At 36.6% G+C, this 72,089-nt stretch overlaps 4 protein-coding genes, 1 long non-coding RNA gene and 3 pseudogenes across 5 annotated transcripts; 1 reads left to right on the top strand and 7 right to left on the bottom strand.

Moving 5' to 3' along the window:
- Positions 1-1,180: 1,180 nt before the first annotated feature.
- Positions 1,181-3,691, bottom strand: LOC129447264 (uncharacterized). The gene is made up of 3 exons (XR_012358349.1): positions 3,109-3,691; positions 2,920-3,028; positions 1,181-2,002 (listed from the first exon to the last, which is right to left on the bottom strand). It is a non-coding gene; the product is annotated as an uncharacterized lncRNA (long non-coding RNA).
- A 1,800-nt stretch (positions 3,692-5,491) lies between these two features.
- LOC129430876 (uncharacterized) lies at positions 5,492-13,484 on the top strand (annotated as a pseudogene).
- A 3,210-nt stretch (positions 13,485-16,694) lies between these two features.
- On the bottom strand, positions 16,695-20,217 carry LOC129451678 (uncharacterized). The gene has a single exon (XM_055215048.2). It carries the CDS (start codon positions 20,173-20,175, stop codon positions 17,353-17,355), a length of 2,823 nt encoding a protein of 940 aa, XP_055071023.2. The 5' UTR covers positions 20,176-20,217; the 3' UTR covers positions 16,695-17,352.
- A 13,957-nt stretch (positions 20,218-34,174) lies between these two features.
- On the bottom strand, positions 34,175-37,167 carry LOC129451675 (uncharacterized; annotated as a pseudogene).
- A 1,185-nt stretch (positions 37,168-38,352) lies between these two features.
- On the bottom strand, positions 38,353-41,483 carry LOC129451679 (uncharacterized; annotated as a pseudogene).
- A 2,883-nt stretch (positions 41,484-44,366) lies between these two features.
- Positions 44,367-48,055, bottom strand: LOC129451676 (uncharacterized). Its single transcript, XM_055215047.2, has one exon. It carries the CDS (start codon positions 47,623-47,625, stop codon positions 44,788-44,790), a length of 2,838 nt encoding a protein of 945 aa, XP_055071022.2. The 5' UTR covers positions 47,626-48,055; the 3' UTR covers positions 44,367-44,787.
- A 3,313-nt stretch (positions 48,056-51,368) lies between these two features.
- slc10a2 (solute carrier family 10 member 2) lies at positions 51,369-56,056 on the bottom strand. The gene is made up of 6 exons (XM_055215049.2): positions 55,406-56,056; positions 53,336-53,454; positions 52,892-52,980; positions 52,639-52,814; positions 52,213-52,370; positions 51,369-51,980 (listed from the first exon to the last, which is right to left on the bottom strand). Exons 1-6 carry the CDS (start codon positions 55,783-55,785, stop codon positions 51,805-51,807), a joined length of 1,098 nt encoding a protein of 365 aa, XP_055071024.1. The 5' UTR covers positions 55,786-56,056; the 3' UTR covers positions 51,369-51,804.
- A 5,471-nt stretch (positions 56,057-61,527) lies between these two features.
- On the bottom strand, positions 61,528-68,116 carry gtpbp8 (GTP binding protein 8). Its single transcript, XM_073855175.1, has 6 exons — positions 67,398-68,116; positions 66,936-67,034; positions 66,709-66,839; positions 66,434-66,530; positions 62,889-63,007; positions 61,528-61,859 (listed from the first exon to the last, which is right to left on the bottom strand). The coding sequence occupies exons 1-6, from the start codon at positions 67,710-67,712 to the stop codon at positions 61,772-61,774; spliced, it is 849 nt and encodes a 282-aa protein (XP_073711276.1). The 5' UTR covers positions 67,713-68,116; the 3' UTR covers positions 61,528-61,771.
- Positions 68,117-72,089: the final 3,973 nt, after the last annotated feature.

The following is a 72,089-nucleotide window of genomic DNA, read 5'->3' as shown; positions in this document are numbered from 1 at the left end:
AAAGCGCGACGTGATGTTGTAGTGACCGACTGAAAGGGAACTACAATGTTTTGCTGATTTGGTGAAGGGTTTTCTTATTTGTGCATAGAGTTTTGCTAAAATAGCCAGTAGTTACAAAAATGTGCTTAAGCCATCAGTAAAACTGTAAATAGGATAACACAACACAATGTGTTAAAAATTAAAGGTGCATTGTAAGATATTTGCAGTAAAATATCCCAAAACCACTAGGCCAGTGTTATATATTTTGTCCAACTGATTACTAACAATATCGATAATGTTTTCAACTACTTGTAAATCGTGAGAAAATTGCCATTCTAAACAGTGACATGGGGCAGTGCAGTCACCTGTCAATGACGGTAATATCCACGTGACCCTTTATTACCGCCTTCTGACGTAAAAACCACATGATAACAGTGTCGTGGACAAAAGCGCAAGTATGCGTTAGCATGTGTCGGGCTACGTGCTTGTTTATCAACTAAGATTACTCTTTACCGTCTGCCGCTGGTTGTGTCATCAAAGACAGCTCCCGTAAGCATACAGCCCAACCAAAGGACACAAGAAGAGTTTGGAACAAGACGAGAGAAAAAATGAGGATCAATATCTGTATTGCATTATCTGGATGGAGAGAGCTTCGCGACAACATTTAACTAGACATGATCTTGCTTGTGTTTTACGCGACAGGTCTTGTTTTGATTCGTAACCCTTCAAAAATCGTATGTTATTATATTGATCACAAGATTAGTGTGTAGACTGTAATCAGTGCGTCTTCCCGCGGACGATATAATGCACATCAAGAGGTATTGTACTGTAATATAACATAACGCAAATGGTCATTTTCAGATACTTACTAATAGAGTAGAGTTTGACAAAGTTTAGTACTGTACACACTGTAAAAAAGAATACGCTGAATTTACTAAAAAGTATAGTGCATCATTTTTGCGTCCCTCTTTGTAAGCAAGTTTCAGATGGATATTTAAGCAATTTTAGCTACAATTTTTTAGTTTGCAATGCTTAAATTTATTGGTTGGTATCACATGGAATTTAAAGCAATTTTAGCTAAAAAAATTTAGTCTGTAGGGTTAAATTTATTGGTTGGTGAGACACAATATTTTAAGGCATTTTACCACTGTATTTTAAGTTATGTCTACCATTAAAGTCTTGTTTATACCATTACAACTTATCATTTACATCTAATTTATAATACATTAACTACAAGAAGACACAGGACAATAAAAATAAAAGTTTTTTTATTTGTAGAACTTTTTTAAATACAACATCTATTGTTTTGAACATTTTTGATTAAGTTAAAAAAGATCATAGAAACAAGGCTGTAAAAAAAAAAACACTGGATTTACTTAAAAATCTGGTGAATTAATTTTGCATCCCTTTTTTAAAGGAAGTTTTACATTAAATTTTAAGCAATTGCATAAATTGCTTAACATTCCATGTGAAACTTCATTTAAAAAGTGGATGCAAACAACATCCACTAAAAAAGGCTGGATTAACTTAAAAATATAGTGCATAATATGTTGCTACAAGGCATAAAAATTCATAAAAAATTAAACAACACATTTCATAACAATAACATGAATCAGCATGTAATGTCTATTGTTGTATGCCGTATGTTGCTAACAGGGCAAGAGATTCATTTGAAAATAAGTAAACAACAAGTAAATGTTGTAACAATAACATTAATTAACATGCTACTAAATTTGTGTTGTACACGTGTGTCTGAGTGTGGTGTATGAATGTGTTTAGAAAATTAATTCAACACTCAGTTTATTTTTTTATGTTAAAATCTTCTGAGACAGTTTTGCACTGTCTAAGTGCAGCAGTATTTTTTAAAGAATTTAAAAGTGTACCCAAGTCTTAAGATCAAGACAATATATTCGGCCAAACAAGGAAATGCACGCTTTGGTGAGACTGGACAATCCTCACAGAACCTGAACACCATTCCAGAACTATTTCAGCCTCAAATGGAGTGTCATCTGGTGCGACCCCTCTGGTGAAAAATTAAAGAGATTAAAATTACATAAAAATTAAATCTGATTTATAAGATACACATATAACATTGGGGTTGCACTAAAAGCCTGAAATGAATGCTGCTTATTTATTTTATTGCTTTTCTAAACATGCAGTAAATATGGTTTTTGATTAGCTGCATAGTTATTTTGAAGGAAAGCACTGCAACCTCAATGTTGCCACTGTCTCACCATAACAACCATAGTTTAACCATGATACGGTAATCAATTCTGTAAAAAAACAATACTTTCTCTTTCCTATTTCATTTATCTTAATAGTGACCATCTATTTCAAACACAAGAAATCTGCATTAAACGTCATTTTATAAAAGAAATATGTACTTATTTCACGTAATGTGCGGAAGCCTTCCCACATCTAGTTTAATTTGCTCTCATAGCGGATAAATAAGGACAAAGATTCCTGTTAGAGAATCAGTCAATGGAGAAGTAATTCCTCAAACTTCTAACTTATTTATTATAATTAAGCAGCCAAGCAATGATAGCCATATACATTGGTAGTATTATGGAGAGTAATGATTAATTACGTTGTGGTCTGTAAAATAAACAAATAAATGAATAAATCTGTATACATTCACTTCAGTAGTTAAGTTTCAGTTATGTGATTAAAACAGCCATGTAAACATTACACATAACTATTAGTTTAGTTAAGTAAATGAACAGTATATAACATGAACTCAAATAGTTATTAAATATAGTGCGAAGCACATGGTTGCACGTGAGCATCAACGTGTACAATGCTAACATGGCTAATATACATATCAGATTACTGCGATCGCGTCGCGATCGTCATTTGCATATAAAACACTGGCATAACATCAAACATTCACAATAGCAGGCAGAAGGTGCTAAAGACGTAACAATATGCGTGATTACTCACATATTTGACATGAACGCACAACATGAACGATATCAGAGAGCTCAGCTGTCTGTCACAGCTCAGGTCAGTGGCAACTGTTTAATGGTCCGTGGCGTCCGTCGGAAAACAACTATAAAGGCAACGAAGTTCCCTTCCATGAACGGACTTTATGACACGTAACATTTAAATGTAGAATGTAATTTTACTTACCTTAATTCCTGAAGAGGTCTTAACAGTAACACCACCGTTTAAAATGGCTGCTGCGCAGGCTCCCGATCTGCGTCACGTGACTCTTGACTTTGCTCAAAATTGCTTATAGTGTTAACAATTTTTATAAGTAAACCAAAAGCTCAGTATATTTAGTAATGATTATAGCCATAATTCAAGTAATGTGCAAAACTCACATTAATGAGCAAATTCTTTACATTTATTTTAGCTATATTTGCTAAGGACAGGAATCAATTTTTACTTAAATTTATTAGTAAAATCTGCTTGTATTTTGAAGCTATATTTACTGAGAATTAAAATCATTTTACAGTGTTAAAAATAATTAGCTCGATTTACTAAAAAATATAGTGCATCATTTTTGCGTCCCTCTTTTTAAGCAAGTTTCACATGTAATTTTAAGCAATTGCTTAATTTTTTTTTTAGCCTAAACTGCTTAAAACTCCATGTAAAGCTTACTTTAAAATTTGCAAATGCTTAAACTGCTTAAAATTCCATGTAAAACTTACTTTAAAAAGTGGGTGCAAAGATTGTGCACTAAATATTATTATTTTTTAGTAAATCCAGCGTATTAGTTTTTTCAGTGCAGTCTATCATAATTTCACATCATAACCTAACCATAATAAGATTTGTACTGTCAATACATTATGTGAAAAATCATTGTAGATTGTAAGTTTAGACACTTAATTATGTGCTGTGTTAACACACCATCGAATTTGGACTAATACTTTAACATCTATGACTAACATTTTTTTTTTTGAACATTACATATAACCTTACATAATTAAAAATGTAATGTAAATATCAAAGAACAACTTAACATAATATTTCAATGCATTCTTTGGCACCTTTAACTTTCTTCTATACATTACATTAATACTCTGCTCACTAGTATGGTTTAATCTTAGCCGCTGTACTTTTCTACTTTTGTTGTCATCTGGTTTTTCTGTGTAAAGGTGTTTTGGAACAATAAAACAATTGTGAAAAGCTTTATAGAGAGGAAAATTATTACAGTTAAAAATGACAGTTTATGGCAAACATTCGCACTGTTCTTGAATCTTCTACAGAGTTGAAAAGCGAAAGTTTCGGGGTGGGCATAATTACATGTTCACTGAAGAACAAGAGACAGCTATTGTGAATTGGCCAATAATGCAATAAGATTTCACAAAAAAACGCAATCATATCCTTACTGTAATGATGCCACAAATGCTGTGAACCCCTCAACAATACTGTACATTGTGTTTTCCAGAAAAATCAACGGAGAAAACAGCTGTACAGAGTCCCATTTGAAAGAAACTGTGAGTCAAAAAGCTTTCACATTTATTTGTGAGTGTGTGCATATAACATTTTATCCAATATATCAGATTGGCACATACCAGGCTACTGAGTCATACAAATACTGATATAAATTCTATTCAATCTTGCTTACGTGTTTACCGTGAATTGTGCATAAGCAATCGTAAAAAAATTTAAAATGGCAAAGATGTGACATCATATTTGGTTTTTGTCTAATGCAGAGCACAGAAGAATAAACATTATCATACAAAAACGTAAACACAGCATGTTATATGTTTGTATGTTATTGTATGTGGAAGGTGGAACATTACCCAAAGTTGTATTTGTGGTACACAAGCTGCATGTAAGCGCTGCAACTGTGAAAACATAATGGGCATAGGCTACACTGCTTAAAATTTTACCACTGTAACAGGAAAATTAACTTTGGCAAGCAGTTTTGAAATCAACTTAGAGTTCTTATGTATATTCAAGGTCAGTATATACTTCATTTAGGTCATTTTTTACACAAACAATGTCTCCTAAACAATGTAAGCATAGAGCGGTGTGCTTAATGTTGTAGCATGACCAGATTAAAGAAAGTAGTTTAATGAAGTGACTACTGAAACCTTATTTTCTAAACATCTCAAACTATTTCTAAATGTGTTTATTAGAAATGTGTACTTTGGCCCATCTATTAAGATCTGCTACACTTCTCTCTGGATGAAAGAACAACTTCCTCTTTATGGTTTCAGTTCATAAAGAACAACATATTTTTGTTGAAACTGTGAATGTACTGGTACAGATCAAACAACATGATCTCATGAGAATACATGTGTTTTACATAAAGTGTGGTTGTATAGGCGTAGTTTGACATTTGAGCTTGGGGGGGGGGGGCAGATTGGTCTATCATAGAATCAGAGGCGTCATGCCCATTCAATCTGAGGGGGCACCTGCCCCCTTGTTTTTTTTGAGCCAGTGGATTTTGCATCCAACCTCAAAATCAAATAAGCGTCCATTAATCTGTTATTTGACTTTTAATCTGTTTAATATGCACAATATTATACATTCTGTGCTGCATCCTTGTCACTTTTCGGAGATTTTCGCCGTTGTAAATGACCGCAAAATATGTATGTGTGTGTGTCACTTTAAATGTGTTGTGTGCGTGCACGCACGCTCTCTACGTAGCGCAAGCTGTAACGCAGGTAGAAGAGAGAGGCGCAGACGAGGAGCACATGGTGGTTCCCACATGCTGTTTATTAAGTTTGGAAATATATATTGTAAAAGTGGATGCACTTTACGTTTTGGTTGATTTAGTACCCTTTGGCAAGCGGAGCGAGGTATGTGTCTTTATTGTGTGTTTTGCATGTTATATTTTAAAGTAATATATAATTTCGTATGTCACGTGTTATTTGTCGAGCTCCTTTGGTTAATATCTCATGTATGTAATGATTTATTTGTCTTTTGGGTATCTGTAAATGTGTATTTGTTTAAATAATCTGTCATTTGTACATAAGTTTTGTATTTATGAGTATATTGTTTCTTTATGTAGTTTCACGGTGCAACAACGCAACGTTTCTCGAAGGCACGGTTAATGGCGCTCAAAGCGAGCGAAAATAAAAAGGATTAAGCACCCGTCGAAACTCTCTGTCTCGTTTGTCGATGCCAAGGGGCTGCTATAGTGAAACTCGACGCTTATCTGGACTCTGCATCACTTCGCTGCTGCCCTGTTCGAGAGAGTTCATCACAACGCCGCACGAGGATCAGCACGGCGCTGCGGACGTTTGCGCGGACACAGCAGATCGTGACGTCATTATAACTGCTTAAAGGGAAAGATCGCAAGGTGGTGGCAGGGCACCGTTTAACATTACAGATGAGATTGAGACTGTGAGTTAAATCGTTTTCCCAAGTGAGCTGCATCCGTTCATTGGAACTCTGTAAGTTGACATGTTCAAATGAAAAGGAGAATATTTTTTGGACTATTAAATTGAAGGATAAAACTACAAGAGACATTTAAATTGAATAAGTAAAATCACAAGTAAATATTCAAGTTTACTTGATTATTTAAAGACTATAAAAAACTTGTGTGTTAAATTTGAATGTTGATTGTTGAAGATTTATCTTGGACATTTAAAAGGTCATACACAAAAGTACAGTTAATTTTACTACTGTTTGTAAACACTGAAATTTCTGATCTATTACTAGGGACATATTTAAATGTTAAAAGTGTTTACTGTTGTGCATTTGTGTTGATTCTCCTTGCTAATATTTTTGAGTGCTTACATTTTAGAGGTCTGATGGAAATGGTATCACTTATAGCTTAAGTTGCCCAGTTTAAAGAAGTAAGCAAAATTAAAGAGGCCATGGAAAACCCACCTGAAAAGGAAGTTGAACAAGTTGAGGAGATGCCACTTCCAGCTGAAGAAATAAGCAACCCACCAGTGCAACAGATCAGAGCAAGCTCACGTGAAAGAAGCTTAACAGAGAAAGGTCGAGAGATGCATGAGCTCGAAGCAAAGAAACAGGAAAAGTCCTTCCATAAGACATATGAGTCCTGGAAGCAGGCTGCAAGAGAGGCTAGATCAAATTTGAAAACATTCTGTACACGTGAAGACCTGGATCAAATACAGCAGGACATTCAAGGCAGACATGATTCAGTCTATCAGTGATATGAACCAATTCTGCGTAACCACACTACCACTCCAGATATTGTTAAACGTATGGATGCCTGCGCTGCACTAACTGCAGAGATCACTGATCTTGTCAGTAAACGACTGGAAACATTTAATGAAAGTTACAACGAAGAGCTTGTGAAGGAAAGAGTAAGGCAGGTGCTGAACAAGGATGAATATGGATCCGTCTTTGGATGCACAGTAACAAACACAGTCGTTTCAGAGTCATCACTGGGATCCGATAACCAATCAAAGACTTCTAAAGTCTCAAGTAAGCGTGCTGATGCACAGGCAGAATTCGCAGCGAAACTGGAACAAGCTAAAGCTTTACAAGAAATTCACAATCAACAAGCTAAGCTTGATAAGATGGAGCATGATTGGAAGCTTTGTGAATCGAGAATGTTAGCGGAGATAAAGCAGAAAGAGGCTGAAATGCAGTTAAGGCTAGTTGAGGAAAAGAAACGGCTACAACAGCTACAAGTTGACAAAGAAGTTAAAGTTGCAGCAGCTCGTGTCAAAGTGTATAACGATTTGGAAGGCAACCTTCATCGCTATGAAGATGACGAAGGCCCTAGCATTCACACTGGCTGCCAAAGAACAGAGCTTACATCTCAACTGAACCCAGAAGCACAGTCGTTCCTACCTCAGCAAGCATCATGTGAAGGATATGAAGTTACATCACCTCAGGAAACTGCAAATCTAGCTCAAGCAATAGCAAACTCACTAAGCACACATCGGCTGCCAGTTCCAGAACCCACTGTCTTTGTCGGTGACCCTTTAAAATTCATAGATTGGAAGATGTCATTCATGGCCCTCATTGATCGAAAACCTCTTCCTGCTGGTGAAAAAATGTTCTATCTGAAGAATTACCTTGCTGGGGAAGCTCGCAAAGCAGTGGAGGGATATTTCTACAGAAACTCTGAGGATGCGTATCAAGGTGCCTGGAAAGTGTTACAGGAAAGGTATGGGAACTCGTTCGTAATCCAAAGAGCATTTCGTGACAAGCTGATGAGATGGCCCAAAATTGGAGCAAATGACCCACTGGCATTACGAGACTTCACAGATTTCCTACAAGGTTGTGTCGAGGCAATTCCTCACGTAAAAGGATTAGCCATACTAAATGATTCTGAAGAAAACCACAAGCTGTTAAAGAAACTCCCTGAATGGATTGTGAGAAAGTGGAACCGAATTGTGGTGGAAGAGCTGGACACATCAGGTGACTATCCAAGTTTCAAATGCTTCACAGAATTTCTGCAAAAGGAAGCAAAAATAGCTTGTAATCCTATAACCTCTGCACTATTTGTGAATCAAAAGAACACAGATGAAAGGTTCCCCAAGCGTGCTAAGGCTCTCAATACAAAGGTTCAGGTGAAGGAATTAAGCTCAAAAAGACCAGAGACGTACAACTCTAAGCCAAAGACATCGTGCCTTTTCTGCAAGGATGAAAAACATCACATTGCTCAATGCACTACATTTGCTGGAAAGACTACTGAAGAAAAGAAAGCCTTCATTCATGAAACCCACCTCTGTTTCGGATGTCTCAGAAAGGGACACATGAGTAAAGACTGTAGAAGAAGACATACATGTGGTACGTGTGGAAGAAGTCATCCTACCTGCTTACATGAAGAAAGGGATAAAGCTCCTTCAAAGGACCCTAAAGGGGCATCTACGAATGTTCAAGCAAGTGAGGAAGTTCATAAAGTCATGACCCACGCACTCACTCAATGTTCTCCTGCTACTTCCAGCATTGTGCCAGTTTTCATCTCTACAGTGGACGAACCCCAAAGAGAAGTATTAACGTATGCTCTACTTGACACCCAGAGCGACTCAAGTTTCATCTTGGAAGATCTTCTTGAAGGTTTGAATGTCGTCTCACAACCTGTGCAATTGAGGCTCAGCACCATGACAGCTGCTGACACGATCACTGCCAGTAAGAGAGTCTGTGGACTTAAAGTAAGAGGACTACAATCTGCATGTTCTATACCACTACAGCAAGCATACACAAGAGACTTCATTCCAGTGGACAAGTCGTATATTCCCACCAAGAACACAGCGCTTCAGTGGAGTTACCTCAGACACTTAGCAAGTCAGCTGTCACCACTTTTGAACTGTGAAGTCGGACTTTTAATTGGATTTGACTGCCCATCTGCTCTAGCTCCCTTGGAAGCCATAGTAGGTGGTGAGAATGAGCCTTTCGCTCAAAGAACTGTGCTTGGGTGGAGTATTATAGGCCTGTCTAATCCACACCTTGACCGACAAGGAAATCAGAGCTTTGTCCACCGTGTTGCAGTAAAGGAAATACCTGTCCCATCGCCCAATGATATCTTGAAAATTCTTGAGTCAGATTTCAATGAGAAAGCTTATGAGGATAAATGTGTGTCACAAGAGGATGTTCGTTTCATACAGCACCTCAGTGCCAATATTCATCAGAAGGATAATGGACATTACGAGCTTCCTCTCCCATTTAAGTGCAGTAGCCGACCCTCACTACCCAACAACAAAGGGCTAGCAACTGCTCGACTACAACACTTAAAGAAACGGCTCAAGTCCAATAAACAATATTATGATCACTACAAGGCTTTCATGGATGAGATGATCATCCAAGGTGATGCCGAACAAGCTCCAGCTATATCAAGCGGAGAGACGGTGTGGTACATCCCACACCATGGGGTGTACCACCCTCAGAAACCAAACAAGCTGAGGGTAGTATTCGATTGTTCAGCAAAGTTTCGTGGTATATCTTTAAATGACACTCTTCTGACTGGGCCTGATCTAACCAATTCCTTGGTTGGAGTGCTGTGCCGTTTCAGAAAGGAGCCAGGTGCAGTTACCGGTGACATAGAGAAGTTGTTTCACCAGGTTCTCATCCCACCTGTTGAACGCAATTACCTGAGATTCTTATGGTGGGAGGGTGGAGACTTGGAGAAAGAGCCTCAAGAATATCGCATGGCAGTCCACCTATTTGGTGCCACGTCTTCACCTGGGTGTGCTAATTTCGGCCTAAAGTACCTGGCACAGCAGCACAAGGTTGACTATCCTTCAGCCTCAGCATTCATTGAGAAGAACTTTTACGTGGATGATGGGTTAACCAGTGTTCCCTCAACCAGTGAAGCCAAAGAACTAATAATGCAAGCTCAAAGAGTGTGTAAACATGGAGGTTTACGGCTTCACAAATTTAACTCAAATAAGGAAGACGTTCTGAGTTGTTTAAACCCGTCAGAAAAGGCAACAACATCAAAGCCTCTTGACTTTAATCTTGAAGCAACACCAGCTGGACGTGTACTCGGCATTCAATGGTCAACAAAGGATGACACATTCAGTTTCACCATCGACCTTAAGGATCAACCAATGACTCGCCGTGGTAATCTGTCTGTTATAGCCTCTCTATATGACCCTCTTGGGTTTGTCGCCCCATTTATTCAACAAGGAAAGTGTATCCTACAAGAACTGTGTCGTAAAGGTACTGAATGGGACAACAAACTTCCTGCGTCCTCAATGGGTGGATTGGAAAAATGATCTTCTGAAACTTAAGGAAGTAGTAATACCAAGATGTTATCACCCAGATACCTTCAGTGACATAGTCAGAACGGAGTTACATCACTTCTCTGATGCGAGTAATGCAGGATATGGTGCTTGCTCCTACCTCCGCTTCAAAAATGACAAGAGTGAAGTCCACTGCAGTCTGGTGATGGCTAAAGCCAGGGTCTCGCCTACAAAGGTCATAAGCATTCCCAGGTTAGAACTCTCAGCTGCTGTGATATCTGCCAGAATGAGTGTCATGCTGAAAAATGAGCTGGAGATGAAGATTGACCAAGAGTTCTTCTGGACAGACTCACAGGTCGTTTTAGCATACATTAACAACGAAGCCCGTAGGTTTCATGTTTTTGTCGCAAATCGAGTGCAGCTGATACGAGATGTCACAGATCCTAGTCAGTGGTGTTACGTCAATACAACAGACAACCCTGCTGATTATGCATCTAGAGGGCTTAATGCATCTGCCATCTCTACATCAATGTGGTTATCAGGACCCAAATTCCTGTGGGAACAGGAAGTAAATTGAACACCATACACACCTGTGAACCTGCTTGTTGGTGATCCTGAAGTTAAATCAGTCCAAACCTTTGTGACCTCAGTCAGAGACGGAGCAGACATCCTCAGTCGCTTAAGTCGATTCTCTTCTTGGTCTATGCTTCTGAGGGTGGTTGCAAGAATAAACAGATTGGACCACAAACAGACATACAACAGTGATCATGTGACAGTTGAAGAACGTGAGAGAGCTGCCAAGGTGGTCATCAAGCTTGTACAGCAGCAAGCATTCTCAAAGGAAATGCAAATAATTGAAAGAGGAGAAGCCCTACCAAATTCAAGTGCACTGTACCCTCTGGATCCTATTTTGGACAATGGCATCCTTCGTGTTGGTGGGAGGCTAAAACACTCATCTCTCAGTCAAGATCTAAAACATCCTGTAATACTTCCAAAAAGGTAACCACATCACTAGACTAATTCTGTCACATTACCACACAAAAGTTCATCATCAGGGAAGAAGCCAAACTCAAATGGAGTTAAGAATGAATGGATTCTGGATCATTGGAGGCAGTAAGTCCGTCGCCAAGTTCATACACAAGTGTGTGCAATGTCGAAAACTCAGACGACCAGCCGAAGAACAGCGTATGGCAGAACTTCCCAGAGAACGTGTTGAGGTTTCCGCTCCATTCGCTTACTGTGGTATGGACTGTTTCGGGCCATTTATTGTGAAGAGAGCTCGTAAGGAGCTTAAGAGATATGGCCTATTATTCACTTGTCTATCATCTCGTGCAGTCCATATTGAAATGATTGAGGACCTTTCTACAGACTCCTTTATCAATGCCCTAAGGTGCTTTATCAGCCTCAGAGGAGAAGTTCGCAAACTTCATTGTGACCACGGCACTAACTTTGTTGGAGCTAAAAATGAATTTGCAAAATCATTAAAAGAGATTGACACCAACGCCTTGGAGATCTTTCTTACAGAAAGGCAATGCGAGTTTGTCTTTAATGCTCCTTCTGCAAGCCATGCTGGAGGTGTCTGGGAGCGCCAGATACGTACTGTGCGAAATGTACTCAATGCCACACTTGCTTTATGCCCAGGCAGGCTTGATGACGCATCACTCAGAACGTTGTTCTATGAAGCAATGGCAATTGTAAACAGCCGCCCTCTAACGGTAGATGGGATTAATGATCCAAATTCACTCGAACCATTGACCCCAAACCATCTGATAATGATGAAGTCTGATGTTGCTCTTCCACCTCCAGGAAAGTTTGTAAAACAAGATGTGTATGCCACTAAAAGATGGCGCAGAGTTCAATACCTAATTGAACAATTTTGGAGTCGTTGGAAGAAGGAATACCTTCTCAACATTGCAGCACGTCAAAAATGGCATATTCCTCGCCGTAACCTTCAAGTGAATGATGTTGTAATCATCAAAGACGATATGCTTCCCAGAGGTCAGTGGCAATTAGGCCGAGTGGTGGAAACCAGTGAAGGAAGTGATGGTCTTGTAAGGCGAGTCAAGTTGCAGTTAGGGGAGCGAAAACAAAATCAACGCTCCAAGCCCACAGTCATTGAAAGGCCCATACAAAAATTGGTGGTACTTATTGAACATGAGTAATCAGTGACTGCTTTGTGATACCATTGCATCAGACCAGGTAATTAAGTTCTATAAAACCTAACGTTTTAGACTTTACATGCATATAAACAGTTTGAAGGCGGTCATATTGATGTTCAGAAATCATGTTCTGATTCATTCACAGTTTGTTCTGTTCTTTCATCATCTCATAATTGGTGGGAGTGTAAATGACCGCAAAATATGTATGTGTGTGTGTCACTTTAAATGTGTTGTGTGCGCGCACGCACGCTCTCTACGTAGCGCAAGCTGTAACGCAGGTAGAAGAGAGAGGCGCAGATGAAGAGCACATGGTGGTTCCCACATGCTGTTTATTAAAGTTTGGAAATATATATTGTAAAAGTGGATGCACTTTACGTTTTGGTTGATTTAGTACCCTTTGGCAAGCGGAGCGAGGTATGTGTCTTTATTGTGTGTTTTGCATGTTATATTTTAAAGTAATATATCATTTCGTATGTCACATGTTATTTGTCGAGCTCCTTTGGTTAATATCTCATGTATGTAATAATGTATTTGTCTTTTGGGTATCTGTAAATGTGTATTTGTTTAAATAATCTGTCATTTGTACATAAGTTTTGTATTTATGAGTATATTGTTTCTTTATGTAGTTTCACGGTGCAACAACGCAACGTTTCTCGAAGGCACGGTTAATGGCGCTCAAAGCGAGCGAAAATAAAAAGGATTAAGCACCCGTCGAAACTCTCTGTCTCGTTTGTCGATGCCAAGGGGCTGCTATAGCCGTTTTGATCATGTTACATTACTTTTATTCTGGCGGCAGCTGGCGCTGCAGTCAGGGCAATCGCAGACGTCATCAGCGTCTGGGCGCGCTCACGAGCTCTCTGCTGTTGCTGGCTTGCTGCTGCATTTTGTTATCTGAGGAATTAAAACGTGATAGAAACGCTCACAACATTTCCAAACCCCAGTACGGTAATGTGCAGTTAACCTCCTCTGTGTAGAAAATGTATGGTTTTAAATGTGACTGTCTCAACGTTATATTAGTAGAGATTCATCTTCTTGGCACAACGCCAAAGTTCGCCAGAGTTCACGCGGGCGCGGAATCTCACATGCTCACATGAGGTAAAATTTAATGCAAAAATCCGTTCCTCTAATAATTTTATCTAAACATATTTTTTAAAATCATTAATGAACATTAAAATAAATCACGTGGCTATAGCTTATGTCATTTTCGTTGTTTATATACTTTATGGATTTAAAATTACATTAATTTTATATGATAATGTAGTTGTTGTGCAAAATGCATTAATGACACAATTAAATAAGCCATTAAGACTTAAATAAAACATACCGTTTCAGATGTAAATATGATGCAAATGTGTCATTATTCCGATTGAATAGTATTTGATATTAAAGTTAGTCATCACTCTTATTTTGGAGGTTTTTGCATGAAAGCAGGGGTTTTCAGATTGTTAGAAATGTAAGTGCCATGGAAAAGACTGAAAGCTAATATTTCGTTTGATGTCTGTGTATGCACAAATTTCTGTGAGCTGTTGACACTGTGCCCCCTTAAAAAAAATTGGTGCATGACGCCCCTGCATAGAATCTATACATGTGCTATGATTTTTACCGCAAATTTGATAATTAAAATTAATAACATTTTTGTTGACTACATTAAAATAAAAGTGTGAATGTTAAATAAAAAATAAACATGATAATGGTTTACAAAGTTATTTGTAACTATAACACACAGTTAAAAGAATGATGACAATGAATGATAATAATATTTATACTAGTGAAATGACTCCCAGTGTATTCATTTTTTATTATAAATAGTGATCAAATATTGAAGCATCCCAAATTACACCAACGAATTACAGTTTGACAGTAAATATAAACAACTATTATTTTAAAGTTAAGAGGCTTTAATGTTTGTTAATTTTTTAAACCATCGCTTGTCACTTATTTGAGTTAGGATATCATTTTATGTAACAAAAACTTGCTCTAACCCCAAACCCAAGCGACAAGGTAAAAAAACTGAAAAAAGAGAAACCAATAAATAAAACGACCTGAAAAGATGAGCCGTATACCTGAACAGGAAGGACTGTCATATGCACGCAAAATTAGAATTTGTCTTATGTATTGCACGACTTTTCAACTGTGTGATATTTTTACGCATTTCGTGAAAATGGGCTGATATACTGTATGCTGATATATATATATATATATATACAGTATTGTTCAAAATAATAGCAGTACAATGTGACTAACCAAAATAATCAAAGTTTTAAGTATATTTTTTATTGCTACGTGGCAAACAAGTTACCAGTAGGTTCAGTAGATTCTCAGAAAACAAACAAGACCCAGCATTCATGATATGCACGCTCTTAAGGCTGTGCAATTGGGCAATTAGTTGAAAGGGGTGTGTTCAAAAAAATAGCAGTGTCTACCTTTGACTGTACAAACGCAAAACTATTTTGTACAACAAAAAAAAAATTCTGGGATTTAGCAATCCTGTGAATCACTAAACTAATCTTTAGTTGTATGACCACAGTTTTTTTTTAAACTGCTTGACATCTGTGTGGCATGGAGTCAACCAACTTGTGGCACCTCTCAGCTGTTATTCCACTCCATGATTCTTTAACAACATTCCACAATTAATTCACATTTCTTGGTTTTGCTTCAGAACAGCATTTTTGATATCACCCCACAAGTTCTCAATTGGATTAAGGTCTGGAGATTGGGCTGGCCACTCCATAACATTAATTTTGTTGGTTTGGAACCAAGACTTTGCCCGTTTACTAGTGTGTTTTGGGTCATTGTCTTGTTGAAACAACCATTTCAAGGGCATGTCCTCTTCAGCATAGGGCAACATGACCTCTTCAAGTATTTTAACATATGCAAACTGATCCATGATCCCTGGTATGCGATAAATAGGCCCAACACCATAGTAGGAGAAACATGCCCATATCATGATGCTTGCACCTCCATGCTTCACTGTCTTCACTGTGTACTGTGGCTTGAATTCAGAGTTTGGGGGTCGTCTCACAAACTGCCTGTGGCCCTTGGACCCAAAAAGAACAATTTTACTCATCAGTCCACAAAATGTTCCTCCATTTCTCTTTAGGCCAGTTCATGTGTTCTTTGGCAAATTGTAACCTCTTCTGCACATGCCTTTTTTTTAACAGAGGGACTTTGCGGGGGATTCTTGAAAATAGATTAGCTTCACACAGACATCTTCTAACTGTCACAGTACTTACAGGTAACTCCAGACTGTCTTTGATCATCCTGGAGGTGATCATTGGCTGAGCCTTTGCCATTCTGGTTATTCTTCTATCCATTTTGATGGTTGTCTTCCGTTTTCTTCCACGTCTCTCTGGTTTTGCTCTCCATTTTAAGGCATTGGAGATCATTTTAGCTGAACAGCCTATCATTTTTTGCACCTCTTTATAGGTTTTCCCCTCTCCAATCAACTTTTTAATCAAAGTACGCTGTTCTTCTGAACAATGTCTTGAACGACCCATTTTCTCAGCTTTCAAATGCATGTTCAACAAGTGTTTGCTTCATCCTTAAATAGGGGCCACCTGATTCACATCTGTTTCTTCACAAAATTGATGACCTCAGTGATTGAATGCCACACTGCTATTTTTTTGAACACACCCCTTTCAACTAATTGCCCAATTGCACAGCCTTAAGAGCGTGCATATCATGAATGCTGGGTCTTGTTTGTTTTCTAAGAATCTACTGAACCTACTGGTAACTTCTTTGCCACGTAGCAATAAAAAATATACTAAAAACCTTGATTATTCTGGTTAGTCACATTGTACTGCTATTATTTTGAACAAGACTGTATATATATATATATATATATATATATATATATATATATATATATATATATATATATATATATATATATATATATATATATATATATATATATATATGCTGTATTAGCCAGCTTGAAAAATATGTACGGAATTTGTACAAATGCAAGTTGAAAGAGTCCATGTGCATTTTATTAACAGATAACCAGCAAAGATTTTGCTAAACTTGGCTTTATCATAAAATTAAACCAACAGAAGAAAGGCATAAACAAAGTTAGGTTAAAGACAATGGCAATGTAAGAACTGTACATGCATAAAAAAATCAAGGGTAATATGACAAACCTTGTGATAATTGCAGTGGGACAACAATAAGCATATACTAGAACTTATAAAAGTTGTCTTATTAAAGTCATGAACTTTTTTTAAACTTAAAAAAAGTCATGACAACATTAGTGCGCTCAGATGTGGGTCATAGAGGTTCAGGGCATGGAGTGAGATGTGGACATGTTATGTGCTCTGGAGGATCAGGACATGACATAAGTTCTAGACTTGGCAAAAATCTACACCGGCTTCGGTGGCTTCGCTCTTGGGTTTGCTGATAATGCACTTAGCCCATCCTCGCCCATCCTGTTTCAGTGCCAGCATCCTCGGTAAACTCTGCCTCCTCCTTACTCCTTAAACAATTTATTAAATTATTTAAGTGTCTGACCACTTAAGAGAACTCTAGGGTGACTGCCATGACGTAAAAGGGCTCTGTAGCGGCGGCCATGATATGACAGGGATCAGGGGCAGTGGTAATGATGTGACAGCACTCTTTGGTAGTGACTGTGACATGATGTCTTGTTACTCAGAGCTCAATTTACACCACAGCTTTTCCCAGAATGCCTCAACCATTTTAGGGTCCATTGGCCAGTCCAAATAGGTCCTTGTTTTAACCAGACGGGCCAACCTGTGATGGTGAGATAACAGGCAATTTGGGATTTTTTCTAAGAAGACCAGGAGAAGAATGTCCCTCTGTTCTACCTGGAGCCGGTAGGTGCCCAAACGCATCTCCAAAGAACACCAGGTGCTGCTGAGGTAGTTACGGCTGACAAGGCAAAGAGTTCGGCGGCTTGCATAAATGCTGTTTGTGATGTTTTCAACAATGTCTTGACCCAACTGAAAGTCACGACTGTGCAAACAGAGACGCAAGAATGGAGGTCCACGTTGCTCCAAGTTGGGAAGAAGTTTTTCCATGACCCAGCGCTCATCCTTACTGCTGTAGGAAACAAAAACATCATAGCGGTACTGGCGTTTGACATCCATACGCAAAGCCTCTCTGAACCATCCGCTGGCAATGTGATAGAATGGCCTTATGTATTGTCCTGCAAACTGATATGACAACACTACAAAAATAAACAAATATAAAAAAGCAGAAGTTGAGGCGAAGAGCACAAATGCAATATCAAATGAACAGTTCTCCTCGGTGTAATGCACAAAGTTCAGATGGTCAACTCCATTATCAGTTAAACACTGCAGTTCCTCCATGGTAAGCCCCTCCAGAACAACCTGTACCTGCCTGTTGGTCTTTACCCATGAGATCAGCCAAGCGTCATCACAACCGCAGTGCAATAGAAACGCCTTGAGATAGAGCAACTTTAAACTAGTGAGATGTTCAACAAAACTTTGAAGAATTGTCACATAATTTTGTGGCATAAACACAAATTTTGTTAGTGCTTTTAGGTCCTTTGTCAGACTTCCATCCAAAAAGAAAATTCTGCACTTCATCAAGATCAGTTTTTGCAATTTTGTCAAATTGTGAAACATTATTGGCACATTTGGCTGTTTTGACAAATCAATGCATTCCAGCCTTAAGGTTTTTAAATGAACAAGCTGATTTATTACTGATAAGTCACCAATGTTGTCTGAAAACTGTGATATGAATTCCAAATGAACAACTGATTTAACATATTTCCCAATAAACTCCTTTCCACAGATGATATATTCTGCATTTATTTGAAATGTGACTACAGATGTCAAGAGTGGACTGTCACAATCCTCAACTGTCACATATTGACCTTTGATTCGGAGATCAAGACTCTGATTCAGTGTAGCATTTCCAATGATCAAATGCATTGGTCTCAAGCCTGAACTAATAAACACATTACTTAGATTACACAAGATGCGTCCAAATATATCAGAGAAATGCAGCGTGACCTGTGAACTATTTGGTGAAAATTTTAGATCTCCCAGAAGAAGTGTGCGAAGGTTAATAAGATGTCCAAATGAATTTGGTTGAATTTGAATTATTGGGTTTTCTTGAAGACCTAGGAACATCAGATCATATAGACCACTGAATGTGTCTTGATAAATGTAAGATAACTTGTTGCCAAATAGGTTTAATTCTTTCAGTTTGTCTAATCCAACGAAACCAAAAGCTTCTATGCTAGAAATTCTTGAAAAGTTTAAGTGCAAATGTTCAAGATTTGTGAAACACATAAACTGCTGAGAAATGATCTTTCCCATGTCATTAAATCTTAGAATCATATTAGACAGCTGTTTGACTAACTGTGGATTGGACAAACAAAGAGATTTAAAATCATTTGATCTGAGCTCATGTCTACCAAGATCAAATCTTAAGAGTGTGCTAAATATCTGAAAGATCAAATCTACATCTAGAGGTTTTACAGATTTAGAAAATTCATTTTTTAGAGAAAGGTCTACAATCCCCTTGCAGTCTTCAGAGATATTTGTAGTCATAACTGGCAAGTTTATGGTCCGGTAATAAACTGTTAAAGTTTTAATAGAATGTAACTTTACTGCGTAACACAACTCATCAACGTTAAGTACACCCACAGTAAAACTCAAATTATTGATTTTATTTACTCCAATCAAAGAAAGATCTCTGGGGAAATCTGATCTGAAACCAAATTCTAGTTCAGACAAATTTCCTAGAACCTCCAAAGCCCCTTTATCTATGTGCTTCACTGATGCCAAAAACAAACGTACCTCTTTAATATTGTATACAGTAGATATGTTACTGTTAGAGGAGTTGTAAATGGAGCAGTTTGGAAACTGAAGACTCTTTAAATCAACAATGAGATAAAACACCTTTAGAGAGTTAAAATTTCTCAGTCGACACAAAATCTCAGATAAATCTTTTAGACACACATTGCTTATGTCTAATTTCTTTAACTGAGGAATTGTATCAAAAACATTTGGTGCCATTAATGACAAACTATATTTTGAAAGATACAAAATTTTAAGTGAAGGAAGACCTATGAAATCAACAGCTGCCTCACAACAGCTTTCTTTCAATGCCATATACAACGACAGTGTCATTAAATTTAGCAGTCCAGAAAAAGCTTCTGGAGAGAACATCAAACATCCTTGAATTTCAAGGTATTGCAGATAAGAGAAGCGTGAAAATGAGCCTGAAGCCAAGACACCAATATACTTCATATCATGATCCATCTGAATGCTGAGGCTCAGTAAATTTGATGGAAGTCCGCGGAGGTCCTCTTTAATATCAGTGACACCACTGCAGAAGGCAGTGTTTGTTTCTCCATTCCACGATAAGTCAACGGGAAATTCTTTTACTTCATTGATCACGTCACATTTCCCAACAAGCCGAGGACATACCCATGAAGTCTTTAGAAACAATAGGAAGAATGTGAGCAGAACCATCTTCTTGAGTGATTTTTTCCAGCTGTATCTTCTGTTGTCTCATCTCAGTGTTGCTTCTCTGTCTCTGGAGGTGACAGTAAGAATATTTATATCTACAAGAAATTAACTTCCTGTATTTTTCTGAGAAGACAACACAGATGTGTTTTTTCAGTTGCCTCAATTGTCTTGAACATAATGTGAAACATCTTGCCTGCTAAATGAATATATGTAAAGGTGGTGCTGGGGTGCACTTACTGATGTTGCTGTTCTTTTAACACTGCTGTTTATGGTATTGCAAATTCTTTAGGTAATGTCACACACCTGCTCTTATATATTTTTCCTCGTGTTAAGTTTACCCAAAAATGAAAATTCTCTCATTATTTAATCACTCTCATGTTGTTAGAAACCTGTATAAATGGATCTGTACTGATGAAGGAAGATATTTTGAGGAATTCCCATTCACTTCCATAGTATTCTTTTCTCCTAATATGGAAGTGAATGGGGCTCATGATTATGGAGCCAGAATGATCTAAAAAAAAAAAAAAAAATTGCAAAAACACGATGCACACATGCATAGCCAAATTCAACCATAACACCTAATTTACGTGCATGAAATTGGCTGAGATACATCTGGTCTGCGCAGGAAGATGTTTTTATTAACTTTTACTGTGTTAAGAATCTGGTGGACGTCATGGCAGGGCACACTGTTTACAAGAGATTCCCGCGATTAACGTGAATGATGAAAACTGTGTGTTCATCAGAACAAATACATTTATACAGGTTTGTTGCAACATGAGGATGAGTAAATGATGACAGAATCTTCCTTTTTGGGTGAACTATCCCTTTAAGGGCCATAAAGGCATGTCTAATATGACCCCTGTTATTACTAAATGTCCGATAGTAGAAGAAAAAGTATATTCAATTTTAATAGATTATAACTATTTATGGGAGCAGTTCAATTATAATAACAATAGCATTTATTCTAATCTATGTACTGTGTATTTTTTATTTTCCTGTTTTTGTTGGTTTCTTTTTTCCTCTTCTGTCATGTAAGCTGCTTAAAAACAATGTAACTTTGCAAAAAACAACTTTTGATTTTATATTTTTGACTTGTCTTAATAATTTATGGTAAATAAACTTGGCTTGCTGTCTTCAAAAGGAGCTCTGAACCTTAGGAAAGACTGAACCTGAGGCTGAACCCCCCTGTAACAGAACTGCACAGAGGAAGTAAAAGAGCAGTGAAGGAAGGGATGGGGAAGAGGAGTGATGCCTGAAGAATTGTTATGTAAGGGAAAAATAATATATCCATCCAAAATGGTCCTCGCGTTCTGTCTTTTCCAGCACCTACCAATGACCTTTTAACATTATGTAATTTTGTCAGGATCCTGAATGTCATTATGGGCCCTATCTTGCACCCAGCGCAATTGACTTTGTCAGTGACGCATGTATCATTCGTATTTTGCACCGGCGCACAACGGGTTTTTCCCTCCACAGACACACGTTGGCAAACTAGGGAATGAACTTGCTCTCCCTGGGTGGTTCAGCGCAAAAAAGGAGGCGTGTTCTGGCGCAAACTATCCCTGATGCTATTTTGCAGTTTTAAAAAAACAATTGCGCCACTGACCAAAAAAAACTAGTCTAAAGTCAGTTGCGCGTGGTTCATTATGCTATTTTAAGGGCGCATGCTTGACCATAATGTATAGCTTGCACAACGCGCACACACTTTGCTTATCTAATCTACACAGATGCAACAGTTATTTCTGCAAATCAAGAATTGTTACAATAAAAATATTAACACATGAGATAAGAAAATCATTGTAGTGAGCATTGTGGTGATAGTTTTTATTTATTGTGTGGCTGCGTTAAAAAATTATCATGCAAATAACGATTAAAATATTTTCATAAGTTTGTTATGTGGCTGTATTACATTTATTTTATGTAAATAATAATTAAAATGTTTTCATAAGAAACCTTAATGTATATGAACTTGATTTGTAAGTGTACTTTGGGGTTGGACCTTGCTTGCGTTTCTTGGGTCCGATTTCAAAGACCCCAGAACCTTTCAGCGGTGAGGGTGGACGCAGCGATGTCCTCTGCTGGCGTCAGGTCATGTGTAGAGGCAGATCCACCTCCCGTTACACGGCGTGCCCGATTTATGCTGGCAAGCTTGGGATTCCCCCGTCTCCTGACATCATTGTAGCGCTTGGCGCAACGTCCTGGAGATGCCAGCTATTTTTTGTGGCTATTTCCTCTCACGCCTGTTTAACCGATGCTGATTTGGGCGGGTTTCTCCTATCCCCATACAAAACAACTTCTCTGTCTTTGACTGCTCTTACAAGAACGTGGGTGTCCTTGGATGTGAACCGCTCCTGGCGTGCGCCTGGTAAATTCGTCATAATAATAGCAACCCGCCATGGAACTTGCGCCCTTGCGCTTAAATGGAATGTTGGATAGCGTTCTGATAGCCTTGTTTCTAGTACCAGGATCCTGACACCCTCATATAAGTGTTCTGTGTTTGTCTGGAGAGTCACGTGACCTATGTGTTATGTGTGGCACGTGCTCTCCTGTCTTTAGTCTTAATCTTACACTCCTGTTTCCTGATTATGTATGATTAGTTTCCTCACCTGTTTGTTATGGCGCTTTTCCATTGCATAGTACCCCACGGTTTGGTTTAGTTTGGGCCGCGTCAGCTTACTTTTGGGAGCTTTTCCATTGGGTGCAGTACGTAGTACCCGATAAATTTTTTTGTACCACCTCGGTTGGGGTTCCAAGTGACCTGAGCTGATACCAAACGTGACGTGAAAACACTGTAGGTCACTGATTGGTCTGAGAGAAGTGTCATCACTATAATGTAAATATTAGCTTTAGCTTACTGCTAGCTTGCGCTGTCTCAAGCAAACATGTTGTAATCTGTGTTCTGCTATAAGTTTCCAAACACCCTTTTAGCGATGAAAAATATCCACAGTTTGAGAATCCGGGACACCTTACCAGTTTTTTCCAGACTTGCAGTTTGTGGCGGCACATTCGCGACGTGCATGTCGGCATTATATATGTTTAAATGCAACTTGAATAAGGCTCAGCGGAGCCTGTCGACTGACGCCATGGGTCGGGTGTTTGAACAGAAACTGTCTTGTGAGACAGAGGTAGTTATAAACGCGATGTGCAAACATCTCTTTGTGGTGGCCAATTTTAATTTTGTGGCAGACTGAGAAATAAATAAATGTATGGGAATGTACAACAACGCTCTCACTTGTATGATGTCACAGCAGTAGGCAGCGTAAATATAACTACACGCCTATAATCCCCCCCACTGCGAAGTGATACTAAACTCGATGGAAAACCTAACCACGCCAAAGTGAGGTGAGCTGACCCGACCCAAACTAAACTAAACCGTGGGGTACTATGCAATGGAAAAGCGCCATTATTGTCCCCTAATTAGTTCCCCTATTTAAATGCCATTGTGTCTCTTGTTTTTGTGGTATCATTGTATACGTCGTCATTGTCAGGAGTTTTTTTTTTAGTTTTGTCATGTTTGCTATTATTTCAGTCTTGCCTTGTTTACCCCCTCAAGGGATTTTTTGTTCTATAATAAAAGTCTTTTGAGTTGAGAGCTGTCTGCACTTGGGTTCATCCACCACCGTTCCTGACAAATTTAGGTTGTTTTATCTGACTCCAAAAGATAAAATCTCGTTGTTTGTACTATTAATCAAATAGATAACTGTGGAATTTGGATAAGGATTTGATAATTCTATTTAACTCATATTTATATTGAACTCATTCATTCGATAACCAATGTAGCATCCGCCCACACTGGCTGTTAAAGCAAGCGCTGCATCTGGGAAAACATAATACACCATAGACTGTAAATAAAGATGGACGAAGCAACGTCGCTCCCTGCATTGTAATAAATTTAAGCTAAAAATGTCTGACCATGGTCGCCGTCATGTTACGTAAAAAAGGTAATTTTGGAGCCAAGGCATGCACAGAAGGAATCATCCGTGGAGCCAGAGGCGGAGCCGCAATATCAAGCTTCCGCCAAAACACCCATCATAATGACATGCCCCGTTTCTATAGCATCAAATTACTATCTTAAATTAAACTTATCACAAAAATGAACACTTGAACATATATCAGCATGATATCAACAACCAATACCATTTTCTGAAACTTTTATTGAAGTGTAAATAATTTTTTTACTTAGAGCAGAGTCCCATTCGTTTGAATGAAGAGGACGGGGTTTAAGAGCCAGAGGCTTCACTTTTCAAGACTTAGGGGGCGTGCACACCAACGCTTTTACACCCGCGGCCGGCGCATGTTTTCAATTGTTTCCAATGAAAGCTCGGCATTTTTCAAATAAGCCAGCAGCTAGCAGTTGTCTTCCGTGCTGAAAACCGGCGCCCAGCGGTTTTTCCGCGCTCAGCGCCGAGCGCCGACAGTTGAAAGATGTTCAACTTTGGAAGAAAAGCTCCGCTCGTCAATGTCAGTTTTCACACGACCGCCCAATCACAGTGGAGGAGGGGCGGGACATTACCACAGCAACCAACCGGCTCGCAGCTGAAGTATCACAGCTACCAAAGCGCTCAGCTGAAGAAAGCTGGCACTCAGCTGAAAAACAGCTGGCATTCGGCGTCTTCAAGTCGTTTTCAGCCGCGTTTAAAAGTTTTGGTGTGTCCAGCCCCTTATGAGGCACACCTGGCATACACTGCTTAAAATTTTACCACTGTAACAGAAAAAATAACTTTGTCCAGCAGTGTTGAAATCAACTTAGAGTTCTTATGTATATTCAAGGTCAGTATATATTTCATTTAGGTCATTTTTTACACAAACAATGTCTCCTAAACAATATAAGCATAGAGCGGTGTGCTAAATGTTGTAACATGACCAGATTAAAGAAAGTAGTTTAATGAAGTGACTACTGAAACCTTATTTTCTAAACATCTCAAACTATTTCTGAATGTGTTGATTAGAAATGTGCAGAAGTAAATGTGTACTTTGGCCCATGTCTCTATAAACATATACTTCACTTCTCTCTGGATGAAAGGACAACTTCCTCTTTATGATGTTTTCAGTTAATAAAGAACAACAGCTTTTTGTTGAAACTGAATGTACTTATACAGAACAATCATATTAATAACATGTTTTCAGTAATATTTTCTGACAAGGAAACATTTTCTGACCTATTTTATTTTAATTTGATTCCCATGACACATAAGTGCGTTTTCTCCTATGCAACAAAATTCACAAAAGATGTTCATTTTATTCATTCACTGTTAACCACATCTTACCAATTCATACAACTGCAAAGAATAGGTCCAAATTCAGCTCTTTATCCAGCGATATTGATTCAAGTTCTCAGCAGGAACCGTAAATCTAGCATTTGTTATGAATTCAAATAGAAGCTTTACGACACATTGCTTTGTGGCAGTGATATCAAACGCTCATTGGCAGGGTGCGATTAGTGAAAAAATCATGGGGGGGGCGTCTTTTAAATATTTTAATATTTTATTTTATTATATCTGTGAAATAAAATAAGTTTAGAAATGTAACCAGTCCTACTCGCACCCGCCCTGAGCAAGAATCAAACCTCTCCAGTCCAGCATAAGAGTCGGACGCTCTAAGGCAGGGGTGTCCAATCCTGCTCCTGAAGGGCAGGTGTCTCTGCATAGTTTTATTCCAACCCTAATCAAACATACCTAATCCAGTTGATTAAGGTCTTACTAGATACTTTGAGGCAAGTGTGTTCAGGGAAGTTTAAGCTAAACACTGCAGGACACCTGCCCTCCAGGACCGACTTTGGACACCCCTGCTCTAAGGCTAAAGACTGCGAGCTCTAGCATCTGTTCCTAGAGCACTTCTTGAGGTCATAGGGAGAGTGTGGTTTACTTTTACTGCACAGCTCTCACTGACTGACCTTGGGAATACAACTTAATAAAACAATTACAGAACCTAAACTGTACATGCCAGAATGCATTCCTTCTTTATGCTTTGCGCCAGACATGCAAAAACACTTCTTTATAATCATAATTCATAGAAAAAAATACAATGCACAACAACAACAAACATGCTATATATGCCTACTTAAACAATATGTCATACTAAGAAAATAGTCTGTTTGATGACAAACTTTTTACTTTCCTGTGTAATCCCAGGAGTTTCCGTCGATTTCTGCTGTCTCATTTTCAATGGTAATATCTTTTGGATTTGTTTTGTGACGGTCCTGTAAAATAAAATGATATTATGCATGGAATGCTTTTCATTTATTATTTGGCTGATTTCGAGCTTAAATATACTATTGGTGCTTGGCGACATTTGGAAAATCCGGGCATGGATTAAAAAAGAATCATGACATAGATGCGTTGTCACCTATTGTGACAATCGCGGAAACGCTGACAGTAATACTCCATTCCAGATTTTACTGTTGTTTTCACCATTGCGTGGCAGCATTTTTACTTATATTAAATGATCTTTATTTTAGGCAGATTATATGGCCGTTTGATGACCATTAATCATGGGGAGATAAAATTTGTCCCCACCGTGGATGAAAAATAATTATTCAAAGGGAAGGATATAAAGACCAGAGGGGGGATAATCCCCCTCCCAACAAATTACACCCTGGTGCTATGTCACAGATTTGCGACATTAGTCCCTTTCACACATACAGTCTTTACTGGTAATTTACTGGTAAATTTCAGTTAACAGGTCATGTGTGAACAGAACCTTTCCGGTAAATCAGTGCTCCCAATTTACCAGTAAGACAGGTTGTAAGATTACCAGTAATTTACCGGTAAGCGCTATGTGTGAACGAAAATTATAGGATTACCGGCATTTAGAACGGACGACGTCAGACCGTGCTGACAGCTTCGGGCCAATCATACATAGCGTTTTAATACAGATGACGCGTTTACCCCCGCACTGTTTACGGACGTTTCCACACACATGCTGCTTGAAAGTTGAGCACACCTGAAGTTTGTCCACATTTCTTCACCAAAGTTGTTTAAAACAGCTTACTGTACCGCCGAATTGCCGACGTCCTTAGCACGCCCTCTGTGAAGCCTAACGTGCAAACAGTAGTGTTGTTAAAAACGCATTTTCGGTTTGACGTCGTCTCATTCAATGTTGTTTGGGCATGAGCAACTTTCGCGACTGTTTACCACAGACGTGAAAACAGCAAAATACGGACCGTGGATATGAACGACGTGGATTGTTTACAAATACAACATTGAGCTCGCCGCGTGCTACAGGTACTTCCGCTTTCTCAACGAATTTACCGGTATTTTGATACTGATGTGTGAATGATGTCTTACTGGTAAAATAACGGAACGCCACTGCGTGTGTGAACAGCACATTTTTGTATTTACTGGTAAATTCATTCTGATAAATTCATGGTAATTTACCAGAATTACTGTGTGAAAGAGGCTATTGTCGTCTTTCAGTTAATGCACGTTTGAACTTTGAAATGCGGATTAATAACTTAAATATTTCTGTACTTCATATACTCCAGAGAGGATGGCAGCTGAAGGACATCATCATTTTAAATACTTTTGGTATTGCTTTTGAAAATGTGCAATAAATAAATTATTGTGATTACACTTGTCTGTCTGTTATGCTTTTAATTTTTAACAGTACATGATTTTAATCAACTGTTTTGGGTATAACTGTATACCGGCTTAAATATCTTTTAAATGCAATATTGTTACTATTGTTACAAAATGTCCTATACATTTTTGTTATGTTGCATAATATAAAATGATGCATTATATTTTTTATTTTTTGTTATAAAAAGGGTTTGGGTTTAGGAAAAGGTTTTGGGTAGGGTGGTAACATTATTGATAAAATTGTTAAAGGAAATTATATAACAATCTTTATGGTATGAAAGATTTGTTAATGTTTTACGTTTTGTAGCTGTTAAAAGTAATAATGCTACTATTAAATGTTGCAAATACGTCTACATTTATACGCTTCAGCATCTATTTAAAGGTCCTGTTCTTTCTGTGTTTTTGAAGCTTTGATTTTGTTTACAGTGTGCAATATAACATGTGTTCATGTTTCACATGTAAAAAAACGTATTTTTCACACAATTTACTTATCTGTATACCATTGTTTTCACTGCTCAAAACGGGCTGATGTCTTCCTTGTTCTATGAAGTCCCTCCTTCAGAAATACGTAACGAGTTCTGATTGTGGAGCAACATTACACACTAACTAAGGTTTAAAAAATGGGATAATAAAGAATGTGACCTTTAAACATACAAAAAACCCGAAAAAATTAGTTTTGTAGTTTTGAAAGTTACGTATTAATACTACGTATTTACAGTGAGACCAGGCTGGATCAAAACAAGAACTTGTATAGCACACAAAAGCTTTTTCTATTTCCTACTTCAATAAAATCACTACCTATTTTATTTTAAGGCATTTGATATAAACAATTTACAGCAATATTGTTTTAATTGAGCAAAACAAATCCATATACATTCCTTCTATAGGAATAGAATGCACAGGAACTTGTTTAAATTGTTATTATTTATTTCTGCACCTAAAATTAGGGATTAAAATATTAAATGGAACAAAACATGAATGTAATCACATATAAGACGTATTATTGCTTGGCTACATTCTCTTTACATTTTAGCATAATTTTTGTTTAGTTTTTGTGCTTATGTTTTGACTAAATGAAGTTTAGTTCTTTTCCTTTCTTGGACCAAGACAAATGTTTTTCCTCAAAGTTGATGTGTGAGAAGCAGGAAGAATGGGCAAGCGTAAGGATCTGAGTGACTTTGACAAGGGCCAAATTGTGATGGCTAGACAAAGGGCCCCAACCACTGGGTTGCGACCTAGTACCGGGTCGTGGACAAGTTGCCACCGGTTCGCAAGAACATCCTGAAAATAATATGTATAATAGCTACATAATAGCTTAATTTGGTATTTTGTCCTTTAAGAGCTGACTTCAAATAACACCAATAATTTTCACTTTTGTACAGGATCGCGATCTCTCTTTTTCTCTATCTCTCTTTCTATCTCTACAACCGCATCAGCGGTCACATTGTCATTAGAGTTTGACTTTATGAATCATTTGCAAATGTACCTCGCAAATCATGTAAATACGTGAAGACGTTCAACTCTGTGATATCGCAAATGAAAAGTAATTCCAGGCTTCTATAAAACAACTTCAAAATTATCCAGCGATCGTGTCACCATGATCAAAATAATCTCCTTTCCTGCAGTAATAATATTTAAACGGGTACACTTTTAACGTAGGTTTGAAAGGAACCTAAAAGTCTAGAAACAGCTAATCATGATTGTAAGCTTAAACTTAAAACAAACTGTAAACTTATTTCTGAAATCTGATTGGTTGATTGAAATGTTGTCCCAGGGTCAACATAATGTTGCCCTGAGGACATCAACCACTTGGCAAAATTAGGAGAGCCGTCAGTCGTCATTAAACACACGGTAAGAGGGAGATTACAATGCCTCCGCCCCCGGCCGGAAATCTTCTGGCATCTCTCCTCCTCATCTGCTCCTTTACTGCCTTTTTCTTCTTCTTTTCTGTTACTTGAACTTGGGGCTCGAGCCCGACCAAGGTTCGAGCTGCCTTCGAGAACAGCAAGCCAAGTTTGTTTACCGTTAATTACTAAGACTAAATGGGCAGGCAAATTTGTGAAACAATAAACAATATGGTTTTACACGTCTAAAGAAAATATACTATAAATAAAGCAATTATTAAAGGAACAGTATGTAAGAAATGTATATCAATTAATCATAAAATGGCCCTGATATGTCACTAGACATTAAGAAATCATTTTCATTTCAAATACTTATACAGAGGTGGGTAGAGTACCCAAAATCTGTACTCAAGTAAAAGTACAAGTACTTATACAAAAATTTACTCAAGTAAAAGTAAAAGTAACAATCTAATTATTTACTTGAGTAAGAGTAAAAAAGTATTAGATGAAAAAACTACTCAAGTAGTTAGTTACTCGTTACTTCCGATCTGATTGAAAAGAAGCGTAAAATCCCTGAATTTCAGACTACTTGGAGGGCTTTCACAAACCTTAAAAGTCTCATTGTTCTGCTTATATACTACTTATAAACCTAGGTTAAAGTAAAGCAGTCTATCTCAGTCCTCCAACACCACATAACGTGTCATTAAAAAAAAATCTTAAACAAACACTGACTGTTTTCTGACAGTTAACTGTGTCTTTATTTTCACGTTCACAACAAAATTTGGCTGCATCTGCCTTTAAACAAGCTTACAGTAAGCAAAAAAGAATGTGTGTGTCTGTTTGTTATCATGTTTTTATATGAATTGGTTATTTTCATTGCCATTAATGTGCAATTAATGAACATAAGGAGCTTGATAAAATGCTTAATTTAGAATTTCAAATGGAACTTATCTGTTTTTGCAAAACAACTCTACATTTATTATGATATTTAAAACATGTTTCTTTAAAAACATACTTTATTCTTTTATTTTTATAAGTATATAGATTCTTTAGGAAGGAATTAAATAAAATACAATCCAGTTTTTATTCGTATGTATTTTCTACATTTAAGTAAGGTGTCCGGTTATGTGTAGGGGAGAACAGGCGAAAAGTAAAATTTTTAAGTTTTTAAAATTTTTAAAGATAATGTTTCAGACAGAGATATATTTTTGCTGTGGTCAGTAACTATCAATACCAGGTGGAATTTTGTGGTGAATTGTTTTTTTTAACACAACAAAACAATGTTGATTTTCGTGTTACACTTGTTTTTATTAACTATACATGACTATGACCTCTTTAATATGTAACTGCAAACATATTTTGTAATTTATCTTTGTAAAAAGTAATGAAATTGTATTTTCATTTTAAATTTCAGTTTTATCAAATGTTTCAAAAGCAACCAACAGAACAAACTTAAATTCAACAGTTTGAACACTATGAAAATTAAATTAAATAAAATTAGAATAATATAAATGGTACAAAAGTAAGTGTTACTTTCGTCCCGACAGGATCTCCTCACATTTAAACCCGATTTACTTTTATTTTGAAAAACTCTTGAAGTCAAACTTCAGGATGTGTTAGAGCACTAAATAACCTGTAGATTGATGAAACGAGAAACACGTGTTATAAGAAAACAATGACCGCTTTTGGAATTTACTTATGGTTGAAAACACCTTTCTGGATCTACACCCGGAAAATGGTGAGTAAATAACGCGATATTTTTCAGCTCTGTCAAGGGTTGCGAAGATGCTGTCATAGTTTGGGATGCAAATGTTATCAGTCCTCTGAGAAAATCGCTTTGTTACTTTCGTCCAGCGTTTTGCCCCGGTTCTCCCGTATTATTAATGAAAGACTTAACATTATGCTGTTCAATTTGTTTAGTTTTATGAGGAAATGATATGGAAATGTGCAGATGTGAACGTGTGTTGTTTGTAAGGTTAGAGTAATTCTCATTGCTTGCACAAGAGCGCATATGACAAAAACAGTGCGGGAACTAATATTATAATAAGGCACTGCACAAAGTGACACTTACCGCCGTGTTGTTTCAGGTTGGAGCTTGAATTCCTGTATGCTGAGATGTCAGTTTGTTTTGGTGCACAAAGCATACATCGCATTATGAAACTATTCTTTTTGACCTTTTGTAGTGTAAACATAGACCAAACTTGAGGCCACGCGTGATCTGCCTCCGATAGCTTGCATAGGTCATCCTCCGCTTCAGTCATCTCCTTTCATCTACGCCCGCTAAAGGGTGATACGTAGCCACCCCTCGCTACGCACGCAGCCTCTCTAACGTCTCGCGAGACTTTCGAACAAGCCATATAAACTTAAAAAATAAAATATATTCATTAATTATTACCATTTGAAAGTAGCGTAGTAACGCCAACTAATGTAGCGAAGTAAAAGTACAGTTTTTTCATTAGAAATGTACTTGAGTAAGAGTAAAAAGTACCCATCCTTAAATTAACTCTAAAAGTACTATTAATCCCAAAAAATGTACTCAAGTAAATGTAACGAAGTAAATGTAATTCGTTACTACCCACCTCTGTACTTATATCACTGACAACAGTGGTATGGCCAGGATATTGTCATTTAAAAAGTGGAGTTGCAGCCCTCAACTGATGTTTATGTTGTCATTTTGTGTATTGTCCCCCAGTTGTGTGATTGCAGTACCAGTTTTAGCCACAAGTTTTGTGATTGCAATACCAGTTTTGGCCACAATCCTACATACTGTTCCTTTAATTTTCCTAATGCATCGTTTGAACTTTACTTCCATTTAAAACATTACACATTTTGAAAAGGAGGATTTACAGCACTTTTTTCGAACGGCAACCCCTGGTCTGCAATTTTTTTTAAGCTGAAACCAGTCCGCGCGGTTTCTGTTGCAGGGGATAGAACTTGGGACTCAAGCCCTGGCCTTAGGTTCACTCTCTCTGAATCTGTTTGTAGTCGATGAACACAGCAGCACTTCCAGTTTTACTAGTGAAAATTATCTGGATCTCTTTTTCACGTGCTGTTTCCATGTTGAATTGTAATAACAGAACTTAGATATGAAAATTAGAATTTGGCTTATGTATTGCACGACTTTTCAACTGTGTGCGATTTTAACACATTTCATGAAAATGGGCTGATATGGCATTAATATGTGCTATTAACTATTAATAAACAGTCAACATCTCATTAATATTAATGCTAATAATAACCAACCAGTTAATAGTAAGATAAACTAAAACCATGTTAAATCCACTATTGTATTTTAGTATTCATAATTGTTTTACAGTCCATACACAGTATTTAGTTACATCAGAAGTAACTGTAATTACATTACAAGAAAAATGAGGGTTGCACTTTATTTTACAGTACGTGTACTTACCTTGTACATATATGGTATATAAGTTGTACTTACCGACAAATGTATGGTACTTACTTTTAGCTATCTACATGGTAATTAATTGGTATCATTACTGTACTTAGCAGTAGTACATACTTGGTAGTTATTATGTAACTCTAGGTAAGTACTGGGTAATAACAGATACATACTTATAGTTTGAGTCAATATACTTATATTGACTATCATATGCATTAACTACTGGGTACATTCACTAGTACACACTTGTGTATATACAATTTGTAAGTACAGTAGTGTTTGATATTAGTTATCATATATGTACATTATAAATACCTTTCATTTACTTGCCTGTAAATACTAAATATTTCAATTGTACATTTATTTGTAAGTACAGTAATGTTTCTCGTTAGTTACAGTATACATACACTATAAGTATGTATCTGTTATTACCCAGTTCTTATCTAGAGTTACATAATAACTACCTAGTATGTACCACTGGTAAGTACAGTAATGATACCAGTTAATTACCCTGTAGAGATCAGATGTGCTCCAACAGTAGCCACATTCAAATCCAGACTCAAAACACATCTGTTTAGCTATGTAATTTACTGAATGAGCACTATGCTGCGTCCGAACTGATTGCACTATATTATATATGCACTATTTTAATTATTTTCTATTTCTCTTGTTTTTATTTTTATTTTTAACTGTTTTATACTTTTATTCCTGTTTTATTCTTTTTAAAATCACATTTATTTTCTTTTAATTGATATTTTAAATTCATGTATCTTTGATTGTTGTTTTCTCATTTCTATGTAAAGCACTTTGAATGACCTTTGTGTATGAAATGTGCTATACAAATAAACTTGCCTTGCCTTGCCTTGCCTTGCCTTGTAGATACCTAAAAGTAAGTACAACTCATTTGTCGGTAAGTACAACTTATTTACCATATATGTACAAGGTAAGTACACGTACTTTAAAATAAAGTGCTACCAAAATAAGAGTAATCCCTTACTTTACTTTTCAAAGGAAAAGTAATTAAATTACAGTAACTAATTACTTAGTAACTAGTTACACCCAACACTGATTGTAATAGAATTAACTTTGTACAGATTAATATCAAAAAGCCAGCTTGTAAAATATGTACGAAATATGTACAAAGGCAAGTTGAAAGAACCCATGTGCATTTTATTAACAAACAGATATCCATAAACAAAGATTTTGCTAAGCTTGGCTTTACCATAAAACTCAGCCAATAAAGAAAGGCATGAACAAAGTTACACCAAAGACTTGATGTCTTGTTACTCAGAGCTCAATTTACACCACAGCTTTTCCCAGAATGTCTCAAGATTCTCAGGGTCCATTGGCCAATCTATATAGGTTCTAGTTTTAACCAGACGTGCCAACCTGTGATGGTAGGATAGCAAGCGAGATGGGATTTTTTCTAAGAAGACCAGGATAAGAATGTCCTTCTGTTCTACCTGGAGCCGGTAGGTACCCAAACGCATCTCCAAAGAACACCAGGTGCTGTGAAGATAGTTACGACTGATAAGACAAAGAGTTCGGCGGCTTGCATAAATGCTGTCTGTGATGTTTTCCACGATGTCTTGACCCAACTGAAAGTCTCGACTGTGCAAACAGAGACGCAAGAATGGAGGGCCACGCTGCTCTAAGTTAGGAAGAAGTTTTTCCATGACCCAGCGCTCATCCTTACTGCTGTAGGAAACAAAAACATCATAGCGGTACTGGCGTTTGGCATCCATACGCAAAGCCTCTCTGAACCATCCAATGGCAATGTAATAGAACGGCATTATGTATTGTCCTGCAAACTGATATGACAACACTACAAAAATAAACAAATATAAAAAGGCAGAAGTTGAGATGAAGAGCACAAATTCAATATCAAATGAACAGTTGTCCTCGGTGTAATGAACAAAGTTCAGATGGTCAACTCCATTATCAGTTAAACACTGCAGTTCCTTCATGGTGGGCCCCTCCATAAGAACCTGTACCTGCCTGTTGCTCTTCACCCATGAGATCAGCCAAGCGTCTTCACAACTGCATTGCAATTGCAACCCCGCGAGATAGAGCAATTTTAAACTACTGAGATGTTCAACAAAGTTGAAGAATTATCACATCATTTTGTGGCATAAACATTAAACCGGTCAGTGCCTTCAGGTCCTTTGTCAGACTTCCATCCAAAAAGAAAATTCTGCAGTTTAGCAAGATCAGGGTTTGTAATTTGGTCAAATTGTGAAACATTATTGGCACATTTGGCTGTTTTGACAAATCAATGTTTTCCAGCCTTAAGGTTTTTAAATGAACAAGCTGATTTATTACTGATAAATCACCAATGTTGTCTGAAAACTGTGAAATGAATTCCAAATGAACAACTGATTTAACATATTTCCCAATAAACTCCTTTCCACAGATGATATATTCTGCATTTATTTGAAGTGTGACTACAGATGTCAAGAGTGGACTGTCACAATCCTCAACTGTCACATACTGACCTTTGATTCGGAGATCAAGACTCTGATTCAGTGTAACATTTCCAATAATCAACTGCATTGGTCTCAAGCCTGAACTAATAAACACATTACTCAAATTATACGGGATGCATCCAAATATATCAGAGAAATGCAGCGTGACCTGTGAACTATTTGGTGAAAATTTTAGATCTCCCAGAAGAAATGTACGAAGATTAATAAGATGTCCAAATGAATTTGATTGAATTTGAATAATTGGGTTTTCTTGAAGATCTAGGACAATCAGTTCATATAGACCACTGAATGTGTCTTGATAAATGTAAGATAACTTGTTGCCAAATAGGTTTAAATCTTTCAGTTTGTCTAATCCAATGAAAGCAAAATCTTCTATGTTAGAAATTTTTGAAAATTGTAATTGCAAATGTTCAAGATTTGTGAAACACATAAACTGCTGAGAAATGATCTTTCCCATGTCATTAAATTTTAGAACCATATTAGACAGCTGTTTGACTAACTGTGGATTGGACAAACAAAGAGATTTAAAATCATTTGATCTGAGCTCATGTCTACTTACATCAATTCTTAAGAGGTTGCTAAAAATCTGAAAGATCAAATCTACATCTAAAGGGCTTACAATTTTAGATATTTTATCTTGTATAGTAGTGTCTACAATCCCCTTGCAGTTTTTAGAGATATTTGTTGGCATAACTGGCAAGTTAATAGTCTGGTAATAGGCAGTTAAAGATTTAATAGAATATAACTTTGCTGCGTAACACAACTCATCAAGGTTAAGTACATTCACAGTAAAACTCAACCTATCGATTTTATTTACTCCAATCATAGAAAGATCTCTCAGGAAATCTGATCTGAAACCAAATTCTAGTTCAGACAAATTTCCTAAAACGTTCAAAGCCCCTTTATCTATGTGCTTCACTGATCCCAAAAACAAATGTACCTCTTCAATATTGTATACAGTAGATATGTTACTGTTAGAGGAGTTGTAAATGGAGCAGTTTGGAAACTGAAGACTATTTAAATCAACGCTGAGATAAAACTCATTTAGAGAGTTTACATTTTCCAGTCGACACAGAATCTCAGATAAATCCTTTAAACAAACATTGTTTATGTCTAATATCTCTAACTGAGGAATTGTATCAAAAACATTTGGTGCCATTAATGACAAGCTATATTTTGAAAGATACACATTTTTTAGTGAAGGAAGGCCACTGAAATCAACAGCTGCCTCACAACAGCTTTCTTCCAATGCCATATACAACTGCAGTGTCATTAAATGGAATAATCCAGTAAAAGCTTTTGGAGTGATCTTGGAAAAACATCCATCGATTTCAAGGTATTCCAGGGAAGAGAAGCGTGAAAATGACCCTGGAGCCAAGACACCAATATACTTCATATCATAATCCATCTGAATGCTGAGGTTCAGTAAATTTGATGGAAGTCCGCGGAGGTCCTCTTTAATATCAGTGACACCACTGCAGAAGGCAATGTTTGTTCTTCCTCTACATAATGAGTGACCAGGAAATCCTTCCATAATATCGCACACAAGACATTTCCCAACAAGCCAAGGACATACACATGAAGTCTTTAAAAGCAATAGGAAGAATTTGAGCAGAAGCATCTTATATTCTTGAGTGATTTTATCCAGATGTATCATCTGTTGTCTCGTCTCAGTGTTGCTTCTCTTTCTCTGGAGGTGACAGTATACAGGTAGACCATTTCAGAAGAAGTAAACAACACTGGTCCAGAAACACTTCCTGTTACAGTTTGGGACAGTATTTTTTTATTTCACATATATTATTATCTTTAAGATGTTTGTTTAACTTCATTTAATTTATTTCTATATGTTCTGTTGGTTTATTTTATCCCAACGTTTATCTAGTGTTAAAAAACTGAAACAGGAAGTGCTTCTGGACCATTGTTGTTTACATCCTTTGAAATGGTCTATATTTATATCTACACTCTCAGAAACAACACATTTTGTGTTACTTTTAACACAACGTGTTTTATTTTAACACAAAATCAACACAAAATGGCACATGCTGTTTAAATTACACATAATGTGTTAAAAACTTACCACAAAAAGATTAACACATACTTTCTGCAAGAAATTAACTTCCTATTATTTTCTGAGAAGACACCATAGATGTGTTTTTTTTTTCAGTTGCCTTATTTGTCCTGAACATAATGTGAAACGCTCTTGCCTGCTAAATGAATATATGTGAAGGTGGTCCTGGGGTGCACTTACTGATTTTGCTATAATTTCTCTATGATTTTTACACGTCTGTTCATGATATTGCATATGATATCTAATGCATATCAACTATTACACTGAGCTAACGTTACTGTGTAAAATGAATGTATACAATGTTAGCTACAGGTCCTTGAATTTTTGCCTGGCTGCTAAAACTCTCTGCACAGTTGTGAACCATGCTCATCATCTCCCCTCGTCTTTAGCAAACCAAAACATTTTATTTTCGACTAGGTATTTGACTAGAGATCAGTTTAGCTACTAGCCAGACCGATAAATAAATACAGACTGGAAGTTTATCCGTAATGGGAAAGCAGAAATGCCCAGGTGCAAAAGCAGAAATAATAAAACATTAAAACGAATCCCTGTGCATCCCATTCCTATAGAAGATTTTGTTTTCATCAAATGCTTTAAAATAAAAAAGTCATTTTTTAAATAGGAAATAGAAAAAACTTGTGTGTGCAAGTTCTTGTTTTGATCTGTACAGTACATGCAGTTTAAAAAAAGCTGTTCTTTATAAACTAAAACCATCTAAATGAAGAAGTTGTTTTTATCTAGAGGGAAGTGAAACTTTATAGTATATTTTCTCTCTATAAAGTGAGATCTTTATAGAGACATGGGCCAAAGCACATCTTTACTTCTGCACATATCTGATCAACACATTCAGAAATAGTTTGAGGTTGAGATGATCAGAAAAGAAGGATTCAGTAGTCACTTCATTAAACTACCAGTTTAATTAATCTGGTCACACATTATAACATTTACAACAAGGCTCTATCCTTACATAGTTAAGGAGAAATTTCACCTAAACAATAAATTAAGTATTTACTGTAGACTTTGAATATACATAAGAATACATATGTTTATTTCGACACTGCTGGACAAAGTACATTTGCAATTTTTATATACATTGTACAGTGAAGTCTTATTACTTTTATAAGAGCCCAATTGACACCAGAACCTGTCCCAGAATGCCTCATGCACCTCAGGGTCCATTGGTGGGTCAACCAGTGATGGTAAGAAAGCAAACAAGATGGGATTTTTCCTAAAAAGACCAGGATAAGAATGTCCCTTTGTTCTACCTGAAGCCGGTAGGTAGAACTCCAAAGAACACCAGGTGCTGCGGAGGTAGTTACGACTGACAAGGCAAAGAGTTTGGCGACTTGCATAAATGCTGTCTGTGATGTTTTTCACAATGTCTTGGCTCAACTGAAAGTCTCGAACATGCAAACAGAGACAGACTGTTTGGACAGGAGGTCCACGTTGCTCCAAGTTGGGAAGAAGTTTTTCCATGACCCAGCGCTCATCCTTACTGCTGTAGGAAACAAAAACACCATAGCAGTACTGTTGTTTGGCATCCATACGCAAAGCCTCTCTGAACCATCCGCTGGCAATGTAATAGAACGACATTATTTAGTGTCCTGCATATTGATATGACAACACTACAAAAATAAACAAATATAAAAAAGCAGATGTTGAGGCGAAGAGCATAAATTCAATATCAAATGAACAGTTCTCCTCGGTGTATTGAACAAAGTTCAGATAGTCAATTCCATTATGAGTTAAACACTGAAGTTCCTCCATGGTGGGCTTATTCATAACAACCTGTACCTGCCTGTTGGTCTTCACCCATGAGATCAGCCAAGCGTCATCACAACTGCATTGCAATTGCAACCCCATGAGATAGAGCAACTTTAAACTAGTGAGATGTTCAACAAAGTTTTGGAGAATTATCACATCATCCCTTGGTTTAAACACCAGAGCTGTCAGTGCTTTTAGGTCCTTTGTCAGGCTTCCATCCAAAAAGAAAATTCTGCAGTTTGCCAAGATCAGGGTTTGTAATTTTGTCAAATTTTCAAACATTATTGGCAAATTTGGCTGTTTTGACAAATCAAGGTTTTCAAGCTTTAAGGTTTTTAAATGAACAAGCTGATTTATTACTGATAAATCACCAATGTTGTCTGAAAACAGTGAAATGAATTCCAGATTAACAACTGATTTAACATATTTCCCAATAAACTCCTTTCCACAGATGATATATTCTGCATTTATTTGAAGTGTGACTACAGATGTCAAGAGTGGACTGTCACAATCCTCAACTGTCACATATTGACCTTTGATTCGGAGATCAAGACTCTGATTCAGTGTAACATTTCCAATAATCAAATGCATTGGTCTCAAGCCTGAACTAATAAACACATTACTCAGATTATACGGGATGCATCCAAATATATCAGAGAAATGCAGCGTGACCTGTGAAATATTTGGTGGGATGTTTAGATCTCCCAGAAGAAGTGTGTGAAGGTTAATAAGATGTCCAAATGAATTTGATTGAATTTGAATTATTGGGTTTTCTTGAAGATTTAGGACGATCAGTTCATATAGACCACTGAAGGTATTTTCATGAATGTAAGATAACTTGTTGCCAAATAAGTTTAAATCTTTCAATTTGTTTAATCCAATGAAAGCAAAATCTTCTATGCTAGAAATTTTACTGGAAATTAATTCCAAACTTTCAAGATTTGTAAAACACATAAACTGCTGAGAAATTATCTTTCCTATGTCATTGGAGTTTAAAATCATACTAGACAGCTGTTTGACTAACTGTGGATTGTACAAACAAAGAGATGTAAAATCATTTGATCTGAGCTCATGTCTACTTACATCAATTCTTAAGAGGTTGCTAAAAATCTGAAAGATCAAATCTACATCTAAAGGGTTTACAATTGTAGATAATATATCTTGTTTTAGAGTAGTGTCTACAATCCACCTGCAGTTTTTAGAGATATTTGTTGGCATAACTGGCAAGTTAATAGTCTGGTAATAAGCAGTTAAAGATTTAATAGAATATAACTTTGCTGCGTAACACAACTCATCAAGGTTAAGTACATTCACAAGAAATCTCAACCTATCGATTTGATTTACTCCAATCATAGAAAGATCTCTCAGGAAATCTGATCTGAAACCAAATTCTAGTTCAGACAAATTTCCTAAAACGTTGAAAGCCCCTTTATCTATGTGCTTCACTGATCCCAAAAACAAATGTACCTCTTCAATATTGTATACAGTAGATATGTTACTGTTAGAGGAGTTGTAAATGGAGCAGTTTGGAAACTGAAGACTATTTAACTTCTGATCACTGAGTTTAAACAACTTTAGGGATTTAATATTTTCCAGTCGACACAGAATCTCAGATAAATCTTTTAAACACGGATTGTTTATGCTTAATCTCTCTAAATGAGGAATTGTATCAAAAACATTTACTGGCATTAATGACAAACTATATTGTGCAAGATTCAAGTTTTTCAGTGAAGGAAGGCCACTGAAATCAACAGCTGCCTCACAACAGCTTTCTGTATCGGCAGTCAACTGTAATGAAGTTAATTTTAACAATCCAGTAAAAGCTTTTGGAGTGATCTTGGTAAAACATCCATCAATTTTAAGGTATTCCAGAGAAGAGAAGTGTAAAAATGACCCTGGAGCCAAGACACCGATATACTTCATATCATAATCCATCTGAATGTAGAGGTTCAGTAAATTTGATGGAAGTCCGCGGAGGTCCTCTTTAATATCAGTGACACGATTGCAGAAGGCACAGTTTGTTTTTCCATTACATGATGAGTCAACTGGAAATTCTTTCACATCATTGTACACAACACATTTCCCAGCAGGCAAAGAGAATACACATAAAGTCTTTATAAACAACAGGAAGAATGAGAACAGAAGAATCATCTTTTTCAATTTCTAAATGATTTTTCTTCAGCTCAAGTTTAATCGTCTGATGTGATTCTGTTGTCCGGTCTTGATGTTGTCTCTCTGTCTCCAGTGGTAAATGACCATGTCAGAATAGTGTGAATAGAAGAATCATCTTTAATTCCTGAGTGATTTTATGCAGCTTAGGTTCCTCTGTCATGATTTAGTTGTCTTGTCTTGGTGTTGTTTTTCTGTTTCTAAAGATAAAGTGAGAGTACTCATATTTACAAGAAAGTGACTTCCCTTTTTTGTGACAAGTTTTTTTTTCCAGATGCCTCATTTCTCTTAAACAAAATGTCATATTGAATGTGAGTCAAATTAGTCATGTAAGACTCAGGAAAACATTCTTTAATCAGAAGTTTTCCACACAACTCAACACACAACTGTGTGTATAACTTACTTTATCTTTGTAGTGATTCAGTGGGGATAAATGAAATGTTATTTAAAACACTATTGGACCTCCTACCAAAACGACTAAGGGAATTCCCAGATTTAGCTCAAGGGGAATAATAGGTATATAATTAATTGAATAACTATATAAATTGATAAGGTTTTACCTGAATTAGCAGGATTAATAATAACAATTAATTCATTCATTCTTCCAGCGAAAATACTCATAATTGTACATTAAGCTTGGCTGGGTGCCGCGGCTGTGTGTTGAACTGTGAACTGTAGGCAAAGGTGATCTGGGGGAAAGGTCATTTGACCTCTCATGAGTCCAACCCACTAGGGTCGAAGTAGCCAATGCAAAAGGTTGTTCATCGAGTGGGAAAACTTTGTCTTTGTTTCACTAAACTTAATTTGCACAGTTGGCTATTCCAGAGATTTTGTTACAATAATAATTTGGATTAACATTGAACGAGTTTAAATACTAGTTATGGTGCATAAAGCATATTATTGATTAGAAAATAAAAAGCTGATTATTTAGAGACTACAGAAGACATGGTTGAAACACACATCAAATAATAATTTCATAAATGTGAATTATAAGACACACTAAGGTAAAGCAAACATCACTTTAGTGTTAAAACACAGTGATACAGCAATATATATGATCATGCAGTACAAGGATATATAATATATACAATTTAAACCAGCGTATGTGATCTTTAGCTACAGACACTGTGATCCCTGCTCCGTCTCTGGGAATTGTCACTTTAACTCTAAGTTTTTTAAATCTTCTGGAATTCATTTGAAGCTTGCTTGAAATGTGAATTTAATTAGATTGTTGCCTAATTTACGATCTACCAGAGGATTTGGAAAGAGATTAAGATTTTTGATGAAAGCATTATGAGCAGAACCTTGCCCCCCCCCCCCTCCGTTGGTGACATTTAGACATGTTACTACTTTAGACGTTCTACTAAATATAAATAACTTTGCAGTTACATGTCAACTAACTTTCATTAAAGGTACAGTGTGTAACTTTTAGAAGAATCTCTTGACAGAAATGCAATATAATATATGTAACTATATTATCAGGGGTGTATAAAGAACTCAAATAATGAACAATTATGTTTTAATTATCTTAGCATAATACGTTTTTATCTACACTGCGGGTCCCCTTACATGGAAGCCATCATTTTGTGTCACCATGTTTCTACAGAAGCCCTTAACGGACCAACTTTGTTTAATAAGTTGCCTCTGATCTAGACATTTTAGTCCTGTGGTATCTACCATAGCTTCTCTATGCATTTCAAAAGCGAAGGGTTAGCTGTGGACGAGCCGTTGGTTGCAATTTGCAACCTCACCACTAGATGCTGCTAAAATTTACACACTGCACCTTTAAGCAAACAGAATCTACTAATTCTCTAAAGCAGTGGTTCTCAAACTGGGGTCCGGGGCCCCCAGGGGGGCCGCGAGATGGTGCCAGGGGGGCCCCAGTTTTATGACATTTTTATAAAATACATTAATTTATATTGAATTCTGTGAAATTAAACTTAATAAGGCAGAGCTACTTTGTATAATTTAATGTTTTGTTTAATTAAAATGTGAAGTTTTAGAACTGTTTTTTTTGTCATAGATTTTCTTTGGGGGGGGGGGGGGCGCGAAGGAATGCACCGTACACAAAGGGGGCCGCCCGCTGAAAAAGTTTCAGAACCACTGCTCTAAAGATTGGTAGTTGATAAGTAGTTGCAAAGTTACTTATAATTAGTAAAATTTCTAAAGTGGACTATCAAATTAAAGTGTTGTTTCACTCTGTAGTCTGAACTTTCCATATTACTTGGTGTGTATTTTATTCATTATGGAAGAACATGTAGCCAGAGTGTCTATTGCCAGGTATGATTTTGTAACTTTTGCAACTATTAATCAATAATGGAAATTAAAACATATTCTCTTTTGTCTATTTCAATTGATGTTTAAAGCTTAAACCTACCTGAAATAATAAATTGTAACATTAGACATATTCTGAATGTGTCAGTAATCATATGGATTCAGGATAAAGACTAAAATTAGAGGTTGGTGCTTACACTTAAATTGAAATGAGAATACTGTGCCTCAGCTTTTAGGGGGGTTTAAACTTGGAGTTCGAGCCCCAGACTTGGAGTTCAGAGCTCCCTTTGAGGACAGCAAGCCAAGCTCGTTTACCCTTATTAAAACTGAATAAGCAGACGAACTAGTGAATCAGATTTTTTATGTGAAAGACCACACAGATGATGACCAAAAATCTATGATTTAACATTTTTGTTGTTTTTAGCAATGAAATAGGTACACTTAACCTATAGTATACTGTAAAAATGTCTTGAATTTTTTAGTTCAATCAAAATGGCTGTGTAAGTCTTTTCAACAACAACAACAACAAAAAAACTTAAAGGTGCAGTGTGTAATTTTTAAAAGGATCTCTTGACAGAAATCCAAAATAGTAGACAAAACTATATTATCAGTGGTGTATAAAGACCTTTTTATAATGAACCATTATGTTTTTATTACCTTAGAATGAGCCGTTATTATCTCCATACACAGAGGGTCCCCTTACGTGGAAGTTGCCATTTTGTGCCGCCATGTTTCTACAGTAGCCCTTAATGGACAAAGTGTTTTTACTAAGTTGTCTCCATTGATGACATGTTTTTCCAGTGGCGGGTACCATAGTTTCAAAGCGAGGGGTGAGCAGTGAATTGAGCTGTTGGTTGCAATTTGCAACCTCACCACTAGATGCTACTAAAATTTACACACTGCACCTTTAAACAGAAATTACATCCCAAATATCTGAAACAGCTTCGGTGGCATTTCCCCCCAAAAATATTTAAGTTAAGGACTCTAGCGTGCCTGCCATGATGTGGTTTTGATATGAGGTCTAGTTACTTTAATCAGAGCTCAGTTTACACCACAACCTGTCCCAAAATTCCTCATGCATCTCAATGTCCATTGGCCAGTCCAGGTAAGTTCTAGTTTTAACCAGCCTGGCCAACCTGTGATGGTAGGATAGCAAGCAAGATGGGATTTTTTCTAAGAAGACCAGGATAAGAATGTCCTTCTTCTCTACCTGGAGCCGGTAGGTGCCCAACCGCATCTCCAAAGAACACCAGGTGCTGCGGAGATAGTTACGGCTGACAAGGCAAAGAGTTCGCCGGCTTGCATAAATGCTGTCTGTAATGTTTTCAACAATGTCTTGACCCAACTGAAAGTCACGACTGTGCAAACAGAGACGCAAGAATGGAGGGCCACGCTGTTCTAATTTAGGAAGAAGTTTTTCCATGACCCAGCGCTCATCCTTACTGCTGTAGGAAACAAAAACATCATAGCGGTACTGTCGTTTGGCATCCATACGCAAAGCCTCTCTGAACCATCCAATGGCAATGTAATAGAACGGCATTATGTATTGTCCTGCAAGCTGATATGACAACACTACAAAAATAAACAAATATAAAAAAACTGAAGTTGAGGCAAAGAGCACAAATTCAATATCAAATGAACAGTTCTCCTCGATGTAATGAATAAAGTTCAGATGGTCAACTCCATTATCAGTTAAACACTGCAGTTCCTCCATGGTGGGCATTTTCATAACAACCTGTACCTGCCTGTTGCTCTTCACCCATGAGATCAGCCAAGCGTCATCACAAATGCATTGCAATTGCAACCCCATGAGATAGAGCAACTTTAAACTAGTGAGATGTTCAACAAAGTTTTGAAGAATTGTCACATCATTTTGTGGCATAAACATTAAACCGGTCAGTGCCTTCAGGTCCTTTGTCAGACTTGCATCCAAAAAGAAAAGTTTGCAGTTTATCAACATCAGGGTTTGTAATTTTGTCAAATTGTGAAACATTATTGGAACATTTGGCTGTTTTGACAAATCAATGTTTTCCAGCCTTAAGGTTTTTAAATGAACAAGCTGATTTATTACTGATAAGTCACCGATGTTGTCTGAAAACTGTGATATGAATTCCAAATGAACAATTGATTTAACATATTTCCCAATAAACTCCTTTCCACAGATGATATATTCTGCATTTATTTGAAGTGTGACTACAGATGTCAAGAGTGGACTGTCACAATCCTCAACTGTCACATATTGACCTTTGATTTGGAGATCAAGACTCTGATTCATTGTAGCATTTCCAATGATCAAATGCATTGGTCTCAAGCCTGAACTAATAAACACATTACTCAGATTATACGGGATGCGTCCAAATATATCAGAGAAATGCAGCGTGACCTGTGAAATGTTTGGTGGAAAGTTTAGATATCCCAGAAGAAGTGTGTCAAGTTTAATAAGATGTCCAAATGAATTTGATTGAATTTGAATTATTGGGTTTTCTTGAAGATCTAGGACCATCAGATCATATAGACCACTGAATGTGTCTTGATAAATGTAAGATAACTTGTTGCCAGATAGGTTTAAATCTTTCAGATTGTCTAATCCAATAAAAGCAAAATCTTCTATGCTAGAAATATTGCATTTAATTAATTTCAAAATTTCAAGATTTATGAAACACATAAACTGCTGAGAAATGATTTTATCTATGTCATTTGAGTTTAACGTCATAATAGACAGCTGTCTGACTAACTTTGGATTGGACAAACAAAGAGATTTAAAATCATTTGATCTGAACACATTTTGAATTGTACTAAATATTGAGAGGTTGCTAAAAATCTGAAAAATCAAATCTACATCTAAAGGGTTTACAATTTTAGATATTGTCTCTCGTTTTAGAGTAATGTCTACAATCTCCTTACAGCCTTCAGAGATAGTTGTCGACATAGCTGTCAAGTTAACAGTCCGGTAATGCACAGATACAGATTTAATAGAATATAACTTTGCTGCGTAACACAACTCATCAATGTTCAGTACATCCACATAGAAATTCAACCAATAAATTTTTTTCACTCCAAGCACAAAAAGATTTCTGAGGATATCTGATGTAAAATCATCAAACCATGTCAGTTCATATAAACTTCCAAAAACTTTCAAAGCCCCTTCTCCTATGTGCTCTACCGATGCCAAAATCAAATGTACCTCTTCAATATTGTATACAGTAGATATGTTACTGTTAGAGAAGTTGTAAATGGAGCAGTTTGGAAATTGAAGACTCTTTAAAGATTCATCAATGAGGAAAAACACACTTAGCGATTTTAAATTATTCAGACGACACAAAATCTCAGATAAATCTTTCAAACACATATGATGCATGTGCAATTTCTCTAACTGAGGAATTGTATCAAACACATTTGGTGCCATTAATGACAAACTATATTTTGAAAGATGCAAACTTTTCAATGAAGGAAGGCCACTGAAATCAACAGCTGCATCACAACAGCTTTCTGTAAAGACAGACAATTGTAATGAAGTTAAATTTAAAAATCTGGGTAAACCTTCAAAAGAGATCTTGGTAAAACATCCATCGATTTCAAGGTATTCCAGAGAAGAAAAGCGTGACAATGAGCCTGGATCCAAGACACCAATATTCTTCTTATCATGATCCATCTGAATGCAGAGGTTCAGTAAAGTTGATGGAAGTCCGCGGAGGTCCTCTTTAATATCCGTGACACGACTGCAGAAGGCAGTGTTTGTTTTTCCTTTACAGTATGTAGGAGGGTTCAATTCTTCCACATCATTGAGCACGACACATTTTCCAGCAAGCCAAGAAAATACACATAAAGTCTTTATAAGCAATAGGAAGAAGGAGAACAGAAGAATCATCTTTTTCAATTTCGCAATGATTTTTCTACAGCTAAAGTTTAAACTTCTTCTGTTGTTATTCTATTGTTCCACCTTTAATGTTGTCTCTCTGTCTCTGGTGGTAAATGACCATGTCAGAATACATATATAGAAATTAACTTCCCTTTTGTGGGATAAAACAACTGTGCTCTAAAGCCAAACACTAAATGTTCAGTGTGTAAAAAAATGTGTATGTTTTAACTCAATGTTTAGCAACAGACAGCAAAACAGAAGCTGAAGAGCCAACATGATCTCACAAAGTTCCCTGGGATAGTCATGGAATTTTTTGCAAATTTTTCCGAGGCATTGTCACAGATCATACACAGGCTGTACCATGCACTGCAAAAAAATGATGTGTTAATTTTTTACACATTGTGTGTGTCATGCCATTTAAGGCGTTATTTCATGTTAAAATAAATGAAAGGGACAACAAAAGCTGTTTCAAAAACAGCGATGGGAGCAACGCATTACAATTAATTCTGCCACTGTACTTCCACTCCTCCCAGCAGTAATAAACATGTAACGAAGTATTTTTTTTAAATCAAGTAACGCAGCCACAACAAGTGAAATCCAAATGAGTTGGTCACTCACGCTACTCTATTTTGTGACAAATGTGTCGTCCCTATACTAGCACACCTTCTGTGTTATTATTCATTGTGCCGCCCAACACGGTCCTGTGACATTAGATCAGAAATGTCTTTTCTGCAAGTGTTCATTTATCACAAAATAGAGTAACACAAGTAACCAACCCATTCAATCCTCAGCAATTGTAACTGCGTTACTTGACCCAAAAAAATAATAATAATTCGTTACATGTTCATTACCGCTAAAAGTAGTGGAATTACAGTAACAGAATTACTTTGTAACCATTACTCCCGTCAGTGATCCCAACACAACCTGCGTCGGCCCCCTCATTGAAACAACGCCCCAAATGGCATGACACACAATGTGTAAAAAATTAACAAATATTTCTTTTGCAGTGTGGCCTTTCTTTTCCGTGTCATTGTCACGGATTGGTTACTCAACTGTTTTTTCCTATTTTTTACGATTGCTATGACAGATTTTTCAATACTTTTAACAAGTTTCCAAAACTCCTAACACAGTTAGCACTAAATCCACCTGTGTAAGCTATACTATTAACACATTTCTTGTTGGTTTAACACAAAATGCATATAATCAACACAAATTTATTTTTCATACAAGCTCAAACAAGACCAAAACAATAGATTTTTAATGTCAAATTTACAAATGCTTTCACACAGCATGTCAAAACTGATAACATCATGTGCTGAAACCTGACTTTAGTCAAAGTAAACAGCTGTTTGTATGATGAATTGAAACACAAATATATACCCTGTATTTTATTCCATTTGGAATGAAAAACAACTTATTGTAGCAATGCAAATATATAAATCACAGCTGATTCTCATCTAAGAAACACACTCAGGTTCTTTCAATTGCATATGGTATACAATAGAGTAAAAGAGAACCTCTTTAGGTTGATCTTATGTGGAAAGGAACAATATGAGCAACACAAAAAATAAGATATATGTCTGCAAGAGTCAGCAGAAGACCAAATGAGTAGCAAGACCACCAGGACAAGGGAGAGGTTTTCCTCCAGTCCCACCTGGATGCAATAGACGGTGCATTCCCAGACATCACACCTGAACACTGTCAAAGGTGGATAAGACATGGCAAAGAATTCTTTCCAAGATGCCTTGAACATGTGGCCAAATAGAAACGCAATAGATAAGATGAGATTTTCTTTTTGCTTTATTCTTCAGTGGCTTTTTCTGTTTGCATTTTTTATTTTTACTTTATACTAGAAATGGCAATAATATAGAATATGTTTGTTATCTTGCGGTAATGTCCTGTTGTAAATACTGTAAAGTCTTTACTGCACCAATTCTGTCTGTCTACTTTTTTTCACAAGCCGTACTCTATGATGGATGATTCATTTTTGTCTTGAATTTCTGCAGCAAAACAAATATAATGCATGCATTTACTAAACCCAGCTAAACAAAAATATAAACAAGTTTTCAAAAGAAACTGCAGTGCAAAACTCAGTCTATAATCAATTCAATCTACTGTCTACAGTAGAATGCAGTCTACTGTATTGTATAAGGACAGACTGACACATAAAATAATGCTGTTTTTTATTCTTATGTTTGTGTTTTTTATGACATTGTGTTATGATTGACTAAATGTTTCTGTTGGAAGAGAACATGTGTTGGTAATTTGACATAACTAGTTGATTCTGGGACATGTTTACAGTGATTTGGTTAACAGTGTGAGAGTTTTGTTTACAATTTGTGATTTTGAGCATGAAATTAATGATTTTGCAAGTTGTGTGTTTTAGTTGTGTTGCTGCGTTAAGAGTTTTGAAAAAAGTGTCATAGCAATCGTAAAAAAACTGTAAAGCAATAGCTTTAAAAACATTTTTTTTGTTTTGTAAGTCTTACAAAGCTTTAGCCTATTTATACAATCATGGCTGTTCTCACACCAAACATACAAATAAGAACGCAAAATACAGGTTTAGGAATGCACAGTGTGAAAAGTAAGATTATGAAAACCCAGGTGTGAAACTCGATAACCCAGGATTCTTCTTACCCAGGGTTTAAAATAACCCCAGGTACAGTATAAAAGCCCCGTTGAGTCATAAAAGCTCTTTCACAGCATTATAATACAGGCTCAATAAAATAGACTTTGTGTAATTATCACTAAAAAAAAAAAGGTTCTATATAGCACCAAAACTGTTGCTTTGGATCGTAACGATAGAAGAACCATTTTTAGTGCCATATAGCACCAGTGAAGAACCAGTGAAGCACCAGTGAAGCACCTGTGTAGAACCATATAGTGCTATGTAGAACCATATGTGGTGCTATATGGCCCCTATATGGTTCTACACTGGTGCTTCACTGGTGCTTCACTGGTTCTTCACTGGTGCTTCACTGGTTCTTCACCGGTGCTATATGGCACTAAATGGTTCTTCTATCGTTACGATTGAAAGCAACAGTTTTGGTGCTATATAGAACCGTTTGTTTTTTTAGAGTGATAAGACAATTTTATGATATATAAAAAGCTCAAAGTCTGCTAGTTCAAAACGTGGCGTCATGTACTTGAAATATTAGTTTATTCACATTGTTCTGATGCATATAAATATTAATAAGATAAAAATAAATACTTGAAATCTAAAATTTTGAATGCTGTAAAACAAAGAATTTTCTTTTGTGCTTTTGATAAAAAGATTTTTAATACATAAATAATATAGAAAGCAAAACATTTATAAAAAGGTCCATCATGATTTTATGTATACAAAGCACAATAACAATTGAATAATTAACTTAATTTAACCAACTGGTATGTTTTCTTAATTTAAGGATCTTTTGTACAACATGTACAGTAATTAGGAGTTACCTTCATGCTTTGAAATCACCAATATTACCTCTGAAATACTAATGAGTTATTAAAAGATACTTAAGAAAAAGCATTCATATATAGACCCTTTTACTGTTTGTATACAATGATGACGTGGTATGTGCGCGCATTTAGGGCAACGGAAGTATGGCAAGAATCAGCACTGAAGCAATACAGACAGAGAAAGTTATCCGTGTACTATAGTGGAGTGGATAGAAGACGTTAGCAGATGGCCAAAAATAAAGTTGCCAGATACACACACACACACACACATATATATATATATATATATATATATATATATATATATATATATATATATATATATATATATATATTAATCAGTGCAACCAAATGCAACAACCAGACATTTTGATGCTGGGAAACTTTCTAAAAAAACTTTCTGAGTTGCTCACGTTAGAACCAATGGGGAATAACAGCACTTCTGTTGCCTAAATGCGCACGTAGGCTATTTGATCACGTGAGTGGTAAAAGGGTCTATTGTCATTCATACAGTATATTGTCACAAATAAAAGTTTTTTTACAGTAAGCATTAGACAGGCAGCGTACTTGACTGTTCACATACTTGTGGGTAGAGTTATCATAGAAACAAGTTTTAGGACTTTTATGGTCAAGGGATGACATTTTACTTGGTTGTGCAATATTATCAATACTTCAATAGCTTGCATGAAGATAAATGAAATTGTGTGAAGTTCATTCTGTCAATATTTGCTACTGTGTAGCTCACAAGTGTGTACCTTTGCCTTTTCCTTCAGTGTTGCCATTGTCATCACACTGAAAGACACCATTGTCCAAAGCATAATCCTGCTTCTTGAACGATCCAGAATCATTACTGCTCAGTGCACTTTCCCCATCCGTCTCCGCTGACCTCTGCCCGTAATGCTTAATTGAGTAATACGCTAAAAACAGATACAGAGGTTCCCAATGAGTTACCAATACTTTGTTTAATTAAAATTAACCATTAAAAATAACATGCACGAACACCTGCACGCACACACACTTTTTCACCTGTCCTTTTTTAGCAATGTTCTACTTCATTACTCATACTCATACGTTTCTACTGTACTACAGTAGCACACAATGGCTATAATACCCAATGCTTAAATGTAGTGGACACAAGTTTCATCCTACCTCCCACCGCAATCCCGGCCACAACCAGCTGGAAGATACTGTAGATTAAGGGGAAGGCGAACATGAGGTCAAGCTCAGCCTGAGTAAAGGACAGCTGGGTTATTGTGCTGCACAGCTGGGAATTCTGCATTCCAGTTTCTAAAGCGATGGTGCGACACCTATGATCACGAGCACAAGAAATAAAATAGACAGAGAGGTAGATAATAAGAGATAGGACTGTATCATCTGCTGTTGAAAAGTCCTTTCATTTCAAATAGTTTGATTTCACTCATTGATTTCACTTTAATGGTAATCTTTGACATTGTCTTACTCAGAATTAAAGATATCAAGGATGCATTTTCACAGAATGTTCTTTACATTATGTATGATGATTTTAACATCACAAAATATGACTTTATCTCGGTTTTCACATTGTATTGTTCTTACCTGTACCAAGGTTGTCCCACAAAGCGAGCAAGCAGAAAGCCCAGACCAAATCCGATAAAGGGATAAATGGTACCAATAATCCAAAGAGAAGGAGCAATGGTCCACGAGGACTGATACAGCACACCACCTATGACTGCAATGACGACGATGAGGATCATTCCTACCACTGATCCAACCTGAATGCACACAAAACATCACACATCAAACTGCACCGTATGTTTAAGATTGTGAAAATAAAGAAACAAAAACTCACTTTGAGAATCTTTTTTGCTATTTCTGGCCACTTGCTTTTCACTAACATTCCCAAACCGACTGGCACAAGTAAGCTCACGAGTGTGATGCCTAGAAAGAGGATAATAAAACATTTAAAAAACAACACCCCATCTCTGTCTTGCTGTTGATCTGTTTATTTTATGTAAACTAATATGTGAGAAACTCAACCATACACTCAAAAATTATGCTAAATAGTACTAAAAAACCATTTTTAATGCTACAGAGCACTTATATAGCACTTATGTAGAACCATAAGTCTATAGCACCACTTATGGTTCACCATACCACAATATGGTTCTACATAGGTGATGTTTAACACTAAAAATCATTCCTCTATGATTTCGAGCCAGTGAACCACTTTTAGTACTATTTAGCACCTTTTTTGAGTGTACACTTAACTAATATTAGAACAAGTGAGTTTTACCAATGCTTTCATATGGGATTTGGAGAGCATCAGCTGACGTCCAGATTGAGGTGTAGATCAACAAACAAAGAGGCATCATGCCCAGCGCCAGGATTGAAGAACATGCGGTCATGCTGATACTGCAAGCAGTGGGCATCATAAGTGTATTATGTTAGTAGAGTTTTATTTATGATTATGACCTTTTTACCATGTCTTCGTCTGTATGAAAACCATCTAAACCAGTCAACGGTACTAAGATTGCGGCTGGTTGATTTAATTTAGTTAAACCCTTAAAACAGAAAATACAACTTTAAAATAAAAATATTAGGGCTGTCTAAATGGTCCAATGTGAAATCCAAACTTAAGTTTTATAAGATTAGCATCAAGGCTTTGAACCGGTTCACGGAGCGAAAACGAAAACCAGAAACTTAGATGTTTTGCTAGGAACAGAAATAAAACCAGAAACTTTCAAAAAATATATGTTCCGGAACAGAAACTTTTATTTAAAATAATGGTAACCGGTTAATACATTATTTTTTTCATTCTTTGACAAGATTTCTGTGCAATACTCTGTGAAGTTCACTTCCGGTCGTCGTTGACTCATCTGAGAAATGAGAAGCTTGCCACCAGCAAGTAGCCTACTCAAGCCCAAGTCTCTAATGCTCAATCATAAGAGGTAAATATTGTAAGCTACCAAGTATCTCAAGATGTTTGTGTTTTACTAATTAGTGGTGTAACGGATCGCAGTTTATCCGTGATCCGTACAGATCACGACCCACGTTTCGGCTCGCACGCGATTCGCGGATTAATACACAAATTTAAATAGGATGAAAGTTGATCATTTGCACGTGTTTCAAAGGCTTGCAAATGTTAACACTTAAGTGATTTAAAAAAATTAAACCGCAAAAAGACGCTAAAGTGAGCAATTTTCTGTACACACATGCGGTTGAATGTGTCTGGTCCAACTCCGCCCTTCAAAGATCAGAACTCTTGATGTATAAACTTGAGAGAGTGGTGCTCTACTGTGTCTCATACTGTAGTCCATTAAATAAAGCACTGAAAAACAACATAATTTTCACTTTATGTGGAGTGACTGTTATGCTGCATCTTCTTCCCGAAGCACCGTTTGGAATTCCTCCTTCATCTGTGTGTGTGCACGTGTTTAAGTGAAATCAACAAATGTAGGCATGTCAGAATTACAGTTACATAATGTAGCCTTTTTTAATGTTTGATGACAAGATAGAGACTTAAGGAAAATTATGTAGACTAATAATTTAAGTTTAATGCCCTAATGATCAGCCTACTTATTTGTATGTCCCATAGCTGACATGGAACGTTATTAACCGGTTTGGGAACTTTATTTTTTGTTCTAACTGGTTCAGGAACGTCAATTTTAGGGTTGAACCGGAAACGTTAAAAAACTATTTCTGTTCGGAACGAACCAAATGGGAAAAAATCTGGTTCAAAGCCCTGATTAGCATCATTGATTTCAGTCTTTATTTCAGTTTTTGACATGACGTTACTCAGTCAATATTAAAGATATCTACATTATTTTTCACAGAATGTTCTTTACATTATGTATAAAATAGTTAATCACAAAAATTGCTTTAGTTAAGTGTTCAAAGGCAGTGTCCAGGCCAGTTTAGTGTTAATAAAGCACAACCAAATACTGTGATATTCTCAAACATTGAACAAATAACAAAAAAAAAAAAAAACTTATTTTGTAATTGTTGTTCTCTAACTGAACGTGTTAAACGGATATATGTGAGTTTTAATTCAATCAATTTGTGTAGATGAGTTAATGCTTATAGACAGACTGATTTCTACAGCAGTCATATTCGCTGAATAAACAAAGAATGATGCACGACTACACCGTCAAAAATAAAGGTACAAAGCTGTCACTGGGGCAGTACCCTTTAAAAAAGGTCCTAATATCTATCAATATGTCATTATGCCAATATGTACCTTTGAAGTACTAATATGCACTCTTTTGGTACAAAGGTGTACCTTTTTGAAAGGGTACTGTCCCATTGACAACTTTTTTACCTATATTTCTGAGAGTGTAAATAAAAAGACTTATGATGGTCTCACCTTAGGTCCATATCCCCATCGAGCCAGTAGCAGATAATATTCGAGCTGGAACCTCCAGGACAACATCCCATAATAACAATGACTACAGCCTGAATGGGAAGCACATTGAATGCCAGAGAGAGTGCAAAGGCTGTAAAAGGCATGATGCCGAACTGGCACAAGAATCCGATGACAATGCCCCAAGGTCTGCGAATGTGTGCCCAAAGTTTTTTTGCTTCAACGGTGCAACCCATTGAAAACATGACCATGGCGAGCATGACAGTCATCACGGTGCTCATTACAACCCCAAGGACTTCATTGAATCTATTAGGGGGCATGAGGCAGGATGTGCCCGAGCATATGGTGGCATTGGCAGGGCAGACGGGCTGTGGCGTGCACATGTTGATTAAAATGAGTTCGAATGATACGCTGAAGAGTTAAACGTACCGTATGCTCCGCAGGGCTGTCAGTCAGAAAACCGAAGATGTAGATTCCAGTCACAAGGTTGAGAAGATGAGAGAGGACAATTTGAAGAAAGTGCTATAAGATTCCAGATTTCTTTGCTTCAGGTCCGATACATTTTTCAAAATACTCCACGCAAACTCTTCTCTCTATGTGACAAGAAACTTGGACTTTTACACTCCCTGCACACCTTTAATATCTGCCAGGTGCCTAAAAATTTAAAAGGCAAAAGTTGCAAAATAAAAAATTAACTAGCTGCAAATGTTTTATGGGGTCAGTGTCCAAATGCAAACACATAAAAGAAGAGAGTGTAAAAAAGAAGTTAAATTTGATCACAATAAATGTGATTGCACCATCTTGCATTTTTATAACATTGTGGCTCTTAAATTTTATTGTTTATCTTCAGATATAGCCCTGTCTCATCAACAATCCTGAGTGCAGAAGAAAGGATGCCTGCCTGTCATGATGCTTTACAGTATGTGCGTCACAGAACGAAGAACCATAAACTTTACAGTTATTTTTAAAGGAGCCATTAGAATATGTGACCATTTGAAATCCCGGCTAAAGTGTCAATCTTATTGTGAGATTAATATGTTTCATATTTAATATTAAATATATTACGGTTATATTTTTACAGAATGATAATTAAATTATGTAGGATGATTTTGAACGGTAAACGCAAATAATCACAAAAAATACTTCAGTTGGGTTTTCACAGGCAGGGTCACATACGACTATAGAGAAATGGGTAGCACATCACTTCACAATATATCTACACAAACCATTGACCACGAAGTTAAATTTTAAAAAACAAATCTCATTTATACAGTTAGAGCTTGCAGGGGCAATTCAGCACAAAGTTCGACTGAATACTTACACAGTGTCCTCGTGAGGTATGTAAAAATATAAAGGCATAAACAAAGTAATGATAACATTGTTAAATGTTTCACCCAATAATTAAATAATAAATTACTCTGTATCATGTACAAACCTATGTGACCTTGATCTACTTTCTTCCATAAAATACAAAGGGTACTTTTTTTTTTCAGTAAATGAATGTCATATAGCACTCTTTCTATTTAATGAATGTGACGACAGCACCATTAAAGTATAATAAAAGTTGGACAAGTGACATCTAAAGTCTTTGATTACTTTTGTGCTAAGACCAGGACTTATTGCATTGTGCATTGTACTGTATACATGCAAAAAAGAGAATGAACCCAGGGATTACACATCTTAAGACCAGACTCCCCAGAATCAATTAATAACCCTGGGTAAAGTTTAAACAGTGTGAAACCACACATCCTGGGTGTATTTTTAAGAACTAAATAATTTGGCCATTGGTTAGTAATTACAACAGTAAAAAGTCGATGTGTCCTATATATGATGACTTTAACACTAGTGCTAAATAATGTGATTATTAAAAGTGCAAAGTTGATACAATGTGTTACATTTGCATTGATACAATTTGTTACATTTTTCTCTGATATCTACATAGAATGTTTGTGGCTTTAATAAGTGCAAAGTCCATTTATAAACCTAGGATTTGCTCCCAGAACGAAATGGTCTATTTATTACCTTATTTAAAAAGGGTCATAAATAATAATTTTGAGCTTTGCTCTGATTGGCTGTTTCTCTGAGCAACTAGTAATTTCAGTAGCTCTCTCTGTGTGTAAACAAACCTTATGTTTGAGCCTGTATTAAACGGAGATACAAAATTTGAGGAACAAGCGATTATTCACAGATGGAAATGTACAATTCGGAGTGGTAAGTTAATGTTTTTTTTTTCAATATGGACCTGCAAAACGTTACTGTAACATCAATAGTAGCACTTTAGTCTAAACGATGAATATAGCACTAACAAAATAGTTTTTAGCATTGTAACATTGTAATTAATTTAATGTGTATTTTAATGTTCTGTTTAACTGTCACAGTCAGTGTTATATTGCGATTGGCCTCTTTTTCATCAGTCTTTTGCATGCACAAGGTTTACAATCGTGTTTGAGGCTCACGATGTCATAGGGGAGAGCAGGCGAAAGTACAATTTTTCAGAAAAATTGAATTTTAAAAGATTATGTTTTAGACACTGAAATAAATGATTCATTCAATTTACTCAATTTTTTTGAGGTAAGTGAATGCAATCAATTTATTTAAGCTACACTTAAACAAAAGTTTTTTGTTTTGTTTTTCTATTTTTTTTAATTGTAGCTTAAATAAATTTATTGCGACCACTTACATCAAAAAACAATTGAATTAATTGTGTTAATTGAATGAATCATTTTTTCAGTGCAGAGATATATTTTTGCTGTGGTCAATAACAACTGTTGTGTTGTCTATCAATACCAGGTGGAATTTTAATCAAATATTAAACCACTTCTAATTTCACTTTGAACATAAGTAGCACATTGTTACTTTTGACCCTGTCAGCAGGGAGGAAAGTAACACACAGGGGGGTTGAAAGTAACACAACAAAACAAGATAGATTTACATATAAATATAGTAAATACAAATAATACATTAATATATTAATAATATAAATATACTTGACTTGTTAATATGTAACTGCAAACATATTTTGTCATTTATCTTTGCAAAAAAATAATAAAAATACATTTTCATTTTTAATTTTAGTTTTATCAAATGTTTAAAACGTAACCTGACAGTACAAACATGAATTGTTATAAAAAAATGTAACAGTTTGAACACAATAAAATTACACTAAATCAAAAGTTAGAATTATATACATTTTCAACATAAAGCAACAGTATTACATTGAAAATAAATGATTAATTCAATTTACTACATTTTTTAAGGTAAGTGGTTGCAATCAATTCATTTAAGGTACATTTAAACAAAAGTTTTTTATTTTATTTTACTTTACTAATCTTTTTGTTTAAATGTAGCTTAAATAAATTGATTGCAACCACTTACCTAAAAATTTAGTAAATTGACTGAATAATTTTTTCAGTGTAGCAGCGAACAGGAACTCCTGACATTTAAACCCGATTTACTTTTATTTTAAAAAACTCAAACTTCAGAAAGTGTTAGAGCAATAACCTGTAGATTGATTAGTAACACATGAAACCAAAAACACAACACGTTATAAGAAAAAACTACTAATTTAGGAATTTACTTATCATGGTTGAAAACAGCTCTCCGGACGCGCAAAAAGGTGAGGAAAAACGCAATATTTTTCAACTCTGTCAAGGGTAGTGTGCTATAGATGCTGTCAGTGGCGGTTCTAGAATTGTCATTTTAGGTGGGCTCAGCCCCCCAATAAAGGTATAATAAATTGAATAAATAAATGGTTAGGTCTATATACAAACAGTGGCAGAGGGTGGTGGCCAAGGCTAATTTATGGGGTCCATAGTCCATGAAAGAAAAGGATGTGCAGATAAATATTCCTATAGGCTACTGCACTGACTGCATGGATTACTGGCACAGATGTAAACATAATGCAAGGCTGAATTTTAAACTTTTTATTTCTCCCATCTGATTTACTGTCTGTTAATGAAACAAAATATCTCATGTTAACTGCAGTAACTTTCGTAAAATTTGTTCAGGAAATCTAAACTCACCATAAACCTTAACTTAACACTAAGGATTTTTGGCAAAAAAAGTAATTTGGCTTATAAAATAAATTTAAATTAATCTTTGTTACAACGATGCAGATAGCAAGTCATAGCAGTGAGTGAGTTTCTCTCCTCCTTTTTTGTATTTATTTAACTTTAAAGGGATAGTTCACCAAAAAAAAAAATTCTGTCATTTTCTCACTCTCATGTTGTTGCAAACATGCAGAAATGTAATTGTTCCGATGAACACAAAGTAATTTACCCTGAGGAATGTTTGTAACCAAATCGCTCATTCTTTTCTCCTACTATGGAAGTGAATGGGGCTTATGATCGTTTGGTTACAAACATTCCTCAAAATATCCATCCATGTGTTCACCAGAACAAACAAACCTATACAGGTTTGCAACAACATAAATGTGAATTGTTATTTTTGGGTGAACTATCCCTTTTAAATGAAAGACTTCAACATGCACACCTATAAGAACCGAATTAAAAAAATGTTTACATTCGTTTAAGAATGTCATAGTTGTTTAAAATGACACTCACGAAGACAGATATTTTGAGACATGTTTATGTGTATTTGTCTATAAACCAAAAAACATGAACTCATTTAGCTTTGTGCACAACCTATTGTTGCATAAACACGATTGCGCGTCACATTTTCAAGTTCAAGGTGTCCAATCGAACACAGTTAATCTCATCATCATACAGTTAATAGACTACTTCAAGAATAAAATCACGTTGTTGTGTTTTGTTTTAAAACAGTATAAAGAGAAAAGGAAAGTAAAAATCTATAAGCATAGACTTCATTAAGTCCACAGAAGGAGAAATAGGCTACTAAGCACCTTCTTCCAGCCTATGATAAAATCGTTAAATAACATTGGCAACGTGCGTTAATATTTTCGTAATATTTGTTTTTAATAATGTGCACGTCAAAACAAACACATTGATTAATTGAAAGTAGCGCATACAATTTGGACACCCCTCTAGCTCTGCCACCTTATTGGAGTGTTTCACTGTATTGCATAGATGGCTGAAGGTGCTGAAAGTCACAGACTAGAGATGGAGAAGAGCTGAAGTCTGCCCTGCTGTTGTTTTCATGTAAAATTTTAACGGGACTAAAGCGGTCACGAATCTGTGTAGTTTATGGAGCTAACATAGAAAAAAATAAAAGCGACGCATGGATGCTGTCATAGTTTGGCATAGATATATACACTAGATGTCGCCCTGGGGCTCTGAGCATACGTCAAAACCGCCGCCATCTTAGAACAGGGGTCTTGTCATAGGAAGTATCTAGGTAAAGCTGCTATCTCCGCCTGTACTTCAAATTCATGAACGATGCCGGACTTTTGTGCAGCGCATGGATGAAAGGGCTACTAGCACCATGCATCACAGTTAGAAAAAGTAGACCCTCACAAAATCAAAACCCTTATTTCTTCCTGTACTAAATGCCAAACACATGTCTGACCGCTGAAACGAACCAAAAGAAAACCAAGAAAATCGCGTTCATGACGATTTATGGTGATTTTATTTCTGTTACACCATTGCCTACAATGACGCTGATGCGGGGTTCCCCTGTTTCAAGATGGCGGCTCTGTTTGACACATTCGGTCCAATGAACTGCCGTAGCCAAGGCGACATCTAGTGTACATATCTATGATAGTTTGGAATGCAAATGTTATCAGGCTTCTGGGAAAATCGCTTTCTTTCGTCCCACGCTACTTTTTCCCTGGTTCTCCCTTACCATGTACAGAACTCTTATTATTCATCTATGCCTAGGTAAATGCAGTTTTCCATACTATGGCACCTTTAACACAAATCACAACTACTGATCTGGAACAAAGATTCTAGTTTCCCGGACAAGGCTTATCCTAGTCCCAGACTAAAATGCATGTTTGAGCTGCTTTAATTTCAAAACAGCTTGCCCTGACATATTTTAACATATATCAGTGCCATTAGTTTGTCTTAAGATGCACACCAGTATTGTTTTTTGTGAGGTATGTTTGTAAAAAACTACTTAAATGTCCTAAAATAACTAAGGCCTTGTCCTGGATTAATCTAAACCCCGCCCCTGTGTGACATAAATTAATGTAACGCTACACATTCATGGACAATTCAGGGAGTTTATTCGGTGCTGCTGGTACAGTATATGAAAAGTTGTTACGATTATTGCCACTGAAAATAATGTACATCAAAACATCTAAAAAAAAATTAAATAAAATGATGGACTTTGCATAATCAAGAAAAATTTCATGTATCATTTTTAGATGTTGAACTGCTTTTATCTGGCATAAGTTATCCTCATCTTACAGTAGATACGTCTGTGTCGCATCAGAGACGGCATGGCAGTCGGTCATGTCTGTTTAGCAGTAAGCTGCAGATTTCCTGTAACATGTGCAATGAAACACCTGAGCAGGTACATTCCAGAGAACTGTATTGAACTGTAGGTCACAGGGAGGAACAAGAGGTAAAAATAGAGAAAAACAAAGTTACATACAATAAATATACACATATCAACAGTTTATTTATTCCATTTAAACCTGGAAAAAAGCTTTGTTTTATTCATTTTTGTCATAAATTATATTTGTCGTAAGATATGAGAATGTCCAAGCAACAACAAAAATATCTGTGACAGTAAGCATGTCATTAAACAAACTTAGTATACTTAAGTTATAGTACAGAAGTTATAGTGATACACAATACATATGAATTGTAAAAAAAATCATAATTTCAATTAGCGTGCCCCACTGTATGTTGTAGAAATACATTTTTTAATGTATACTAATGTATGCTTTCCTATAGCCAAATTGATAGATCTTTTTGTTAGCAATGAAAAGGTCATAGGGAAAAATATACTGATGAAATGTTCAACTTAAAGGAACAGTAAGTTGATTCGAATAAAAGCATTAGCCAAATGCAACATTTTAAATGTAATTCACAACGAATTGTATGTTCCTTATTATCTTATCAGTAAAAATCTGACTTCCTGTATTGACACAAAGATAGAGACTTCATAACTCTGAACTCTGACAAACTGCTTCAGACGAGGTATGCGGGCTACTAATGTTCTGGCCTTATCTTATCAGTAACTAAAGGAACGTAATCTTTCTTATTCTTATAAAACTAAAGATCAGATGCCAGGGAACTGACATATTTGAAGGACAGGACTTATCTAGTTAACGATGACCAAGCATTTATAATATGCACCATGACATGACACCAAATGAGGTGATTAAGAGTATACGCACATCATTTACTCATCATTGACACATCATTATCTAAGGCAGATCTCATAAAGAACACATCAGCACCAGGACACTGGTGGAATATATACGTTTAATATTTTTAAACCTTCTCAAATGATCATGATTACACTGTAAAAGGAAAAAAAATACAAAAGAGCAGCATGCAAGACATTAAACAGAAATAAATTTGACTTGGTGACTTTAAAATGTGTCTAAGTGTCTCACCTCACTAAAAAGGGCTGTGGAAAACATGTGCTGGTTTGATTCTTGATAAAGTCTCGCAGCTGTACCATCAAGGACAACAAAGCACCCCGTCTGGTTCTGTCTATTTTAGTCACCACCAGCTAAATTATGACAGAAAGACAAAAAAAAGGTTATTTTAATTTCAGCCTGAGTATATAGTAAATATTGTAGGATGTGCACGACAAAGAAATTTAAAGAAAGAAATTAATGCTATGCCTTAAATGAGTGGGAAGTAGGGGTGGAACAATACATGTATTCGTTTCGAACCGAATCGGTACGGGGGTCACGGTTCGGTGCATGAATTTAAACGGAGAATACACGGTATGAAAATAAAAAAAACTTGCGTGCAAAATAATTAATGTAATGCGGAACTACTGTTAGATACGCGGGTTCTTTATGGACAGCTAATCTGTTGCCCCGCTTTAGCTCTGAAGCTCTGATTGGCGCCGATGCATCCGAGCTCCGCCTATGTATGCGCTCTATCAGAGCCCGTCTACATTCTGGCACTCTGCAGTTTTTTGTCAGGTTCACGGTCCAGTGAGTGAAATAGCAGCGACAGCGAGTATGGCAAATGGTGGTGAGGATCCGCCGGCCCCTTTAAGATCGCAAGTTTGGCAAAACTTCAGTTTTCCAGTCAGTTACAATAGCACAGGCGAGAGAGTGGTGGAAAAGACGAGGACTGTGCGTCGGCGTTGTTCAGCAGTTGTTAGGTATGCGAGTGGAAATACATCTAATCAGGGCTCTCAAGTCTCACATATTCACCTTGACACACACGCATTTCAGTCAGTTCAAATGCCACACTTTGTATTTCTCACGCTGAGAAGTAGGAGATAAATTGTCCTGCTATACACAACAGGCATACGCAGGGCAGTTCTGTCGAGTTCAGCTGCTTTCAGTTTTTTAAGTGTGCTAAATCAGAGCCATCAGCGTCAGAGTACCGCGAGAAATCTTGCGGAGGAGGCTGATTTCAAATCGCTCTCGCGTTACTCTGACGTCATCCACTTCTCGTTTCTTGCAGCGCCTCGTGAAGTCGTACACACCTATTAATTCATCCTACAAGCCTATTTTTTTGTTCTTTAGTACATTAATATGAAATAAGGCCAAAAATGTAATTTAAAAATGTATTTAGGTAACACTTGTAATACATTTGAACCCCTATTTGTATGAAAGATGAGTACAAGATTACTTAAAGTGGTATATATTTTTGAAATACGAGATAGTATGTTAAATGCATTTCAGTTCATATTCATGACATCTCAAAATAACACTGATAAGGACACCTATGTTTTTAAGATTAGCTTAAAAAAAAATGCCTTCTTCATTTTTGTTTTGCTTTTTTCCTCCATTGTACCGAAAGTGAATCGAACCGTGAAGCCTGAACCGAGGTACGAACCGAACCGGGACTTGTGTGTACCGTTCCACCCCTAGTGGGAAGAATTACTTTTAGGGGTTCACACTGTGTGCAAATATGATTTGTTTAGTCCACTAACTGTCCATACTGAAGTCACATCCATTTGTTCGTTGTAGTCAATGTGCATTGGTTGCTATTGTAATGATAAAAATATCACTACAAGGGGCTTTATTTTCTAGCACAACCGAAACTTGCTCACTGTGGAAAGAATATTTACATTGAATGCACTTTGAAAAAAGTGTCTGAAAATAGGGCTGTCACAATTATGGAATTTGGCTGACGGTAAGTAAATTGTGACGATTAATAACACATTGTTGTGATTGTTTCATTAAATCTTTTGCGAAGTTTGCTGGCAGTAAATATTAAAGCAACACTATGTAGTTTCCATGTAAAAATGACTTACAGCTCCCCCACGTGGTTGAAAAGCGCAACAGTGCCTGGTATCAGACACTCTTCTGCAGGTAGGGGGAGGGGCGGGGCTGTGTGCTCTACCCTCCACCGCCACTTTCAGAGTGTGCTTAAAGCAGCTAGGAGGCTGCTCAGGTTGCAGCAACAGTACAGTTTGTCCAGTTAAAAGTTGTTCTATCACTGAAATAATTTGACATTATTTAAAGGTAAAAAAAAAAACTACATAGTGTTGCTTTAACACACATAACACAAATTTAAAAGTAATTATTTAATAAATATATCTTTTAAAAACACAATAAAATGTATGAAAAATAACTGAAAATAAAAATGCAATCGAAATAAACCAGAACAGACTTTAAATAGTAGCCAATCCAACTAAGGTTATTAGTACTGGACCACATCACATGTCTGTAGTGGCTGCAAAAAAACCCAACTCCTTACAGATCCTTAAAGGAACACGCCCACATTTGGGGATTTTAGCTTATTCACTGTATCCCCCAGAGTTAGATAAGTCCATACATACCTTTCTCATCTCCGTGCGTGCTGTAACTCTGTCTGACACAGCCCCCGCTCGCTTAGCTTAGCACAAAGACTGGATGTGAACAGCTCCAGCCAGCATGCTCCCAATAAGCGACAAAACAACACGAACATTCTCCCATTTATGTGTTGTGATTTGTACAGCCACACCGCGCACAAACAACAAGATCATATGAGACACAGCCATCCCCCAACAGTATACATACTGGGAACCACACTCCCAGAAAGTGAAGCACTGCTACTTGTGCGGAGTGATTTGCACAACTCTGACTGAACTCTCTGCTCCTCACCAGGGGGCTTCTCGGCTGCTGGGGGCAAATCACTCCGCCCAAGTAGCAGTGCTGTGCCTTCTGTGAATATAGTTCCCTGTATGTATACTGTTAAAAGATCGCTGAGTCTCATATGACCTTGTTGTTTGTACACACTGTGACTTTACAGGTTACGGCACCTAAATGGGCGAGTGTTTGCGTTGTTTTGTCGCTTATTGGGAGCAGTGTGCTGGCTGGAGCCGTTTACTTCCGGTCTTTGTGCTAAGCTAAGCTAGACCTATGCAATAATTGCGGTGATATGAAACCACTGCGATAAGATCAAAATATCGTGATGAGACGATTAATTAATCAGTGTGACAGCCCTATCTAAAAACATTGTAAATATTATTATGCATTGAATGTGAAATTACATTCACATTGTATAAAGTAGTAAGTTATCAAAAATATAATCAAATATTGATCAAAAATAAATAAGGGTGGTTTCCAGGGCTTAAGTCTAGTCCAAGCCTAAAATGCTTGTTTGAGCCGTCTTAACTAAAGGCAGCTTGCACTGACATTTTGTTAAAATATGTCGGTGCCATTGTTTTTGTCTTACTGGTGTTTTGTGACACCATTAATGTTTTTTTGTAAGGTATGTTTATAAAGATTACGTAAATGCCCTAATATAAATAAGGCCTAGTCCTGGCTTAATCTAAACCCCTATTAGTATCATACAGTATCCAATCTGACTGCTCAAACTATACATAAAAGCAAATATAAATGGTTTGTAAAACTATTTTCATATTTCAAAGTTTATTTTGCTGATGAAACTACAAATATCCCCAACACTTATAACTAGAGCATAGTATTATAATGACCCCTGCTGGTCAGTCACAGTAAAGGCATAAGCAAATACTCAGCACATAAGGCAAACTAAACTCCTCTAACATCTCCACAGCAACTAAATCTGCCCTCTGCAGACCTACACCACTATCCACCAGCAAGAATGTCCTCACCAGACTAGAGACACATAATACAATAAAGGAATAGGCATAGCAATGAAGGACTCAATGTAAAACCATAACCAATCATATTCCATGTCCACAAAGTTACTTTCATAAAGGTTAACATCTATTAAAAAAGCATACTAAAAGAAACATCAGTAATGGAAACAATCACGACAGTATCAGCATCTTACTTCTGACGTTCTTGAAGGTATGGTTCCACCATCTCCACAAAGTCCTGTGGGGCCCTGTGTCCGTACCCCGGCATGTCCACTAAAGTAAATGCCTTTCCCACAGTGAAGAAATTCAACTTTTTAGTGTGGCCCTGTTTAAAATTTAAGATAATTGAGAATGAGAATTCTCATTAGGCAAATATAAAAATACACAATGAAAAACAGGTTTAATCATAATACGAGCTCACCGGAGTTTTAGAGACGCGCACATCTACCTCTGGGGCAAGAGAAAACAAGGCTCGGATGAGAGATGACTTTCCCACATTACTTCTGCCCATAAAACACACCTGTAGAAACACGAACACAGAGGAAACTGAAACAAAGTGAGGAATGTCTAGTAGTCCAAATTTAGACATTTAATCCATGCATGAATTTTCGAAATTTTGGCCCGAACCTAGAGTACCACCTCCCTCCAAACTGCATATATGCACTAGCTGAGAATGAGGCGATAGGGTGAAGGAGGGATGCTGCAAAAACTGTCACGGGACAGAGGTGAGGGATGGCTACATATAGATAAACTTATCTTATTTATCAAGTTAAATAAACTTAATTTAGTAAATTTGAAACTAGAAAAAAACTTTTTATTTCAATGAAATGCAATTCTTAAAATAATCTAACAGCATTAACACTATAATAAGTAAACCACTCACCTCTGGTTGTTTAAGCACAGGTACATGGTCCATGCGGACTGCAGCAGAGAGAAAGTCAATGTGATTTCTATGGGAGGGAGTGAATAGTGTCTCTGCCTGGTGGAGGTCGTCCAAGCTGGGATGGAAGATCTTGAATTCTGCCTGATCGACCTGGGGATCCAGGTGCTCCTCCAGACCACTGAAGGGATACAGAAGACCCTGGCGTCTCCTCTCTGAGAGAAGACATGCATGTTTGATGGAGGCCAGTTGATGAACTCTCTTCAGGACCAAATAACAACATGATATATGTGGCTGTAGTATTCTCATCCGCAGCATTGTGTTACTTATTCATTCACGTGGACAAGTGTGGTTGTTTTGTGATGTTTTTCAGTGACAGCTTACAAATGTATCTGTTGGGATTTTAAACTATTTTGCAAATAGAAATGTCTAAGTATGCATAGACCTTAGGTAAGTATTTGTAATTGGTATACAAAACACTTAAACACATCTTACTCTCAACTCGACGTCTGCATTAAATTTATTGAATAAGTTCATAACATAAACGTGACATGTTATGGTGTCAAGGAAAACTAAAATACGTCCGCTAGCCGAAAAGCCACATTTATAAACGTAATTATCTCCATCTTGGGGGATTTTTAAATCGCTACTATAAAAGGAGAGTACGAAATGTAAATGTATTTATGTCAAATGCTGCCATGTTTAAATGTCCTTCGGTTAGTATCGTACCGAAAGAAACAAACTCTCGCACTAAAGTTCCGCCTTATGTGTGTGAGGACGTATCGCATTAGCGGCAGAAGGGGGCAGCAAAGTCCACAGTTTCTATTATATGAGACGGGCAAACAAAGGCATTTATTTGCCTTGCACATCACCCCATGAAGTCAAAAAAGTTATTTCTACACGTTTTTTAAATTGGTGATATTTCTTTGGTTATTCATTTGAAGAAAAACAAACTCGTACTTTGTATTACAGTCATAGTTTTACAGTTGTTGGGTAAGTCACAGAAATACACCTTCATAAAATAAGATACATTCCTACTGAAAATAATAGATGTGTTTTTGTGTACTTTTTCTGAATAGGTAAAAAGTGTGATTTACACCAAAATTTGGCAAAAAACAAAAACAAAAAACGGTGATAATGGTAATAATATTATTCGTATTGGACTTTCAATCAATATAATGCTAATGTTTTTTTTTACCAATGTCAGCAAAATGAATATTTATGATGAAGGTTACCCACCATTTAACTTTAAAGTGTTTATAGAGCGACAGGAGCAGGAAGTTAGAACTGATTCTGAAACATCCACCCCTACACTGTCACGTACCTAAAGGGTGCATATTAATACCAGATATTGGTACCAAGTATCACTGTCTTTCTGAAATCTTGTATTTTCATATTTTGTGATTTTTTTGTTTGTCAAAAATCTTTATTATTGGTCACTCTTTATGTTTATCAGTGAGTTTTGCAAATATTTTGCAAACCAATAAAAGTGTTAAAAAGTCCTGGTCAGCTTATACTGTTAAACTTGATGCTGTGACACATGAAAAAAGGTATCTTTTCCATGTTAATTAGAGTATTTGTCCTAAGCCACAATGAGCGACAGTGGATTTTCTTTTGAGTGCCGTAAAGATGCCGTATTTTTGTAGGCCAATCCGGAAGTTACTAGACACTGATTCCCTTGCCAAAAAGCCCATTTATTTTCCTCATAGACTTTTGGATTATCGCAAAAATGAAGCTCTGTGTTTAACAAAAGTCCATGACACTTACACGTTTTGTCCAACAAGATAATCTTCACAGATGAACACAACTTTTATGAATTTTGAAGTTTAAATGTATTTACTAGAAATGAAAAGCTAACGCCACGGTCTTACGACATCAATGTCACCACCATTATGCTTCCAACAACTCTTTCAAACAGTATAAAACACATTTAAAAACACGTTCCCTGATAAGTAAATACTTTGTGGATGGATTTGCATTATTTTTGACATCTCCATGGGTGATGACGTTTGAAGTCCCCAACAAGGTCTAGTCCCATTTAGCAACTGGTTACCAACCACTCTTTAAAAGACACATTAAAGCTTTAACAATCAAGAGTGGGTGTATTATTGGTGTTTTATGTTGAATAAAACATAAAAATATATTGTGCTTGTGTTAGCCCATGCATGGAACGGTGCTAAAATGCTAACTCGCTTCAGGTTTTTGCCTACAAAAATACATCATCCCTGCGGCACTATATTTCTGCAATGACTTGGCGGACAGCTCTGCCCACCCAGAGATTTTAAAAATATGTATCTTTTTTTGTCTTGCTTGTTTAGAATTTGTTTTGTGTATAATGTGTTTATGTGAAACTTTGGTAAGGCCATCTTGGCCAGGACTCCCTGGAAGAAGAGATTTCTTTAATCTCAATAGGACCTTCCTGGATAAATAATGGTTAAATAAAAATAAATAAAAATGATTTTTTTACATATTGTTTATTGAAATAAACAAAATTTAGACATACAAGCTTTCAGAAGAACAGTAACAATGTCTGAACTTAAATTATACATATTATTTGCAGGGTGCTGTCCCAGCCCTTACGAAAAGTAACCATGATTTTACTACAGTTAAAAAAAACATGGTGAGTGTATTAAAACCATGGTAACCACAAAATAACCATAGTTTTGGGAGTTTAACCATGGTTTTGCTGATAGTAACCAATACACCAAAACCATGGTTACCACACTTTTACCACAATAATACCATGGTTGATTTTCATTAGGGACAGATTTTTTGCCGTTATTTCTATAACTATGTACTATAATCCAACCGTCGAGCAAAGACCCAACAACATTTACTGTGCTTTTTTGTAAAAAACAGAGCGCTATAGAAACATAAATCATTAAACACTGAAGTTTACAGAAAAACGATAACCTAAATGTCCCAATCCATTTCTTATGGAAGTACAAACTGAATTGTCTCTCTCGCTGACTTCAAACTCAATGGACTGACATACAGATTACAGTGACAGAGAGATGTGACGTGTGAAAAGAAAAATTGGTGAATGTAAAGTTTAATAGAAGTAGAATAAATGACAAGTACTGTAGTCGAGATTCTGGAATTAAGCACTGGAGTGAATAATGATAGTGGAACACAACATCGAAGAATAAAAGGACTTGGATGGATGCATATAAAGAAATAGAGAGGTCCAGAGTAAACTAATATATAATACAATGGGCTACATTCAGAATAGAATAGCTACATTAAGATAAATCTGTCAGTAGTATATGCTACATTGCTGTCACATTACCTTCTTACCATTATTTGAAGGCAGTGATATATAATAGCAAGGAGAGGCAGCTGCCGTCCTCTCACACACACATACACATACACATTGTTTAATACCCCATAATGGGACAAGCACTCGTTAATGTGACACTGAGTGATGTTCACCCTGACCTCTCCTCCTCTGTCATCTCATTTGCATGTTAACCATCCTGCCTGCTTTCACATTGCATTGTGACCGACACACAAAAGGGCGTCTGCCACTCCGAACGGCCCCGCCTCACCCCCATTCTGTTTGTGCGTGTGCGTTTAAAGAATCAAGCCATATTCTTCCTAGATGACTTGACACAAAAAGAAAGGTCAATCGTTCAAACAGCTTAAGAGACTCATGGAATGTAACTTACATCTGGCACACAGTCTTATATGTCACAGTCTCCAGCAGTGAAAATGACACAGGTCAATGTGATGAATACATGCACTTTATCTAACACGTATGCACACGTAGCACACACACACACAAAGGATGACTTCTGCTCCTGCCACACACTCCAGGTGGTGTCTGCTTCTCCTTTGTGTGTTTGTTTTTTATAAAAAAGGAGGAAACATGCAGGGCTTGATATTGCGGTCTGATTCAGTGTTCAGTGACCTCAGTACATTTCATGTCAGCAGTGCTGTCCATTTATCGATAAAATAATATTTGTGACCCATGCAGGCAAAATGAAACAGGATGCACACTGTCTGAGCTACAGGTGAAAGAAAGTATAGACAGTTTCAGCAGTAACAACATAAACAAGCGGCTGTCATGGTCCGCACGTAACTTTCGGTAAACTCCGCTAAGAATAAATAACAACAAAGTTCTTTAAATGTAGTTTATTTATATAACAAGCAAAAAAAAAAAACACATAGATTACCTAGGAAACCAAAACATTTGTCATTTTCGACGAGACGAGGCATTTGTTCAAGAGATCAGTTTAGCAACTAGTCAGATTATAAAAATAAAACGAAACCAGAAGTAAAGTTCGGATCCAGACGTGTATCGCGTCAGCGCACGTGCGTCCGATGAAACCGTCTATAAATATCGATTTAAAATTGAGGTTTTGATAAAAATAACATTAAGCCCTCGTCTAGCAATCCTCATGCTCTACATAGCCATAAAACATCTAAAATGATCTTTATTTGTACGTTTCGGACAGGTGTACCGCCCTAATACAAAGATGCGTGCATCCACATGCACGTCTGACATTTTGGTTTCGGTTTAAAACATGCAGGAATAAGAAAATAAAGTGTGGGACTTGCTTGATGTTAAAAAACTTATTAACAGAGACAAACTTCAAAGCATGCACACATATGCGCAAGCCCAATATATACACATATACACAGAATAACAGTTTTAAAAATATCTGTTTTACCATTTAATCTGACATATCTGAA

Source organism: Misgurnus anguillicaudatus, chromosome 17 (genome assembly GCF_027580225.2).
Source record: "Misgurnus anguillicaudatus chromosome 17, ASM2758022v2, whole genome shotgun sequence".
In the NCBI taxonomy this organism is placed as follows: domain Eukaryota; kingdom Metazoa; phylum Chordata; class Actinopteri; order Cypriniformes; family Cobitidae; genus Misgurnus; species Misgurnus anguillicaudatus.
This window is presented reverse-complemented; position numbering and strand designations above follow the sequence as displayed.

Excerpts from the sequence above, each read along its gene's own strand:
- LOC129451678 (XM_055215048.2), bottom strand. The coding sequence starts at position 20,175 with ATGGTTCTGCTCACATTCTTCCTATTGTTTCTAAAGACTTCATGGGTA.
- LOC129451676 (XM_055215047.2), bottom strand. The coding sequence starts at position 47,625 with ATGATTCTTCTGTTCTCCTTCTTCCTATTGCTTATAAAGACTTTATGT.
- slc10a2 (XM_055215049.2), bottom strand. The coding sequence starts at position 55,785 with ATGTGCACGCCACAGCCCGTCTGCCCTGCCAATGCCACCATATGCTCG. Across the intron at positions 53,455-55,405 it reads GATGGGGATATGGACCTAAG|TATCAGCATGACCGCATGTT; the intron begins GTGAGACCATCA and ends CACTGCTTGCAG. Across the intron at positions 52,815-52,891 it reads TAGCAAAAAAGATTCTCAAA|GTTGGATCAGTGGTAGGAAT; the intron begins GTGAGTTTTTGT and ends GTGTGCATTCAG.
- gtpbp8 (XM_073855175.1), bottom strand. The coding sequence starts at position 67,712 with ATGCTGCGGATGAGAATACTACAGCCACATATATCATGTTGTTATTTG. Across the intron at positions 67,035-67,397 it reads CTGTGCTTAAACAACCAGAG|GTGTGTTTTATGGGCAGAAG; the intron begins GTGAGTGGTTTA and ends GTGTTTCTACAG. Across the intron at positions 61,860-62,888 it reads CCACAGCCCTTTTTAGTGAG|TTCAATACAGTTCTCTGGAA; the intron begins GTGAGACACTTA and ends TGTGACCTACAG.